General features: G+C 36.8%; 1 long non-coding RNA gene across 1 annotated transcript; it reads left to right on the forward strand.

Annotated features, from left to right (window-relative positions):
• Positions 1 to 644: 644 nt before the first annotated feature.
• Positions 645 to 33,460, forward strand: LOC143678974 (uncharacterized). The gene is made up of 4 exons (XR_013173508.1): positions 645 to 866; positions 3,893 to 3,934; positions 27,406 to 27,481; positions 33,246 to 33,460. It is a non-coding gene; the product is annotated as an uncharacterized LOC143678974 (long non-coding RNA).
• The last annotated feature ends 38,629 nt before the right edge of the window (positions 33,461 to 72,089 follow it).

Here is a 72,089-nt window from a genome sequence, read left to right on the forward strand (position 1 = left end):
ATAGTAATATTAAATATTCATATCAACAATGTTGATATATTAGTATTAGCTTTGACATCATCAGCATTAATAACATTAAGCATCAGTAACAATATTAATATCAATATTACTAAAGTGTCACCTGACAGAAGCCATAGCCTATCTTCTAGAGCACGTATGGTGGGTATAGTGTAGGAAGTAGAAACAACTGACAGCATAAGAGAAAGTCCAGACTAGAAAGCATCTCAAAGACACTTCAAGGTTTTTGTTTACCCAAAGACTAACACAAAGGAAGCCTTTCCATCCAACTCATATAAACCAATTGGAGTGGTGAAGAGAGAGAGAGCAGTGAGCACAAGGGATGTATTCATAAGAATATTCACTAGCAAAAATTCTCTGCCTCTCTGTTTCTCTTCTTACATATACTGAGTGTTTGTAAAACATCAGTGCTCTTTAAAACACTAAATACAGAAAACATCTATTTCTTTAGCCATGTATGAATACATGCATGATTCATGTATGGATACATTCAAAAGAGTAAGGGGACTGTTTAAACTATTTTTCTTGAATAAATCTGTAAATGTATGTTTAGACACTGAGAAAAATTAGAAACCAGTTCTGCCTGGTTTTGCAGAACTACACCTTGGAGTGGAGCCCGCCGCTGTGATCAGGTTTCATTAGAAGCCAGATTTAGGGTGAGTCCTGATGGTTGATCCATCATAAAACTTGCTCCCACCTTCCTCCATGCAAGGCTTCCTGGAGAAAAACTTAAATAAGAAGAAAGCAAGAAGGTGGGGGTAGGCAGAGGGTAGAGGTGGCGGGGGAGCCAATACAGCTGTGGGTCATTAACAACAATCACAGTCCACCAGCATGAAAGGAAGCAGAGGGTGAGTATTCCCTCTTTCTTCCTCACCCTGTAAGAAGACATCTGGACAAGGCAGTTTGGAATGAACGCTAGTAAGGGAATGTTGTTCTGTTTGAACTTATTTGAAGTCCCAGCATAGACCATACCTTTGCTTTGGCTTTGAAACTTGGGCTGGAAAACCCTGAACATAAGAGTACAGCTCTGGGTTTGCAGCGCCACGGTGTTAACCAAAATGAAAGTTCACAGCCGACAGCGTAGCTTATTCCTCTCACTGAAGGATGGAGGGGAGAGTGAGTGACTGCAGTGGCCCAGGGCTCAGTGCCAAGCTGCATTCTGTTTTGGGTTGACTAGCCAGCACTATCTTTGCTGTCTGGTAGAAATGTTAATGTGCTTATAATTATCTCTTTACACCTAAAAATCCAGCAGTAATATTTATTTAGAAATAAAAGAATCTGAAGAAAATATTTTCAAGGAAAAAATGAAGATACAAAATATAAGGTTTGTTTTGGAGTGTAAAATCTATTTATGACTTCACTTTTCCCTTTTACCTACAAAGTTTTATCTCATTCGCCTAAACCTCATTCTACCTACATGAAACTCTAAATTTAAAAAATTACAAGCAATTATAATTATTCGCTTAATGGATAAAGCAGGGCTCTACTAGTTTTAATTCATTTACCAACTCTGAATTTTATTATATTTTGAGAATACTCCAGAAATATATTCAGTGAAAACAATGTTTGTTCAAAAGCATTGATTTCAATTGACCAATTTCGTTTCTCCTTGCAGAGAAGTGATGTGTTCCTCTTTGACAGTCACACCAAGTAATATACTACAATGAAATCACATAGGAGATTCAGTGGCCTTTTATTAGGAATTGAATTGCCCTCTTATTGTTATGTTTTAGTGTAAAATATTTTTATTGAGAGTACGTGCCTACTTAGGCTATAATGAGGACCTAGTGATGTAGTGAAGATTATTTAAATAATATAAGGCTAAACACGAGCACCGTAAAAGTTAGTCCCTAGATTTCTCATAAGTTATATATTGGCCCACAATTGTTGGCCATGAAGCAACATCTTTGGGCCAATGAGTGAAGAATATGGTTCTATGCTATGGTATGTTAGATGCCCACAAATTGTCAAATATTGGAAGCCAAGCTAGCAAGTGTCATGTAATATTAGCCAAATGTAAGCATTCTCACCCAAAGAGCAATTTTGGTCTCCAAAGGATACTCTCTTTTATGTTGAACATAAAATCTCTCTTTTATGTTGAACATGCATATAATGTATGGTTGGGATCAGAGGAGTGAGGAAATGTCATGACAGTAAAAGAAAAAGATAATATTTTATGCATTTTCACCTAGGAAATAGAGTCTCCTTACAGCAACTTCTGCTTTTTTATTATTTATAGCATTATTTTTATAATCTAACATTTTTAAATGGTTATGTTGGTAGAAAGGCATAGCATAAAATTCAGTAGAGAAATAAAAAAGCAAAATTTCATGCTTGATTTTTTTAATATTACTTAAAAGAATTATTTTTGTTTGTGCTTGTTTGGATTTTAGCAATGAAGGACAGATGAAATTTTATTTTCTCAATTTTCATTTGATGTATTTATAAGGTGGTATATTTAGCCTTATTTAAGTTGATCAATCGGGGCATGCAACTAGAAAACTGCAAATGCTGCCTTGATGTTCAGAACCTTTTTGTGTGAAGGTTGACTCAGAGAATTATGTCAGTAACATTTTTTTCCTCAAGATCTAACTGGAGCATGGTTTACAAATCTCAAAACGAATCCAACAAAAATAAGCTGAAAAAAGACTAGCTGTCCTCATTTGTCCTGCTGTCCTCTTTTCAAGCTATTTTTTCCCCTGGTGGTAAAGTTTTTACTTTGGGGTTTCTAAAATGCCAGGCTGGCTGTATTTACATTTTGAATACCTAGTCATGTGGAAGCTTTAATTCTTTATTGACACAGCTTTGAATGACGTGTTTCTTTGAGAATGGTTCAAATAGAATGTTCTGTATTAACAAACAGCTGATGCTACCCCTTACATGTAAAATGTAAAGGAAAAGAAATAGCTATATGCAAGATAACAGAGTTGTTCCTTTACTGCTAGAATGATTGGTACAACTAAATGAATAGATTCATTTTAAAAATAATGTTATCAGATCATTTGTTTAGTTCCTATTGTATGTAGTATATGGCCTACCAGAGGAACGACCCTGATAGAGAAAAAAAAAGTCATTATCAAAAGAAGTTACTGCAACATAACAGAATAAAAGCAAACGGAAATCACATTAGAATCACCTGCGGTAGCTTTCCTTTAAAGGAAAGGCCAACTTGAGATAATCAAAGGGACTTTAATTATAAGGCTAAATACAAGACTAGAAGCTCTGTCTAAGAAACTGAAACAACACTTGGGAATCTGGAGTTTAGCAGTGAGTTTAAAGGAGTGGCCTGATCTCTCTCCAGCCAATACAACAAGCAAACTCACCACCCATGTGGGACTGATTTCCAGGGGTGTGGACCTTCCTGGCAACGTGGGACAGAAATCCTAGAATGAGCTGAGACTCAGCATCAAGGGATTGAGAAAACTTTCCTGACCGAAAAGGGGAAGAGTGTAAGGAGACAAAATAAAGGGTCAATAGCTGAGAGATTCCAAACAGAGTCGAGAGGTTACCCTAGAGGTTATTCTTACGCATTAAATAGATATCACCTTGTTAGTTAAGATGTAATGGAGAGGCTGGAGGGAACTGCCTGAAAATGTAGAGCTGTGTTCCAGTGGCCATGTTTCTTGGAGATGATTGTGTAATGATATAGCTTTCATAATGTGACTGTGTGGTTGTGAAAACCTTGTATCTTATGCTCCTTTTATCTGCTTTATCAACGGACAAGTAAAACATATGGAATAAAAATAAATAATAGGGGGAACAAATGTCAAAATAAATTTAGATTGAAATGCTGGGATCAAAGAGAGGGAGGGGTGGGGCATATGGTATGTATTAATTCTTTTTCTGTTTTCTTTTTATTTCTTTTTCTGCATAGATGCAAATGTTCCAACAAATGATCATGATGATGAATCTGCAAGTATGTGATGATATTGTGAATTACTGATTATGTATGTAGAACGGAATGATCAAAAGTTAAGAATGTTTGCATTTGTTTGGTGTTTTTTGGTATTTTTAAAAAAAATTTTTAAATATGTTTTAAAAAAAAAAGGAGTGGCCTGTCAGACTCTGTGAAGTAACTAGTCTGTATCACTGTTCCTTGGACCAAATTCCAACCTCAGCAATAGCTGTGTCTAACTTGAAATAACTGATTGCTACAGCTGAAGAAAACTTTCTACACAAGCCTATACTGACCCTGATGCTGAAAATTCACTTTCCCATGAAAACTGCTATGAAAAAGCTTCAGCTTCTATTCTGAATTTCATATCGAACATTCCAGGACACCCTCACCTGCTCCTCTCTTTACCCCTGCTGACTGAAATTCATATCCCATCCCCTGTTTCTGCAACTTCTTTAATGGAGACCTAGAAACACAACTTCCATGTTTTGGACACAATATTTATCTATTTAAAATCTACTCTTGGTTATTTAAGCAGCCCCTCAGAATACCCAAAACAAAACTTTTGAATCCCCCTCCACAAAACTTTTCCTTTATTAATCTTTTGCATCTCAATCAATGGCACTGTAGTGGGTTGAACAGTGGTCCCCCCAAAAGATATGTCAACCTGGAACTTAATTGGAAAAGGGGTCCTTGCAGATGTCATTAAGTTAAAGATCTCAAGGTGAGATCATCCTGGATGAAGGTAAGCCATAAATCCAATGATAAATGTCCTCAGAAGAGACGAGAAGGGGAGAAGTAGAGAGATATGTCTACAACACAAAGAATGCTAAGGATTGTCCGCAGCTACCAGAAGCTAGGAGAGTGGCTTGGAATGGATTCTCCCTCAGAACCTCAACAAGGAACCCATCCTGATGAACAACTGATTTCAAACTTTTGATTTCCAAAAACTAGTACACATTACCAGCCCTCTAATGTCTTTGCTGAAGGAGTCATCCTTGATTCTTATCTTTGGCTCATTTTTTACATCCTGTGCAACACAAATTCCTGTGGATCTACTCTCGAATGCATCTCAGGGTCAACCATCTCTATTGCCACCTCTCAAGTATAACCTCTCATCACATTCTCCTTGTACAAATGTAGTAGATTCCTCACTGGTCTCTCTGCTTCCTCTCTTGCCTCTTTACAACCCATTCTTCACAGAGCGTTCAGGGAGATTGTTTAAAACTATGCATCCTGTAATCACCCTCCTCTACTTAAATATCCCCCCTTGTCTTTCCGCTGTTCTTAGACTAAATTCCAGTCCCTTCACCATAGCCTACAAGACCCTACATGAAATTTCTCCTAACTTGCCTCTTTCACTTTATTCTGTGCTAGTCTACTTCTTGCTCATTTGAAACAGCCACAATGGTCTTCTGTTCTTACAGCATTCCAAATGTGTTGCTTCCTTTGAGCCTTTACATTTATGGGAAGAGAAAAGAACCAGATTACGAGACCAAAAAAAGGACTGTATGAAAATACTACACTTTTATCCTTTCTCATTTAGCTTCTGAGCACACCATTCTGCCCAGGCATTGCTCTTTCTAATGTCACCAGTGGATGCATTATCTTCAAATTTAATGTCCCCTTTCTTGATTTTTATCATTGTTTGGCCTTGTTGACGTAAATGGACATTCTTGTAAACTTCCTTCCTTCATAAATTATTTCCATGACTTTTGGGGGACCTTTGATTACTTGGATAATGGAGGATACTTACCATGTTAGGAATTATGCTGCCAGGGTTGCTGGGTTTTATTTCTAGCTCTGCTATTTATTAAATATCTGGCCATGAGAAAGGTACTTAAACTTTCTAAGACTCAAATTCTCTCTCCTATAAAATGAAGCAACTACTTGGTGGCCTAATGCATATAAGGGACTCAACACAGTCCCTGGCAACGAGTGAATATTAAATAAATGTGACCTATAATTATCATATGATTCAATAGGCAACTTAAAAGAGGAAAGTACTGTTGTGCAAAATCACAAGAAAGCCTGAAATGATTATTATTTGGTATGGGAGGAATGAGAAGAATCAAAGGGTTAGTCAGAGCCCATTTATTCAGTCCGTGTGCTTTATTGTTTCTCTGAACTTGAACTCCAGCTTGAGTACAATTTGCTCTCAAAATAATGACTTAAACTAGCTGATGCCAAAAAGTCCAATTTTCTGCAGGCTGCAGTTGTGATAAATTTTAAATGTGTTCTAAGAGAGTGATACATTGACCCAAATTCATTGAAGAGTTCTAATTATGCTGCTGTTTATTACCATGACAAGAGTTTTAACCACAGGATTGATATTAGAAACAAACAGAGGTTTCATTAATTTGCCATAAATTAAAAAGACCATTGGGCTTTGTTTTGAACAAAATGTGCAGCTCTAATAATAGTAGGATCATAAAAAAAGAACTCCAGGAAATATGTGGATAGACAAACATTTTTATTTACAAGGTATTTTAATTGGATAAAATGTGTTTTTCATAACAAAAAGAGATGGGTAAACTGATCAGAGATTGAGATAGGCAGTAGGACTACAGGCTTCCAAAAACTCTGAGAGAATGGCAAATTGCCCCTAAAAAGCAGATGACAGAATACTAGTTCATAGAAAAGACAGGAGGGATTCAGAAACAGGAAGTTAAAAGTTGCAAACACTCAAAACTACCTTATTGATGTCTCTTGGGGCATTTACCTTTCAGACTCCTATAGAGCTATCTCTCAGGGGGTTGGCCCTAACAAATATACAGTGTGTTTCAATATACTTCCTTCAGTCATTTGAAAATAAGAGAGAAAGGGGATTGCCAGCCATCTGCATCCACAAGGTATGGAGAGTGCTGGGCAGAGGCTCAGCAAGACCCAAAATACACCAATGATCAAGACACTGCAGTTCTCAAACACTGACTAGGTTCATGGTGGTTCCAGCTGTGTGTGCTCCACGTTCCTGTGGGTGTGAACCCATTGAAGTAGGGCCGTTTAATGACGTGACAACAGTTAAGAAGATGTGGCCCACCTCAATCAAGACACTTCTTAATTCTATTACTGGAGCCCTTTATACACTGAGTGAAATTCAGAGAGAGAGACAGAAAGTCACAGAAGGAACAGTCAGAAGCTGGACATCCACGGAACATGGAAGCGAAGGGAGAGAGCTGGAGATTGCTACCATGCACCTTGCAGGGTGATAGAGCAGCCGAGGATTTTTAGCAGCCAGTCCCAGAACGCTGGTCTTCAGAAAGAAAGCATCGCCTTGATGACACCCTGCTTTGGACTCAAAACCATGAGCGAATAAATTCTCATTGTTTAACCTTACCCATTTCATGGTATTTGCTTGAGCAAGCCTAGGAAGCTAAAACATGGTATATTCTAATGTTGCTCTAAGTTCATCTGGAGTTTCATCTTTAAAACTAGAATTGAGTGTTTCATTTTAATTTCATTAAATGCGCTAACAACAACAACAACAAAACTAACTTAAAATGGTAACATAAACAGAGCTTTCACAGTACTCTTTTATTTTTCCCTTTGTGAGTTCTCTCCTCCCACAAGGTCTTGTTTTCAGTGACAGATAATTCTTCTTTAGAGCTGGAGAAGTGTTTCTCAAGGTAGAATCTGATAGTTAATGACATCAGAATCACTGAGGGAGCTGCTAAGCATGAAGATTTCTGGGCCCCACCCTGAGTCTATGGATCCAGGTAAATCACACTGCAATTTAAGAGCCATTGGGTTAGAAAGAAATTCTTAAATATCTGAATCTCATGACAGTAAGGTCTGTGTCTTATTCATTTTTAACCCCTTAAAGTGTCAGGCAGATTTGCTGGTCTATAAGAAGCAACCAGTAATAGTTTGTTAAATAAAATAAATGAGCAGTCGTTGAATTTCAGTCACCAGAATTGATTAGGTGGCTCTCCACGTGGCCCATAAATACACTCCAGCACAATCTTTCTACCAAGCTGCACTGGAAGCACAGAGGTCTGCAAATGGAGGCGGCTATCTTAAAGTAATGTTCCACAGTCCCAGTTAAGTAATGACTATGAGGCTTTATTTTCTTTTGACTCCCAACATGAATGTCACAGTAACTTCCCTGGGAAGGGAAAAGAACCATTTTCAAGGGAAGCATATTCAATTTCATATTCGAACAGTTGATTAGGGAGTATGTATTTGATCTCAAAGGAATTAGCTAAACAGTTAGTTGTACCTTTCAGTCAACTGCTGCTTCCTAAGGGAGGATTTCTGTATAGCCTACTTTTTTATAATTTTCCTATAAAGAATTCTGTGTTACTTTTGGCCTATAAGAAAAGTTTCAATCTATGATCAATTTACTAATAGAAGTGTTAGCATAAAGCCACCTCTAATCTAATATTTGTTGCAGGACTTTATAGATTTTTCTAAGCATGACTCATAAATAGGTAAGACAGTTACAATTTAAGGTAGAGTCACTGAAGCACAGAGGAGTTAAGTGACTTGTCCAAGGTCACATAGCTGTTCAATATCAGAGCTGTGGCTAGAGCCCTGTTCATTGGCTCTTACTCCAGTTCATTTTCTACTTTGGAACATTGACACATAATAACAGACAGTCATCACCTTAGGATTGTTAGACTAACTGCAATTTGACTGCTGTGATTTTCCTCTTAGTTAAATGTCTATTTTAGGTATTTCTCTGGATCTAAATACTAAGTGACAAGAACCCACATGGGAGCAGTTTCAACCCAATAACTTTTTTTTTCCTTCTCCCTCCTATCCCTACCTTAATCTTGACAACCAAATATAAAGGAAGGGTTCTTGGGTTAAGTAATGTATGGTAAGATCAGCTTATCTCTTCTAGGCTCCTGTCACTGAGGGTGAGCCACATGTTATTCATTCATATCAGTATTTCTCTATGTTCTGGCTCTTAAGTTGAACTTAGAGCCAGGGTTAAAACTTAAGGGTTTCGAGACTCTTTAGCACGATATATCAAAATCACTACTATCTTTCCTTTTTTCTTACCTTATTTCCATCTTTTCATCTTTTATTTCTGTATTACATTAAAAACAAACAGACAAAAAACTAAAATGTGTTGGGTATATACAATAAGAAATGTAGGAAATACAAAGATAAATGAACCATGGTCCATAGCTTCAAAATATCAAAAACTCAGAAAAGAATAAATAAATTGAACAGATGATCCTAACAAAGGTATAATATGAAAATTAGTGCCAACACAATAATACATTCTTAGTAAGGAGAAATAACATCTAGTGTGAGGAATAAAAAAGTGGCTTAGTAAATGTGATGGGATTTTAAATGGATCAGAATGCAGAGAAAAGATTTGAAAGGAAACCAGAGTAGCTATAGAGTTGGGGGAAAAGATAGGGCCTATGAAGGACTTAAGTATATTCAATAAATAAAATGTATATTATATATGTGATTATATATAAACATATATAATTACAAATAATATACTTTAGATTTAAGAGATGAAATTTAATCAGAAAAAATTCTGACTAAAGTGTAGAATACTTTCAAAAGAAAGCAGGATCCTTTGCCTGAACATTCCCTAAACAACTCTGTTATAAATTCTTGCCACAGGCCGCTGTCCACAGAGCTCATACATTCGTTATACAGCAGCCAGAAGGATGATTTAAGTACACAAAGGAGATATCACTCCTTTTTTAAAATAAGGTAGTGGCTTCCCATTGCACTTAGAATAAAATTCCTCACCAAATTTGTCAATTCAGGTCGTCCAAGAACCAAATACTGGGAAGCAGTTAGGTGTAGAAGTACACTGAGGATCGATGTCTGTGAAAGATAAAGGAAGGAGATGCAGGAGTGTCCAAGAAAAACCTTCAGAGATGCAGATCTCAGACTTGTGAAAAAAGGGGGTGGAAATGGCAGGGAGAATCTCTTATTGTGAGGCAGCTCTGGCAAAGTCTCAGCCATCACAATGGAATCTCCAGAGCAAAGTTTACCTAATATCCCCACCATGGTTGATCTTGGATGAGGTCTGCCCAAGGAAATTGTGATCTTGGCTCAGAAGCTACAATGATTGCTAAAGGCACTGTATCTAGAAACTGTTAGCTAAGTATACACATTGCAGCTAGATAGCAAGTAAGTTCTTAAAGGAAAAACCTGATGCATCTCTATGGCTACCACAGTCCACCCCTTGCACTGTGCAAATTCACTTCTTCATACAGTTTCAGGAGTAGCTCCTCCAATCAGCCCCGTGGTCTAAGGGGAAACATAAGGAGGAAGGTTAGTGGGATGAGTGATAATTCCTGTTGGTGTAGTTAGTCTTGGAGACAAAATTGCTACCTTTTGTCTTCCTTCTTCATTAGCCATTCTAAATTCAGCCTCACCCTTAGTTGTCTCTTAGCTAGTTTTATTGGTTTACCTTGTGGTATAACCCAAATCCTCATTATTCATATTATCTGGTGGAATGTGTTCACTCCAGTAGCCAAGGAGCCCCCAGATATTATAAATCTTTTTTCATGGTGGGAAATACAAGACATAACAGCCTGTATTTACTTTGAAGGGAATATCCCAGCACGCCCTGACCCCTGGAGCCTTAAAAACATTGCTGGTGTGGTAGGCACCAGGATCTGCATAGAGTTTATTTTCTGCCTTCTGGAGCACATATCTTACAAAGGCATCCATCATGCCATCACGTCTTATTCCTTCTCTTCCTTCAGCTTTATGTCTGTGGTGATTTGGAACCTTACATATACCCCAGAAAAAAATTAAAACTTGTTTTAAACTTAATCCAATTCTGTGGATGTGAGCTCATTATAAGTAGGACCTTTTGATGAGATTACTTCAGTTAAGGTGGGGCCAATTTCAGTCATGATGGGGCTTAATCCTATTACTGGAATCCTTTATAAGCAAAGTGAAATTCAGACAGGTAGAGAAAAATCATAGGAAGAAAGAAGCTGAAGGTCAGTGGAACCCAGAAGAGAACGGAGAAGACAGGAGAAGCCCCCACATGTATTGCCATGTAACAGAGGAGCCAAGGAGCAAGGAGCACTTACAGCCAACCCCAAAAAGCCATTCTCTGGGGAGAAAGTATCATTGTGATGACACCTTGATTTGTGCTTTCTCTTAGCCTCAAAACAGTGAGCTAATAAATTCCATTGTTTAACCCAACCCAATTTTCACAGTATTTGCTTGAGCATCCATGGAAACTAAAACAATGGCATTGTTTTAATGGATCAGTGTGACATTCTTTGGGATGTCTAGATGGTCCAGATCTATTCAAACTATAATAGGACAGAGAATAAGCGAAATGCTGTGAATGTATATTGTTGCCTATTCTATCTGGGTGGGAGGAGGGGAAGGGATGCATTTCAGAGGCTTCTATTTAACTCTCCACTATATAACTCTCATTTCACAAGCCAAGAGCTAAATGTATGTGTACGCATGTGTGTGTGTGTGTGTGTGTGTGCACATGACATCAACATAGTGATGTAAGACATCCCCAGAAGAATCTCATCTCAGAAAGAACTAGTAAAAGGACAAATCACACTTGATGAAACTGTTGAGTATGATAGAGGCTGGAAAAGGACTCCAAAAATGGAGGATTGAAGAAAAAGACTCCAGAAAAGAAAGGAGATCTATGGCCTGGACCCACCAGTCAGGACCCTTCACCCTCACTCATTCCTGTGTCACACAGAAGCAGCATGGATGAGGAACTTCTGCCATCAGTGCAGGCCATAGAAACCCTCACAGCAGCAAGTTAAAAGCCCATGCACAGGGACCCAAGTTCACAGAGACCCAAGGCAGAACACAAGCACCTGACTAGGACATGCTTCCAAAAAGGGCCCCAGAAAATAGAAGAGACCACAGCAGATCTTTTGGCAAGTGGTAGACAGACTCAGCCTATTCTCATATTGCTGGACCACCTAAACAAAAAAATCATAACTTTATAGGTTGAGACAATCTGGGCCTCCAGGGTGGAAAACCCTAGTGGGGAAGTAAATGAAGGCAAAAAAAATCACAGAAAAAAAAGGGGGGAATGACTTGAACTTCTCTAAAGTAAGACAGGTTACAGAACTGAAAAGTGTACCAAAAAGTGGGAACAGAGTGAGGAGAGAAGTTAAACAAATCATTAGAGCTGGTGAGAGAATTCTGCACAAAAGCAAATAGAACACATCAAGGTTTCCTGAGAAGGAACATAGAAAATGAAACTTTTCCCTGGAAGGGAAACAACTGAACAAAAAACGGGCAATCTTAAAAGTTATTATGCATATTCAGGGAAAGAATCATGTGCAGAAATCTTGAGAAAATCTGAACAGTTAAACATGGACTACTTACTCTAAACTCCAGTATAAGTTGGGCCAAGCATCAAAGAAGAATCTTAACACATAGCCAATCTATAATAAAACCCTATTCAAAAAGGAGATATTGACCTTCAGGGCTAGCACATCAAAATAATCAGATACCTACACATCAGCAAAAAATTACAAGCCATACTTGTAACACGTAGTATATGGCTCAGTCAAGGGAAAAAATTAAAACTTCAGAAAAGATACTGACTTTGAAATAACTAAACAAAGAAGTTCAAACAAATCCCTTAAATCACTTCAAAGAGATGAAGGGAAATTGGGATATAAATAAACTAATGGTGGATAAAAGCTACAGGATATTAAGAAGACCACTTATGATCAAAAAGAAGAATTATAATGTTTCAAAATGCACATAACAAAAATTATGGGGATTAGAGGCATAATGGTAGAGATTAAAATACACTAGAGGCATGCACTAGCAGATGTGAATAGGAAGAAGAAAAAAATCAGTGAACTAGGGTAAAAAAAGCAATCAAAAGCATACAATCTGAAGAAGAGATGGAGAAAAGAACAGAAAATACTGAGGGGTACCTAAGGGAGCTGAGGGAAAGCAGGAAGCATACCAACATGCACCTCGTGGGAATCCCAGAGAAGGGAAAAGGAGCAGAAAGAATATTTGAGGAAATAATGGCTGAAAAAACTCCAACTTTTATAAAAGACTTACATATATACATCCAAGTAGCACAACGTACTCTAAACAGAAATTACCAAGAGACCTAATCCAAGATACATGCTATTTAGAATGTCAAATGCCAAAGGTAAAGAGATAATTCTGAAAGCAGCAAGAGAAAAGGGATTTGTCACTTGCAAAAGATCCTCAATAAGACTAAGTCCTCTTTTCTCATCAGAAACCACAGAGGTGAGAAGTCAGTGGCAGGATATATTTAAGTTACTAACTGCCAGCCCAAAATTCTTTATCTGGAAAAACTGTTCTTCAAAAATGAAGGAGAGGGGGCAGGCAACCGTGGGTCAGTGGCAGAGTTTTCACTTGCCATGCCGGATACCTGGGTTCAATTCCTAGTGCCTGCCCACGCAAAAAAAGGAGAGTTTAAAATATTCACAAATAAACAGAAACTTAGAGAGATCATCACCAAAAGGACTTCCGTACAAGAATTGCTAAAGGGAATCCTTAAAGTTGAAAGGAAAATACAGGCTTGGTGCAGTGTGAAGAAGGGAAGATTGTCAATAAATGTAACCACATGGGTAAACGCATAAGACAGTTACTACTATGTCCTCAATAAATGGCTCCACTATTTATTTTATAAGAATGAGCCATATTTCCTGATAATGGACACAAAGTCTGAAAAGCTAATGTGGGGCAATTACAAAATAAAGGGGGAAATAGAGGTATATGATAGCAGAAAACATATATGATACCAAAATTAAATTGTTATTTTTTCAAAATAGTAGGTTATGGACTTAGATTCTGTAATACAAATCCCAGTACTTAAAGAATATACAGAAACAGAAATTAGAAAGCCATCAATAATATATATCACAAAGATCAACATACAACAAGAAGCTGCAATCAAGGAAAAGAGAGATAAAAAAGACATGACATGCAAAAATGTATGGACAGAATAACTGAAGTAAGTACTGCATTTGCAATAACACTGAATGTTCATGTGTTAAACTTCCCAATCAAAAGATACTGATTGGCAGGATGGATAAAAAAGCATGATCCAACTGTATGTTATTTACAAGAGACCACCTTAAACTCAGAGACACAAACAGGTTGTGAGGAAAGAATAGAAAAAATGTTCCATGCAAATAGTAACCAAAAGAGAGCTGGGATAGCTATATGAATATTAAGTGAAAAGCTGTTATATGAGACAAAAAAAGAACACTGGAATAATGAAAGAGTCAGTCCACCAAGAAGAAATAGTGATCATGCATATAGATCACCTGAGCACAGTGCCCCAAAAAACATAAGACAAACACTGGAAAAACCGAAGGGAGAAATAGATAGCTCTATATCAATAGTTGGAGACTTCAATACACAGTTTCATCAATAGATAGAAGATCTAGAGAGAAAATCAATAAGGAAATGGAGAATTGAATATGTTGAATGAACTAGATCCAACAGATGTATACAGAACGTTGCACCCCAAAGCAGCAGGATACACATTTTTCTTAAATGCGTAAGGACTATTCTTAAGGGTACACCAGATGTTTGGTCACCAACAAGTCTAAATAAATTTAAATATATTGAAAAGCATCATCTCTGACCACAATAGAATGAAGCTGGAAGTCAATAAAATGCAAAGAGCTGGAAAAAAACACACAAATATATGGAAGTTAAATAACACATGCATAAGCAATCAGTGAGTCAAAGAAGAAATCACGAGGGAAATCAGTAAATATCTTGAGATGAATGAAAAGGAGAACACAATCTATCAAAACTTTTGGGATGCAGCAAAGTCAATGCTCAGGGGAAAATGTATAGCCCTAAATCTCACATTAAAAAAAGAAGAAAGAGCAAAATCCAAGACCTAATTGAACACCTGGAGGAGCCAGAAAAGGAACAGCAAACTAAATCCAAGGCAAGCAGAAGGAGGGAAATAACAAAGATTAGAGCATAAATAAATAAAAGAGAATAAAAAAGAGAGAGAGATCATAGTGAAACCAAAAGTTGCTTCTTTGAATAAATCAATAAAATTTACAAACCCTTATCTAGACTGACAAAGAAAAAAGAATAGAGAAGATGCAAATAAATAAAATCAGGAATGAGAGGGGAAACTTTACCACTGACCCCATAGAAATGAAACCGTCACAAGAGAATAGTTAGCTACTGTATGCCAACAAGTTAGATAACTAGATGAAATGGGCAAATTCCTAGTAAACACAAACAACCTACACTGACTCTAGAAGAAATAGACCTCAGCAGACAAATTACAAGTAAAGACTGAAACTGAGTCAGTCATCAAAGACCTCACAGCGAAGAAAAGTCCAGGACCAGATAGCTTCAGAAGTGAATTCTACCAAACATTCCAAGAAAAATTAGTACCAACTCTGCTCACACTTTTCCAAAAATTGAACAGAAGGGAACACTCCCTAACTCATTCTATGAAGCCATCATCACCCTAATGCCAAAGCCAGATAAAGATATTAAAGATACAAGAAAACAAAGTTAACAGACCAATTTCTTTTTTGAATATAGATACAAATATCCTTAACAAAATACTTGAAAATTGAATCCAGCAGCACATTAAAAGAATTATTCATTATGATCAGGTGGGTTTTATTCCAGGTTTGCAGTGTGGTTCAAGAAAATAAATCAATGTAATACACTTTATATTGATATAAAGCTTATAGCCTATATGCCAATTCTTTTCATATACCCCAGTAACGCTCCTTTGTGCTTTTTTTCCTTCCTTACTAGATCTCATCCAGGATCATATATTGCATATAGTTCTCACTGTCTCTTTAGTTGCTCTTTCTTTCTTTTTTATTTTTAATCATTGGAACATATATATAGCATAAAGTTTCCCATCACAACCACTCCCAAGCATACCACTAAATGTGATTAACCATATTCGCAATGTTGCAGTATCCTCACCACCCTCCATTACTAAGACTTCCCTATCTCCTCAAAGAGAAACCCTACATCATTATGCATTAACTCCTGATTCTCCCTACTCCCCACCCCTGGCATTCTGTACTGTCACTTTGACCTTCAAATTCTCTTTGTATTTTGATATTTTCTTTTTACTCACCATGAGGCTTAAATTTAACATCCTAAATCTATAATCATCTCAGTTTCTTAGATACCAAGCCCATCTCCATAGTATATAAAAACTATATTTCTATGCCCTTCTGTCCTCCCACCTTTATATAATTCTTGTCACAAATTGCAAGCTTGTACATTATGAGTCCAAAACCACTGATTTATAATTACATTTATGCATTTGCCATTTCGATACTGTAGGAAGAAAAAGTAGTTATAAATCAAAAATAAAACTACTGATATTCATACTCATTTATATCATTACTTTTACTGATGATCTTTATTTTTTTATGTGGTTTTGATCTGTTTTCCAGAGTGCCTTCCTTTCAACCTGCAGAACTCTCTTTAGCATCTCATGTAGGCCCAGTGATTTAGTTTATCAGCTGCTAAAAACAACATTATACAATGGGTTAGCTTAACATCAGGAAGTTATTGACTCACAGTTTCAGAAGCTAGAAGGCTTTCTTCCTCCCAGGAGGGTATCTGGCAATCTTTGTGATTCCTTTGTGTTTCTGTCACATGGCAATGTACACAGTGGCATCTTCTCCTTTCTTATTTTATCCAACTTTCTTTGCTTTAAGGATGCCCACCATATTGGATTAACCGTCATCCAATTTGGGCTCACCTTCAAAAATCCTATTTACAAATTGGTTCACACCCATAGGGCCAAGGGTGTGACATGAGCATGCTTTCTGTGAACATATTTCAATCCTCAACAATTTGACTAGTGGTGATGAACTCCATCAACTTTTGTCTATCAAGGAAAGTCTTGATCTTTCCTTCATTTGTGAAACACAGTTTTGCCAGATATAGAATTCTTGGTTGGCAAGTTATTGCTTTCAGTACTTTAAATATGTCATCCTACTGCCTTCTTGCCTCCATGGTTTACAATAAGAAGTTGGAATTTAATCTTGTTGAGGTCTCCTTGTACATGACATGTTACTTCTGTCATACAGCTTGCTGAATTCTCTGATGATCTTTGGCATTTGGCAATTTAATGATAATGTATTACAGTGTGGTTTTATATGGGTTTATCCTGTTTGAGTTTATTGGATGAGTATATTCATGACTTTCATTAAGTTTGGGAAGCTTTCAGACATTATTTCTTGAATATTCTCTCTGCTCCTTTCCCTTTTTCTTCTCCATCTGGGATTCCCACAATGTGTATATCAGTATACTTGATGGTGTCCCTTAGGAGGCTCAGACTCTGCTTTTCTATATTCTTCATTCTTTCTGCTGCACAGACTGGATGAGTTCAGTTGTTTTATCTTCAACTTCACTGATTCTTTCTTCTGCCAGCAACCATCTGCTATTGAACCCATCAAAGGGTATTTAATTTCTGTTACTGTGGCCTTTGGTTCTGTTTGTTTCCTTTCTATAATTTCCATCTCTATATTGATAATCTCTTTGAGTTCATTTATCATTTTTCTATTTTTTTGAGCCCTATTGTAGTGAATAAGCTCACCACTACAGTGCTGCTGATGCTAATGTGAAAGCAATCAGAAATTTTACCTATTGGTACTATGTTTTCTGTGGGATTTTCTGATATCTTTCATCAAATTTAGGAGTTCATTTCAATTCATAATTTGCTAAAAAATATTGTATCATAAAGTGGTATTGGATTCTGTAAAATGCTTTTTCTGCATCTATTGGAATTATCATATGGTGTTTTCTTCTTTATTCCATTAATATTCCATCAATATTGATATGGTTGGATTTAGTTATACCTTTTTACTATTTGGTTTTTGTTTTTCCTCTTTGATTTTTTTGTTCCTCTGATGCTCCTTTCCTGCCTAATTTTGAATTAATTAATCTTGTAAGAATTCAGTTTTAATTTATCAATTGGCTTTTTAACTATTCCTCACATTATTTATTTAGTGGCTATTTCAAGAATTACAGTACACATCTATAAATTTTCACACTAAAGTAAAGTTAATATTGTACCCCTTATTGTAAATTGTAAAAACCTTTCAAGCATGAAGGTCCCTCTTACCCCCTGAATTTCATCCAAACTTTATGGTTTATAGTAATATTCTACATATGTTTTAAAGACCAGAATCAAGTGCTAATTTTTAATTTAAATTCCTTATGTATTTTAAAGAATTTATGGGAAAAAATATTCTTATATTTGTCCACACACTATTACTGATGGGTTTCATTCTTTCCAGAAGATATGTTTCCATCTGGTTTTATTTCCCTTCATTCCAGTTTGTTTCCTAGGCTACTTAAAGCAAATACATGAAATGGTTCAACTTGAACAATGGGAATTTATTAGCTTTCAGTTTTGAGGCTTATAAAATATTCAAATCAAAGCAGCATTAAGGTGATACTTTCTTCCTGAAGACCAGCTATTGGTGATCCTTGGCTTCTCTGCCACTGGATAAGGCATATGGTGACATCTGCTATTGTCTCTCTGCTCTCCTAGGTGTCATTGATTTCAGCTTCTTGCTTCCAGGGCTATTTCTCTCTCTATGTATTCCTTCTGTTTATAAAGGACTCCAGTAATAGGATTAAGACCCATCCTGAATGAAGTGGATCACAACTAAATTGAAGTACTCTTATTAAAAGGCTCCACCCACTAAAGGTCTCTCATCCACAGGAATGGTTTAAGAGAACATGGTCCTTTCTAGGGTACATATATAATGGGGTACGTAACAGCACATTCCACCTCTCCCCGCCCAAAGCATGTATTCCTATATGCAAAATGCGTTTATTCCATCACAATATACCAAAGGCCTTAAGCCATTTTAGTAACAATATTAGGTACCGTTTCATCAAAATTTGTCCTAGGTGTGATCTGTCCTGATGCACAATTCCCCTCCATTTGTGGACCTGTGAAATCTAGAGAACAAGATATCTGCTTCCAATGTACAGAGGAGAGACAAGCATAGGGCCAACATTACCATTCCACAGGGTAAAATTAGAGGAAAAACTGGGATCACAGTTCCAAAACAATTCCAAAACCCTGTAGGACATACTTCATTAGATTTCAAGGTCTTAGAGTCACCTGCATAACTTTGTCTTCTGGGCCTAATGGAGCAATAGCTCCAACTCTTCCAAGTTCTTACATGGTAGCCATGCTCTCCTGGAACACTGTAGTAAAGGCTCTCAATTCTTCAAGCATCAAGATGGCAGCCAGACTTTCCACAATCCTTGAGGCATCTGAGAAACCGGGAGTAGTGTCACTCTTTATGAACAATAGGACAGAAAGCCCACCACCCTCTCCAAGTGGCAGGGCATACTCATCTTTTCATACATTTGGAAGGGTCTACTTTCTTGGTCTGACCTCTTGGGTCCAGACCTCATCTTCCATGGTCCTGCTCTTGAAGTTACTTTCCTTCATTCTACCCATTTTCTGTCCCTTTTAGTCCAGGCTGGTAGTGGTTGCTTTCATAAAGATCTCACAAAACATTTGTTGATTTTGCATGTAGTACACATAGATCCAGTACATGATACAGTAGGACTTTCCACAGATCCTCCCTAGGTAACTACAGCTCCTTCCTGACTTGAAGTAAAAATGCCTGATTGGATCCATGGTCGGTTACACCCTCACGTGGAGGTATTCTCTGTTGACTCACTTTCCAGAAGCTCATAACTTCTGTTTCTGTGTGCCCTGGTGTTCAATTCTCAGCTTTCCTCTTGCATTATATTATAAACTGCAAGGAGAAATCAGGCTTCCTTTTCCACACTTACCATAGAAATCTCCTCAGCTAAATATCCAAGCTCATCACTCTCAAATCCTGTCTTCCATCTGATATCAGATATCAATTTTACCAAGTTCTCTGCAACTTTAAAATGAGGGTCACCTTTCTTCCAGTTTCCAATAACACCTTCATCATTTCTGTCTAAGGCCTCAGTGGAAGAAATGTGGATCACCCACATTTCTACCAACAATCTCTTCAAAGCAATCTAGGCATTTTCTACCAAGCACCCCACAATTTTTTCAGCCTGTTTTCATTACCCAATTCCAAAGCCACATGGTGGTATTTGCAGTAGAAGAGCCCCACTCTTCTGGCACCAAAATGTGGTCTAGTTTCCTAGGCTTCTTAAACAAAATACAATGAAATGGTTCAGCTTAAACAATAAGAATTTATTAGTTTACAGTTTGAAGACTAAGAAAATGTCCGAAATAAGGCATCATCAAGGCAATGCTTCCTTCCTGAAGAATGGTTCCCAGTGATCCTTGGCTCCTGTGTTGCAAGGCATGGCACATGGTGGTATCTGCTTGTGTATTAGTTAGTGTGCTCTAAAGAAACAGAATCAACAGAGAACACTTGCAAATATAAAATTTATAAAAGTGTTTCACATGACTACAGGAACACAAAGTCCAAAATCTGCAGGGCAGGCTGTGAAGCTGACAATTCTGATGGAGGGTCTGGATGAACTCCACAGGAGAGGCTCACCTGCTGAAGCAGGAGGAGAGCCTATCTCTTCTGAATCCTCCTTAACAGGCTTCCAGTAGTTAGATTGAGCACCACTCATTGCAGAAGACAATCCCCTTGGCTGATTACAAATGGAATCAGCTGTGGATGCAGCTGACGTGATCATGATTTAATTCTATGAAATGTCCTCATTGCAACAGACAGGCCAGCATTTGCCCAACCAGACAAACAGGTACCACCACTTGGCCAAGTTGACACATGAAGCTGACCATGACAGCTTGTCTTTCCCTTCTTTCCTGAGTTTCACTGACTTCAGCTTCTTGCTTCCATGGCATATTCTCTCTTTCTCTCTCCCTCCTTCTTCATTCATCCTGTTTATAAAGAACTGCAGTAATAGGATTAACACCCAACCTAATTAAATTGAGTGACACACTAACTTCTGTAGCCTCAACAAAAGGTCTTCTTACAATGGATTTACACCCATAGAAATGGATTAGATTTAAGAAAATGCCTTCTGGGGTAAATATAACTTCAAACCACCACAACTCTTATCTCAGTTTCTGAGGGCTACTGTAACAAAGTACCACAAACTCAATGAATTTAAACAACAGAAATTTATTTTCTCACAGTTCTGGAAGCTAGAAGTCTGAAATCAATATGTCAATAGGAACATGCTTCCTCTGAAATCTGTAAAAAAGAATCTGTTCAGTGCTTCTCTCATGGCTTCTGGAAATGGTTTGCAAATGATCCATGGCATGTTTTACTTCATTTGTCATATGATGTTCCCCCTCCTGTCTCTCTGTTTATCCTTTCCTTTCTTATAAGGAGGCCAGTCGTACTGCTTTAAGGGCCCATCCTATTCCAGTATGTCTTGATTTTATCTTACCTTTTTCCACTTTTTAATGACCCTATTTCTAAATAAGGTCACGTTCTGAGGTAATGGGGATTAGCACATCAACATATTTTCTTTTGCGGGAGACACAATTCAATCCATAACAATCTCAAAAAAATTTCTTAAATATTTCTTGATGAGCAGATCTGTTTGAAAATACTTCTTAGTTTTCTTTTAATCTAGATATTTTTTAATTTCACCTTCATTCTTGCCAGGATATGTTCACTAGATGTAAAATTCAGGTTGACAGATTTGGGGTTTTTCTGTGTATTCCTTGCTTAAGCATGTTAACGTTTTTCCACCATGTTCTGGCTTTGGTTTATTTTGTATAAGATATTGGCTACTGTTCTATCCTTTACCCAAGTGATTTTCTGAAAAGACCAATATGATATATTAATTCCCTTGTCATAAATTTGTATTGCATTCATGATGCAATTAAAACTTCTTAACTTTGTCTATCTGTTGATCTTTATATTTCTGATTCAAAATTGAACTTGACATCTACATATTGAATTTCTTTTTTTAACGATATTTTTACCGAACTTACCTCACTTACTCATTGCTATGGTCATACCCCTGACCTTGTCTTTATCAATAAGTTCAGCCTTTCCATAATCTCACTTTCAGGCACCCACCTCTGACCACACTTCCTCTTAGCATCTGATTCCTACGGTATTCTAGGCCACTGAAGCTTCTAATTAATTGTTATTATCCCATGCCACTCTCTTTCACCCTTTTATGTACCTGTTCTCTTATCCACCCAGCTTAAATTCCATTGTCAGTCATTATAAGCAAGCCCTTGCATATACCTTCAATATTTTGTTTCCTCTGATTTTGTCATACTACCTTTGCAAAACCCCAATCCTAATTAAATCCAGCTAAAGAAAACACACTGATTGATCTTAACCTAAATCAAATCCCAAAAGTCTCAAGTGAGCCCCATATTGATGACGGGCATTAATATCGTATTTTCTTAGTTCATTCAACCTCCCACACTCCTAGATGATCTTCTCTTCTTTCTCTATACAAAACCCTAACACCTATTCTTTCTCTCAGTTGATAACCTAGATTCCTCTTCACTGAGAAAATGTAAACATCTAGAAGGAGAATTCCATAGACTACCAACAATATATCTACCCACTAACTAGACTAGAATATGAAATCATATGTATTGCTTTCTTGACAATTACCAAAGGGAGTAGTAGTCTTTGGTGATCCTTTCCTCCTTCTACTAGACCCCTCTGCTCTCTTTAAAGACATTATTCCAGCAACTCCTTTTTGCCTCCTAAGTCAAAATGTCTTTCTCTTCATTATTACTGGCATTAATACAGATAAAATAGATACATGATCTTTTTTTTGATTACAGTGAAATCTTTTGATCCAGCGTTCTTTGACATCTACTGAATCAATTCTTTTTCCCATTTTGCAACAAAAACTCACAGATTAACCAAACTCTATTTCTTTTCCAGAGTGTCTTTTAAACCAAATTCCAAACAGACTTTCACTATCATCAATTTACCAAAACTTCTCATTTCAAGGTGACCAATCACCAATCACTAGATAGAATAATCAGATGTCATTCTCCATCTTAATTAGCCTTATAGAAGGATCATTCCTCTTCCTAGTAAATTTTATTCACCTCATTGATTTGGTTTTCCTCCTACCCACTGATTGACCCTTTTTGGTATCCTTTGCAAGTTCTTTCTCTTCTCTCTGGTCTTTTCTTTCTCTTATCCTTGGTCCTTGGGTTTACTCTTTCCTCTACGTAACTTTTATTCCGTTGTTCATAACATCGAGTCTCAAGGTTTATGCTGTCAATGTTCTGACAATCCTACAATTTATACCTTCAGTGCAGACCTCTCCCTTAAATTATAGATTTGCATATTTACTTTCCTGCTCAGTGTGTCCACAAGTATATCTAATAGTCATCTAAAAATTAATTAAGCCCAATACTAATTTCTAATCATTTTGCCTGCCAGCCTTCCACATTGCAATAAATAAGTATTCCCTCTTTGGGGCCAAAATTCTTGGCATCCTCTTGATTCTTCTTTTACTTATATCCCACATCCTTTTCTGCAGGAAACTCTGAAAGCTTTGCCTTTAAAATATATAAAAAATTCAACCACCTTTTCTGCCATATCTATGATTTGATTTACCATCATGTCTCGCCTGTATTCCTGAAAGTTCCCTAATTGGCTTCATTGCTTCCACCCTTATCTCCTTTAATCTGTCCTCAGTACGTCAGTCAGATTAATCATAACACTCCTTTGTTCAAAACTTTGTGAGGCTCTTAGTTACCTTAAAATAAAGTCAAAATACCTTGGGAGCCCATAAGATCCTAGATGTTGTGACCCCTTTCATTATTTCTCTGACTCTCTACCTGCCTCATTCATTTCTCTCCAGATCTCATTGTAGTTCTTAGAATACTTCAGGCAAGATCCTATGTTAGAACCTTTGCCCTGGCAGTTGATCCTGTCTAAAATTTCCTTCTTTCACCTCCTTCAAGTATTGCTTAGATGTTCTTCCTCAATTAGATCTATCTGGGCTACCCTACTTACATTTAAATCCACTGCTTTTATCCCATGACTTCTACAAACTGTTGTCCACTACCCTGTTTTACTTTTTATGCTCCCTTAGCATTTGTCACTCTTAGCGTACTATGTGGTTTATTTACATATTATATATATAGTTTTATCTGGTTGGAATATAAACTCCATTTTGTCAGTGATGCCCCTGTTCTTATATCTGACCTAGAGTTGTTCAAAAAAAGTGTGATCGTGAAAGAATGAACTTTATTGAATTTAACAGGACCAGAACTAAATAAATAGGTAAACTATGAGAATGATATCATAATGATATCAATTTCCCCCCAATTAACCAAAAACTTAATCCAAAATAATTCATTGTAAATTATTTATAAAAGAGTAAATCAGGAACTTCCAAAAATAGTTATAAATATGAATAATAAAGATAGGAGTGGTGTTGATGTAGGGCTAGACAAACAGACCCATGAATAAAATAAAGAACTCACAAATGTGCAATATAAGAACTTGGAATAGCATAGTGATGACCTTTTTGGTCACTGGTAAAAGAAATGACTAAGTGTTATGGACAAATTTAAATCATATGGAAGAATAAAACTATATCTCCACGCACACACAAAAAAATAAGTCTACACTGAGTTAAGATCAAATATGGAAATAAAACCTTAAAAAGTCAAAAAAATAGGTGATGTTTTATGATACAAGTGTAGCAAAGCACTTCTTATCCAAGATGCAAAGATTCAATTCATAAAAAACAGACTGATAAATGTGACTTCACTATGACAAAGGATGCATAAACAATGTGTTGCCTAGATTTAGAGATGATATTGGCAAAATATATAGCAGATAAGAGATTAGTATTTATAATATATATTTTAAAAGCTTATAAATTGATAAGATAAAGAGAAACCTCACAAAAAAAATGCTGTTCACAGAAGAAATCACTCAAGAACATGTAGGAAGATGAAAACTACAATGAAAGAATTTTTACAACCATCTGAGTGATAAATATTTAGAAGTCAGACAATATTACGAGATAGCAGGTATGTAAACTGGTACTAATTTTGAGAACAACACGAAATACCTAATGCTTATAACATAACAATTCCATTAGGCATTTCCCCTGAGAACAAACCATCAAGGACATATACAAACTTATTTCCTATAGAATTGTTACAAATAGCAGTTGGTGAAAGAACTGGAATTTGCAGTCAGAAAATATAAATTCATAATTTGTGATCTTTAAGCTGAATCATTCTGAGAGATGATGAAAAATATGATAGATGAGTGGGGCAAATTTTAATAAAATAAGAGGAATCAAGGAATTGTAAATCAGGATGTCAGAAGCACCCTTGGTGAGACTAAAGGCTAGAAGATGGAGCAGACATAAAACTCAGTTACTGAAATAACTGATAAATGTGGAGAGTTTCCCAGAAAATACTAGACTCCGATAAAGTATATACTTATAAAAAGGATCATATAAGTGGGAAGCTTGTACTATGAAAGAGAAGTCTGACTTTGTTTTGCAAAACAATAACATGGAAATTGATTTGTAAGTCAAGGGAAGAGAGAAGACAGTCAGTTAGAGGGAGCTCTCCAAGACTAGTAAAATGAAAGGTGTGCAGCCAATGTAAATTAATGGGGAGACAAGGAAGGTCAATTCGCACGTCACCTGTCACATGTAACTCTTTATTCCATGTTTCTTTATTTTCAGTGGTAAAGATGAACATTTTATAATGTTACAAAACACCTAGAATAATTATTTCTCATCTTTCTGATTATTGGATAGAAATATTGATGTCATCAAGAGTAAGTCTCAGAGCAAATATCAGCCCAGCTATCAGGCAGGGGTGTAGCCTTTTAATCACTAGAACATGGTCTGAATAGGAAGGTGCAATTTGATTGGTCCTTTTAGGTTGACTTTGCCATTATTGTGAAATAAACTAAAGCCAATGTAGAGAAGAAATAAACAAAATTCATTTTTTTCCTCTTCAGTGTTTAATTTGCTATCCTTGTTGGATCTCAGATATGAAAAATTGTAACATCAATTCAGTCTGGAATTCTAGGAAGAAAAATATGAAAGGAAGAAATGGGATAAGAAGGATGTATTTGATTAGTCTGTTAGATTGAATTATAATTAGTATCACTATTATCATTTGAAAGGACTCCAACCTTGAAGTGAAACCACAGTGGCTTTACTTACCAAAGGGTCACATTAAAAGCAGGAAAAAATATTACATTGAGTAGAAAAGTAAGCAGATCTTGTTTCTAAGAACCTCCACCTGCATCCCATTCTCTCTCTCTCCAGGCCTCTATACGTTAAACAGCCATATACCAGGAAAATTACCTCTCCTATTTCTTCTCTCATCCACCATACCTAATCTTAAATCTTATTTAATGGACAAATATTAAAATGATTAAATATATTGACAAGTACATTGACTATAAAATATTGAATTAAAACTTCCTGGGTTATTTTTAACAGTTTGGTTGACATTTTTTGAGTTGAAAGAAACTGTTGTTGAATTGATGTGCTCTAGTAGGCAACTATAGGACTGTAGGTCCATTCCTTCTCTATCTAAGATCTGCCTTGCTCTTTCATATACACATGTGGAACTCCGAGCAGCATGTCCAGGTGACGGTTCCCTACTCTGACCACAGTGGAATGGGACCAGGATGGTCATCTCATCCATACTGAACCAGGGTCTCCTTGGTTATAAATGGGATTTAGAAAACAATTCAGTTCCTCTTCTGGGAGGAAATATAACGTCCTCTGTGAGAACAGAGAAAGTCAGGTGCAGAGAAAAAGTAGATGTGTAGGGAAGAATAAGGAGGATCCCAAAGGAATGGAGAATAGATGAGAAAAGAATCCTGACTTAGTACTTCTGATTTCAAGAACCTGGCTGAAGCTTTGAATTCCATGAAATATTTCATCTTATAATAAATTATTCTTTCCCCTTAAGCTGGCTTTCACAAGTTTTCTGTTAATTGCTACTATATGCATTTTCTTTTAATTACCGACCTGATTAATCCCTGTTCTTAGTTGGGTATTTCATATTATAAACCCCTTCAGTGTAGAATCTAAGTTTAATCACATTATTGTCCCTGCTTCACTAACCTTTCCTCTGTGCCTATCCTAGAGCATTACATTGTACAATTTGCAGTTATACCTCCAAGAAGTGTTTTTGAATAAATGAATAAATGGATTCATTGAGTGATAGAAGCCTCAGTGCTTATTGGTGTGCAACTATGCTATATCCTCTTTTTCCAATATTTCTTTTACTGCCACCCTCATACTCACCTACACACACACATTATCTCCCCATGTTTCTAAGTACTTATGGGATGGGAGAAAGAATGTGGACTGCTATAGAACATGTTTGAAACTCCCAGTGGTGGTGTCACTTACCTAGTGGTTCCCCTGAAGCTCTCCTGAAATATTTTTGCCCATCCAGGAATAGAAGTTTTAGCTGGTTAAGATAGATCTACTTCCTCAAAGCCAGCAGAGTGCATTCATCTTTTAACAGTCTGCATAGAAATTGTCATTGGGGTTTGAGCTTCTGTAGCTGTGATGGTTACTCTTCATCTCCATATTCAATGTTTTCCTAGCTCTGCTGTTTTCTGTGACACAGGAAGCTGACCACTGTGGGTATATCAGCAGGTTCTCTTATTAACTGTCTTCCAGGTGAGTTCAAATAATAGAAGGTATTGGCAAGAAATCAGGGTGGGAACATAGCAAAGTCAGGATATTTCTTCTCTGAGCTCTCTCTGCTTTTGCACATTGTCTCAAAGGGAAGTTACTTTGCTCCATGCCTAGAGCTCCTATAGCACAGCCTCCTAAATAGTTCAGGTCTACACTGGGTTCCTGTAAAATTACTTTCTTATCTTGCTCTTTCAGCCCTAAGCATGAGTAACAGCTTCCCAGTGTTTCTAGTCTATAACTGTCTTAATAGCTCTTCTTTTCTCTTATTCCTTACTATATCTCTGTAAGTAACTTAATTAAAATTTCCTCTTTTTGAACCATTTGAGGTGAATTTTTAAATGCCAGGATTCTGACAAATAGAGTTTCTAGCCCTTTCAGTAATAAAAAGTGCGCTATGGAACAAATGACAAGTTGCCACCTCGGGTAATCTCACTCTGTGTCTACTGAACCAGTTTTCCACAAGTGAAATACATTTAGTTGTGTACTCTAGCTCTAAATCAACTTGATTGCTTGAAAAACAAAATAGTATAGCCCTCTAAGGCAGAGTGCCATGGGTTATGTTCTGGCTAGGCCTCTGAAAGTTTTTGTGGTATTGACCACATTGATTAACACATTGGATTTGGGATTATTCACGTGTAAAATATGGAACTTGAGTGGTTAGATGATCTCCAAGGTGACTTCCAAATTTTAACATTCTTCTATATTCTTCAGGAAAAGGTAGACTTTAGACCAAGCAACTGTCACTGAAAATATTTTGTGAATTCCTATAGGTGCCAAAACTACAGAAAGACACAAATTGCTTTTAATGGCTATTAAATAGGACAAATATGTATACAAACAGTAGTTTTCTCTCCACAGAAGAATTGCTTTTCTTGGCTTTTAAAATACGCCTCACCCAGAACATAACAGAAAAGATCATTGTGAGAAAAATTATTTTGTATGTCAAATCATACTTTTCTCACAATTATCATAATTAATTCTAAAATAAATTTTATTAATATTTTAAATATCTCTGAGAAACAAATTGAGTCCTAACCTTTCTCCAGCTTTCCATGCCACAGTACAGGGAGAGAGAATTCAGGTAGAACCTAGTAATCTCCCTGAGATCAGGAGACACCGCTTGAAAGTACAGAAGATTAAGTCATCTGGAATTTGCAGGGCCGGCAAAGAAGTGTAAGGGAGAGAGCTGCATAATATAAACATGCTCTGGATGTTTCCAAAACAACCCTGTCCCCTTGAGTCTTCAGTTGATTACTGATCAGAGCATACATGGGAGGAAACTGTCTGAGGCTAGGTGAAGAACCACCTGAGAAGAGCAGGCAAACCAATCCCAGAGCTCATATAGGACCTAGAATAGTAGTGTCACTGCCAGGCAGAATGGGAAAAACTTTTTAATACATGAGGAATCAGGCAGACTACTCAAAAGGGTATTGCTGTAGTTATAGGACAAAATTTACTCTAGACTAAAGGCTACTCTAATCTTGCCTAAGAAAGCTTAAGAGAATGCCCTGCACAAATTAACTTTATCTAAGTAACCTAATTATGTTTCAGAAAAAACATCAAGAATATCTATATTTAAATAGAGGTATACCTAGTACCTGACAAGGTCAGGTTCACAAACAATATTTGACATCTGATCAAATATTACCACACATTCAAAGAATCAAGAAGATATAGTCCATTATAAAGAGACAAAGCAACTAATTAAAACTAACCAAGATATGGCACAGACGATAGAACTAGTAAAAAAGAACTTTAAAAAGTATATTCTTGGGTGGGCAATGATTGCTCAGTGGCAGAGTTCTCACCTGCCATGCCAGAGACCAGCATTCAATTCCCAGTGCCTGCCCATGTTAAAAAGGGAGAAAAGTATATTCTTATGTTCAAGAAAGTAGAGGAAAGTATAACCATGATAGAAAAAGGTGTAGGTGGTTTAAAAAAAAGCAAAACAATCTTTTAGAGATGAAAAATAAAAGGTTTCAAATGAAAAATAAATGGGATAAGATTAATACAAATCATACAATGTAGAATAAAAGATCAGTCATCTTGAAGAAATAGCAATAGAAACTATACAATATCAACTACAGAAATAGAAAGACTGAACACAAAATAAAATAAATAGAACAACAGTAAAATGTGAAACAACATCAAGCATTCTAATATAAACATAATAAGAAGACAAAAAGAAAAGAGAGAGAAGGGGATATAAAAAATATTTGTGGGAATAAATATTTTTCCAAATTTGATGAAAATTCTAAACCTGCAAATTCTAGAAGTTCAAAGAAGAATTAGTTAAAGAATCAGGGGGGACCTCCATGGAAGTTGGCAGAGTAGGAGATTCTAGGACTCAGTTTTCCCACCAAAACAACTATTAAACAAACAGGAACTGTCTAAAACAAATACTCTGAAACTCCAGAGGCTAGAAGAATACTGTACAGTGTCCTAGGAAGAATGGGGGTAGAGGGCAGATAAATTACTATAAAGCCCTGCAAATTGTTTTTTCCAGGGGTTACTACTTGTGACCATACCCCACTCAAATGGCAGACCACCCCAGGGTCCAGATCCTAGACCCTAGCTCACTGGTGACAGAAAAGAATATAAAAACCCTCTTCCCCAAGAACAAGGGTGAGCATGACCAATCACTGATCGGCTTTAAAATAGTGAATTTAGATCTCTGGGTGCTGGCTCTGAGGGCAGCTACTATTTCAGACCTGTCTCAAAAAAGGTAGCTGCAGCAGTTGTTTCAACCCTCCCTGGACAGGGGCAGAGGCAGTGGAGATTTAAGGATACAGTGTCTCTTAGGGGGCTGTAGGGAGCAGTTAGCTGAAGGGTTACATTTGCTGGGCAGCTCAGAAGAGCTCCGGTTTGGGGAGCCATTGGAGAAAGTTTGATGCCCTTCTTGATCCCCACCCCAAGGTACTTGGGAGGGGTCTGTGCCCCCTTCGGTCTGTGGCCTTATTTGTCTGGGAAAGACTGACTTGGGAAAGTCTTCTCTGGGGTAACCCTCATCCAAGAATTTGCCCTCCAGGCAATAGCAGAGTGAGAGAATGGAAGGAGTGTAAGAAATTATCAAAGTGGACAGTCTCAGATAAAGGCCTACCAGTGTCAAATACCCAAGAGAGGGAGATCTGCATCCTGGGAAAGAGGAGACAACCAAACTCTTGTAAACAAGTAAAAAGCAAAACCTATCACAAGGTACTTGCCCAGAAAGGCAGGGAAAACTCAGCACACTGCGATCGCTTTGGGCTGGCATTCCTGATAGGAGGGCCGAAGCTCAAGAGAATCTCTGTCTTATCACCAACTATTGCAAAATCAAGAAACAGACATGCAAGGAGTAATTTCCAGAGTGAACATTTGAAAATATTAAAATACGTAGTGTGCAACAAAAGAGTACAAGATGAACAAAGAAATAAAAAATGATGACCCATCCAAAGGAAAAGTATAAAAATCTAGAAAATACCAATAAAGAAGAGAATGTGGACATACCAAACAAACTCTTTTAAAATAATGTTTTTAAAAATACTCAAGGAGTTGAAGGAAAGTCCAGAGAAAGAACTAAAGGATGTGAGGAAAATAATGAATGAGCAATATAAGAGTCTAAGTAAAGAGATAAAAAAAGAATTTTTTTTAAACAGCCAAATAGGATTACTAGAGTTGAATACCACAATAACTGAAATGAAAAATTCCCAGAAGGGTTTCAGGAGCAGATTGCAACTGGCAGAAGAAACAACTAGTGAACTTGGAGACTAGACACTTGAACTGAATTAGTCTGAGGACCAGAAATTAAAAAGAAAATTGAAAGTGAAGATAGCCTATGAAGGCTATGGGATACCATGAAGTACGTCAGTATATATATTATGGGAGTCCCAGAAGGAGAAGAAAGAGGGAAAGGGGAAGAAGGAATATAAAAGAAATAATGACATAAAATTTCATAAATTTAGCAAAAGCCTTGAATATGCATACCTAAGAAGCTCAGAGAACACCGAACAGGGTAAAAATGAGGAAAAACACACCCCATCATATATTGGTTTTACTGTCAAATGCAAAGGACAAGAAGAGAGTTCTGAAAGCTACAAGAGAAAAGCAATGTGTAATGTACAAGGGAGTCTCCAATAGATTGAGTGCTGATTTCTCATCAGAGTAAGAGTTAACATCTTCTGGAAAGAAATATTTATATATATGTAAATTAACTCTTTTAAAAGGAAGAACTATCTCTTTCTTATCTTTGAATTTTCAATGCTTATTACAATACTAGGGACATTGTTCACCACAGCCAAAGAAAGAGTTTATGGGAAGAAGGAAGGAAAAAAGAGAAAAGGAAGGAGGAGAAATCTTCTTATACCCAATTTAAAGGACAACCCTACCTGCAAGTTAATTCTTGAATAAACATATATAATGCACACTCTAATAAAAATTACCCTATGTATATAGCAGGTAAGCTTAGCCTACCTATAGGTATGCCTGAGAGTTACTGGAGGACCTCTTTTGTTGCTCAGATGTGGCCTCATTCTATCTAAGCCCAACTCTGAAACCATTGCCCTCCCCCACTATGTGGGACATGACATCCAAGGGTGAAAGCCTCCCTGGCACCGTAGAAGATGACTCCCAAGGATGAGTCCAGCCCTGGTACCATAGGATCAACAATTCCAACCTGACCAAAAAGGGAAAAAGAAGTATAACAAATAAAGTATCAGTGGCAGAGAGAGTTCAAGTAGAGTCGAGAGGCTACTCTGAATATCACTCTTACACAAGCTTCAGTTAGACATTGCTACCTATCATACTTATCAAACCCCAACCAAAACTATCCCAGTCAATCCTAAAGAACAATATGTAAGACAATATGTAAGATTCTACAAAGGTTCCATGTGCTATGGTAACTTTCCAGAAACTTACAACCTTCAGGTGGGTCCCTGGACCAGATAAGTCCTGAAACCTAGAGGGCTCAGCTCTCCAGAACATCAGCTAGTTCCATCTCTCTACTCCATATTATTGACAGTCCCTTCCAATATGAAAAAGTTAGAATGGCCATAGCCCAAATTCTCCTCAAGAGTTGGATAGAAAGATCAAAAGTGATGGTAGAGTTGCACAGAGAAGGTAGGGTTTGACAAACAAATCTGATTGCTGAATCATTAAATTAATGTGTGTGTTTTTTCCCAGTTCCCATTATCTTAGAGCAGCTAGAAGTAGGAGCCTAAAGTTGTGGAATTGTAAACCATGCCAAACTCTGAAATCTGTTCTACAACTAATTGTGCTGTGCTTTGAAATTTATTGCTTTTTTGTGTATATGTTATTTTTCACAAAAAAGAAAAAAAACAAGGTCAAGTGTGATGATAAAAAATCTTTATTCTTTCTAGCCTCCAATGTTCTGGAGCAGCTAGAAGGAAAAATCTGAAAGGATCGTAGGGTAGCCCATGACAAACTCTGGGATCTGTCCTGTGGCTACTTGTTGAAGAGTGCTTTGAAAACTATTGCTTTTTTCTTCCTTTGTGTTATATATGCGTTATATCACACAATAAAAAAAATTTAACATATTACCCTAAACTTTCCATCTGTAAACTTGACTGTAATAGCATGTATTTTAGTTCTACCTCACTTTGAGATTATTGAGTATAGTTGTAGAAATAATATGAAGTTTAAAAGTATTTTTATTGGTACTTAAATTGAATGCTTCTTGAAGAATAGAGTTCAGTAATAACTGAAATTATTGAAGTGTTTTGTTTCATCTCTTCCTTACATGCTTTTGAAGGAGACACTGATATTATCCCGGTTTTAGAGATGGAGCACTAGCTTCAGTGTGGTTACAGCAAGGCACGAGGTTCTGAGACGGCACCCGAGAGACCACGACTAAAGCCAAGTGGGTCTGATCCCAAAGCCTTGCTCTTAATTACTGTGATATGGGAATATTGGCAGGTTTTTGTTTAATTTTGATAAACAAGTGCTTGGTTTTCAAAATAAACCAAAATTCCCAGGGTCAACCTTCTTATTCATTGCAATTTGCATTGCTTTGTCTTGCCTTTAAAGCCAGTGAATTTAATGGGGGGGGGAGTACATATCAGAAAGTTGTTCCTGTAATATAATTCATTCTGCTAATTGCCGTATTCAGTAGAATTAATGTGTTATTTTCATAATAATAATAGAGATCTTTTTCTTTCTAAATAGTATTTTCTTAATCCATTTTTTTCATGAGGGCCAGGATTGTAAGTACAATTATTTTCCGATGTGTGATACTCTAAATGCATAATGTGTTTTCCTCTTTACACACGAAACAAACTTGTTGATTCAAGTTCCTGTTCACTTTATATTGGAATCTGGTTGGTTGTCATAAAAAACTGGGCCTGACAGTCCAAAAAATAGAACTAAAATGTAACTTGCCTTTGCTGCTGTCGTGAATCTTCACCAATAGTGAGTTTCCTTCTCAAATACATGCCAGGCACTGTTGAACTACACAAAAACAAACCCAAAAAGGAAAACAATTTTATTTTGGCTTTATATAGTTAATTCTCGGAGATAACAAATGCAGAAAATTCAATATAACAAATTAAAGTAGGGGAGGTCCAGCTAGCAATCAAATAACTGAAAATTGTTATTCTTAACTTACCTTTCCTTGGCCAATGTAAGTCCAAATTCCTAAACACAGCAGTATAGTGGGAAGGAGAGGTCCCTGACCTTGATTCCTTTTGCATATATGTCCAGGAATGAATTCCTGAATTTGCCTTTCTCATTCAAAATTTTTTTTTATTAATTTAAAATTGTTTTTAAAAATATGACAACAAAGAAACAGAAACATTCTTAACATATGATCATTCTGTTCCACATATATAATCAGTAATTCACAATATCATCACATAGTTGCATATTCATCATCATGAAATTTCTTAGAACATTTACATCAATTCAGAAAAAGAAATAAAAAGACAACAGAAAAAAATTCATACATACCATTCTCCTTATCCTTCCTTTTCTTTTTTTAATTTATTTATTTTTTATTTATGATACATAACCACATACAAACACAAACATTCTTATCATATGATCATTCCGTTCTTGTTATATAATCAATAATTCACACCATCATTACATAGTTGTATATTCATCATCATGGTCATTTCCTAGAACATCTGCATCAATTCAGAAAAAGCAATAAAAAGAAGACTGAAAAAAATTCATGCATACCATACCCCTTACCCCTGCCCTTCACCGATCACCAGCATTTCAATCTACTAAACTTATTTTAACATTTGTTACCCCTATTATTTACTTATTTTTAATCCATATGTTTTAATTGTCCATCGATAAGGTAGACAAAAGGAGCATCAGACACAAAGATCTCACAACCTCACAGTCACACTGCGACAGCCGTATCATCATGCAATTGTCTTCAAGAAACATGGCCACCGGAGCACAGCTCCACATTCTCAGGCAGTTCCCTCCAGCCTCTCCATTACAACTTAACTAACAAGGCTATATCTATTTAATGCGTAAGAATAACCTCCAGGATAATTCTCTCCACTCTGTTTGGAATCTCTCAGCCACTGACACTTTACTTTGTTTCATTTCAACCTTCCCCCTTTTGGTTGAGAAGGTTTTCTCAATCCCTTGATGCTGATTTCCAGCTCATTCTAGGACTTCTGTCCCACATTGCCAGGAATGTCTGCCTCTCTCATTTTAAGCATAAAATTGTTCACAAGTGTCCAATGGGGAAAAGATATTTGAAAACAGAATCAACAAATGCCAGTTATAAGGAGAAGTAATAAGAATTAACACACAACATTTAGAATCAGGTGCATTAATAATTCAAAGACAGGCCTCTGGTTACTTGTTGTCTTTACTTACCCACATCTTTCAGTTACAATATTCCCATTGTACTAATCAACTCAATAGATCTGTTGGCCACTGTGCTGGTTTGAAAGGATGTGTGTCCCCTAGAAAAGCCATGTTTTAATCTAAATCCCATTTCATAAAGGCAGAATAATCCCTATTCAATACTGTATGTTAGAAACTGTAATCAGATCATCTCCCTGGAGATGTGATTTAATCAAGACTGGTTGTTAAACTGGATTAGGTGACAACATGTCTCCACCCATTTGGGAGGGTCCTGATAAATTACTGGAGTCCTATAAAAGAGGATACATTTTGAAGAATGGGAGATTCGGAGAGAGCAGAGAATGCTGCAGCACCATGAAGCAGAGAGTCCACGAACCAGCGACCTTTGGAGATTAAGAAGGAAAATGCCTCCCAGGGAACTTCATGAAACAGGAAGCCAGGAGAGAAGAAGCTAACAGATGACATCATGTTCGTCATGTGTCCTTCCAGATGAGAGAGTAACTCTGACCGTGTTCATCATGTGCCTTTCCAGATGAGAGAGAAACTCTGAGTGTGCTTGCCATGTGCCCTTCCACTTGAGAAAGAAACTCTGAACTTCATCAGCCTTCTTGAACCAAGGTATCTTTCCCTGGATGCCTTTGATGAGACATTTCTATAGACTTGTTTTAATTGGGACATTTTCTCAGCCTTAGAACTGTAAACTAGCAACTTATTAAATTACCCTTTTTAAAAGCCGTTCTGTTTCTCGTATATTGCATTCCAGCAGCTAGCAAACTAGGACAGTCACTAAGATATTTTGGCAAATTAATGAAAATAAAGCCTTGCCTTTACAAAAGTAGACTTCAATAGTTAGGGAGAAAATAAAGATCCATTATTTTTGCTGTTACAGAAGACATTTAACAGCTGTGTTTAAAAGGACCGAAATTTTGGATTTAGGTGGCAGGACCAGAGAATTGCAGATGCACAATATTGTTCAGATATTGGGTTTTTCCAGTGCATTTCCAAGGGAACATGGCATTTATTATTGCTCTATCTCATCTTGTCCTCCTAAATCCACTTATCTTGAAGCCCATTTAATGACTCTTGAAATCCACTTCAAAAATAAAATTGTGTTCAGATAATAAACTTAGTTCTTTTCCTTAAAAAATACAAATTAGAATAACAGCTCTTTAGTAATTCATTTAAAAAAACCGAAATCTGTAACAGAAGAGCAATTAAGTTGCTTTGGACCCAAAATACTTTTGTCTAATAATATGGTATTTTGAAGCGAGCATTTCTGTAAAAAAAAAAAAAAAAAAGAGTCAACCAGAAACAACTCACTTGGGGGTTCTATCATTTACATCTTTCATAGAATGTATTTCTTTTTTTTCCCATGTGAACAGTTGCCATCTAAATATGCAGTAAAACTTACCATTCCTTTGGAGGATGTATGAGGGGACATTTATTCCAGGAAGCAAAGATCATGTTGGGCTTGTCAGGCCTCTCTTCTGACCCTGTATAAGGTAACTAAACACAGGGTGGTTTTTGGCCATTGACAGGCTAGCCATTTTGGAGTAAGACCAGTGAGTAAATCTGATTTTAAAACTGACCACAATAACTTTTCATTGACTTTTATAGGCAGAGACAAATGTTAACTTTGCAATAAATTTGAGAACATAATTCCATTCTCAGAGCCATGAACCAAATTTGAACTTTCTGTTTCTGCTGTCTCCTATCAACCATAGCTTTTACGTATTTAGGGTAATTTTATCTGGTAAGCTACTACAAATTGCTACTACAATTTTTTCCAATTCAGATTAGTTGAAATATCACCATACCATCTTTTTAACCACTTAATTGAGAAATAATTCAAACACCATATAATTTGCCCATTAAAAGTGGACAATTCAATGTTATTTAGTATATTCAGAGTTATGCAACCATAACCACAATTTAATTTTAGAACATTTTTATCATCCCCAAAGAAACTTTATATATAATATCAATCACTCCTCATCCCCCCATCTTTCAACCCTAGGGAGCTACTAATCTGCTTTCTGTCTCTAGAGATTTTCCCATTTGGGGCATTTCAGATAAATGGAGTCATAAAATATGTGATCTTTAGTTGGCAGACTTCTTTCACGTAGTATAATTTTTTCGAGATTCATCCATGTCGTGGTCAAATGGGTAAGTGATTCATTCTTTTTTATTTCCAAATAATATTCTATTATATGAATATGCCATATTCTATTTATCCATTCATAAGTTGATGATGGCATTTTAGTTGTTTCCACGTTTTGGTAATTTTGGATCATACTGCTATGAACATATGTGAACAAGATTTTGTGTAGATGAAGATTTGCATTGGGTATATATTACAAATGAAATTGCTAATTCAAACAGTAACTCTATGGTTAATATTTTGAGGACCTGTCAAACTGTTTTCCAAAGCAACCACACCATTTTACATTTCTACTAGCAATGTACAAGGGTTCCAGTTTATTGACAACCTCTCCAACACTTGTTATTGTCTACATTTTGTATTACAGCCATGTGAAGAGGCATCTCATTGAGGTTTTAATTTGTATTTTCATAATGACTAATGATATGAGCACCCTTTCATGTGTTTATTGTTCATCAAAATAGACCAAAATATCTATCAAATACCTTGCCCATTTTTAAATTGTGTAGGTTTATCTTTTATTGTTATTTTATTGTTGATTTGAGTTTTTTTTACAAACTCTGGATACAAGTCCATTATAAGATGTATGATTTGAAAATAGTTTCACTCATTTTCTTAAGTTTTCTTTTCATTTTCTTGATGGTATTCTCTATAGAACAATTTTTTTTAAATGTTTGATAAAGTCAAATTTACCTATTCTTTATTGTTTCACTTGTACTTTTAAGGAACCATTGACAGGTTCAAGTTCATGAAGATCTACCCCTACGATTTTTATAACTTTAGCTATTGTATTTAGGGCTCATATTCATTTCCTTCTTAGTTCTTTTGCATATGTATGTCCAGTAGTCACCAACATGATTAGTTGAAAAGATTGTCTCCCCTCCTATGAATTGTCTGACCTTCTTGTTGTAAATTAACTGACCACAATGATAGGGATTTCTTTCTGGACTTTCAATTCTGTTCCATTAAACTATAGGCCTATACCAGGCTAGTATCACATCGCTTGATATTTGTGGCTTTGTAGTAAGTTTCAAAATAACAAAGGTGAGTCCTCCAACTTTGTTCTTTTTCAAGATGACATTGGCTACTCTAGGGTCACTGAACTTCCATATGAATGCTAGCATCAGTTTGTCAATTTCTACGAAATAGAATATGGGTTATAGAAACAGATTGTATTGAATCTGTAGATTAATTTGGGCAGTATTCTTACCATATTTAATTTTCTGATCTGTGAACATAGTATGTCTTTTCATTCCTTTAGGTCTTTACTTTTCTTCAACAGTGCTTTGTAGTTTTCTCAGAATAGCACTTCCTTAGATAAATTTATTTCTAAGTATTTTACTATTTTTGATGCTATTTGTAAATGGCATTGTTTTGTTAATTTCATTGTCAGAGTGTTCATTGCTATTGTGTAGAAATAAGTTGATTTTTATATATTGATCCTGGATCCCGAACTTATTTATTAGTTCTAATATAGTTTAAGTGGAATCTTTGGGACTTTTTATATACAAGAGCCTGTCATCTGCAAATAAAGACAATTTCTTTCTAATCTGGATCTTTTACTAAGCTAACTACCCTTGTTAGAACTTCCTGTTAGAAATACTGAACAGAAGTGGTGAGAACAGATATCTTTGTTTTGCTCTGATCTCAGGAGGAAAGCACTCAGTCTTTTCCATTAAATGTAATGATAACTGTGGGTTTTTCATAAATGCCTTTTGTCACTGGAGTAAGTTCCCTTCTACTCCTAGTTTGTTGAGCATATTTATCATGAAAGTTAGCTGTGCTTTATCAACTGTCTTTTCTGTGACTATTGAAATGACTGGGTGATTTTTTTTCCTTTATTATTACAGGATATTATAATAACAAATTTTCAGATGTTAAACCTAATCTTTCACTTCCAGAATAAATCTCACCTAATCATGATATACAATCATTTTTTTTTAATGTTGCTGGTTTTGACTTGCTAGCATTTTGTTGAGGACTTTTACATCTATATTCGTAAGAGATATTGTTATATAGTTCTCTTCTCTTGTGATAGCTTTGTCTGGTTTTAGTGTCAGGGTAATACTGCTTCACAGATTCAGTTGGAAAATGTTCCCCCCTCTAATGTTTTATAGAAGACTTTGTGAATGATTTTATTTAATTCTTTAAATATCTGCCAGAAATCACCAGCAAAGCCATCAGGGTCTAAACTTTGTAGAAGTTTTAAAATTATTAACTCATATCCTTTATCTAACTTTGCTTGGATTTTCTATTTCTTCTTGAGTTGGTTTCAATAGTTCTGGTGTTTCTTGGAATCTATCCATTTCGTATATGTTTTCAAGTTTATCAGCATAAAATTTTTCCTATTTCCTTATCTGTCATTTCTGTCAGGTCTGTGGTACTGCCCCCACTTTCATTCAGTTTTTCCTGGTTAGTCTAGCTAAACGTTTGTCAATTTTGTTGATATTTTCAAAGAAACATTTTTGGTCTTGTTAATTTTCCCTATTGAATTGTATTCTCTATTTCATCTATTTCCAACATAATCTTTATTATTTTCTTCCTTCTGCTTGTTTTGAGTTTAGTTTGCTGTTCTTTTTTTAGTTTATTAAAATGAAAAAAATAGGTTACTAATATGAGACCTTTCTTCATTCTTAATATAGGTATTTATATATATATAATTTCTTCTAAGCACTGAATCCTAAAAGTTTTGGTATATTGTGTTTCCTAGTTTCTTTTATCTCAGAGTCTTTTCTAATTTCCTTTGTGATCTCTCTTCTGACTTTGGGCTGTATAGTAGTCTCTTGTTTAATTTTCACATATTTGTGACTTTCTCAAATCTCTGTCTGTTGTTGACTTCTGAAATAGCTTCATTGTATTCAGAGAATGTACTTTGTATGATTTCAATACTTTCAAATTTATTCGGACTTGTTTTATGTCCTAGTATGTGATCTAGTCTCAAAAATATTCCATGTGTGCCCTGAGAGAAATGTGTGTTATTCTGTGGTGGGGTTTTCTTTCCTATATATGTCTGTTAGGTTTAACTTGTTTATAACATTTTTTAAAGTTATTTTATGTCCTCTTTGTTCTCCTGCAGAGCTGATCTACCCATTACTGAATAGAAGAAATAATAAATATGTTATTTGTGTTTTATAATTATGTATACAATTATGTTTCCTAGTGAACTTTTTAATGTCAATTCAAACTACTCTGATTTCACTTACTTTCAGTAAGAAAAACTTCCATTAATATTTCTAATAAGACAAGTCTTCTATCCACAGCTCTCCCAGTTTCTGTTTAACTAGAAATATCTTTATCTTACCTTCATTTTTAAAAGACAGATTTGCTGGATGTAAGATTCTTGGTTGACAGGTTATTTTTTTTTGTATGTTTATTTGTTTTCTTTCAGCACTTTGTACAGCACTTTGCCTTTTGGCCTCTATTGTTTCTGATGAGATGGTAACTGTTAATCTTATAGTAGTCTCTTGTGCATGGCAAGTCACTTTTCTTTTGTTCCTTTCAAGATTCTCTCTTGGTTTTTTGCTTTCACCAATGATGTGTCAGGGTGTGGATCTCCTTGTGCATATCCGTGTTCATTGAACATCTAAAATGCTTAGACTAATCAAGTTTGGAAAGGGATCAGCCATTTATATGCGTATTTTTTCTGTTCCTCTCCTCTCCTTCAGGAAATCCTATCATACAGATGTTGGTACACTGACACTGTCCCATGGTTCTGTGATGCACTGTTATAGTGCCTCTTTTCTTTCTGTTCTTCAGCTTGCATCTCTGTCTTCATGTTTGCCAATTCTTACATCTGCTAGCTCAAATCTGCTGTTCCTATGGTGACTTTTCAAAATTTGATTATTGTACTTTTCAACTCCAGAATTCCATTTGGTTCTTTTTTATAATTCCTATCTATTGATAATCTCTATTTGATGAAGTTTCATCATCCTATCTTTTTTTTATTCCCTTATGTATGGTTTTTCATTAGTTCTTTGAATACATACATACATGTATATATATAGAGAGAGAGAGAGATAATAGCTGCCTTGAAGTTTTTGTCTGCTAAGTCTACCATCTGCTTTTTACCTGTACACAGTTCAAATTCTCATCATATATTTCATAATTCTTAGTTGAAAACACACCTTTTAGATAATATATTGTAGCAATTCAGGATTTTAATCCCTCTAAGGGTTTGTTGTTGTTATTTGTTTCCTTGTTTATTTGCTTGGTGACTTAACTGAACTTTGGTTCAGGAAAGCTTATTTCCCTTACTTTGTGCCGCTTCTGATGTTGTTTCTTAGAGATTACAGCCTTAAGCAAATACACAACCTTCTGATTTTTCACTCTTCCATGAATGTCTGGGTTTTTAACAGGGGTCTCATAAACTGTCTCTTCCCATGATCTCCCTATTAATCTGACTGCTCTGCTTCTATTGATATCACACCCAGATATTAGTCTCCACTACTTGCTAGGTGATTGTGCTAATATTTGTTCTACAACACCCTGAAGGCATACTCTGCAGTCTGATTCAATTAAAATTGGGCCCCTTTGGAGAGATAGCTTTTGGTCTCAAAGCTGTCTCTTTGTTCTGAGCTATCTTTTTTCTTTGTAAAACATGGAGTTATTCTTCCATTTTGTTTGTTACTATCATGGAGTTACCAGTCTCTTTTTTATTTCATAGCACCAATATCTCCATTGCTTCAGACAGCATTCCAAGGCTTAAAATTTCCCATGCTCTGAATCAAATAAGTTTATTCCCCTCAGGGAGACCTACAGAGCTCTCTGTTCTTTCAGCCTACCACTCCCCCTAAACGTGACTTCTACATCGTGTCCTGGAGCTGAGGTCAGAAACAATGGCCCGATTTTCTTAGTGACAGCACTGTTCCATGATTGCAGTGTTAAAATCATCCTGCCCTGGAATAAGAACTTCACTCTATGAGCCAGCTAGGATAGAGGTGATTGGTGCCCACTTATTATCAGACTGCCATGCCTTGGGTAGTGCTTCCACCCTATGAGTGGTGTCTGGGTGCATAAACCCTCATTCCTTAGGTCTGGGCACACATGATGATTTCCTCCCCATGACTGCAGTATGAAAAAGGGAGCAATGAAGAAACCTGACAAACACTACTTTAGCTGAATGATCAAGGTCAATATCAACAGTGACAAATCACTGATATGGTATCATGAAAGTAACCACCTCTGTGCCTTCCTTCCTAAAACTCATAACCACAATCTAATCATGAGATAAACATCAGACAAATCCCAATGGAGGAACATTCTACAAAATCCCTGACCAGGACCCCTCAAAGTTATCGAAGTTAGTAAAAACAAGAAAAAGTTTGAGTAACTGTCAAAGCTAGGAGGAGCCTAAGGAGAGATGGCAAGGAAATGTAATGTGGTATCCTGAATGGGACCTTGGAATGGAGAAAGGTGTTAAGGAAACAAGGAAATCTGAATAGACCATGGATGCTAGTTAGTAACAATGTATCTATATTGATTCATTAATTGTAACAAATGTTTCACACTCATATAAGATGTTAACAATAGAAGCTGGGTAGTGGTATATGGGACGCAGAGTTTTATCAGTCTTTCTGCAAACTGAAAACTGTTATAGAAAATAAAGTCTATTAAAAATGTATTTCTTTTGTGAAATTTCACAACTTTTCACTTAGCCTCTTTTAACAACAGCATATTTTTATTTCAATTATTCATTAGATTTTTGCTGCTGTTGTTTTTCCAGAAGACCCAAAGAAGAGGGAAAAATATGTATCTCTAAAATTGTGCATATGTTTTTCCTTACCAACATACTACGTCACTATAAGGAAAGGGTTTACCTGTTGCAGAGTTAAATTCTCAATGGAAAGTGTAGCAATTACAAAGTCAAAGCCATAAAATTATTTTAGGTCACATAGTGCAACCTTTCTTGTTTCACAAACAGCAGAGAAGTTCAGGTAGATTCTGTTACCTGCTTATTCGTGGTCATAGAGCTAGTTAATGGCAAAACTGAGGAGGCAAAGTATTCTTAGTAGTTTCAAAGGGGGACACTCCTGAAACCTCTAACAGAGGACCAAGTTTAAAATATATATATATATATAGAGAGAGAAGTCTTATAAAATGAAAATAAAATAATTCCCATTTATCAAAGCAGATGATAATAGCTGCAGATATTTACTATATATTGAGACATAGTCAAAAACATTTGTGGATTAGCAGAAATCACTGGAGCAAGTTCTTCTGTAGAGAGTGGTTGATCAGACTATTTTTATTTGATCAAAGCCAAAGGTTATTTATAATCTTGGAGCCATTCCTAGAAATTTCTGACTAATTGATGAAAAACACCAGATACTGTTTTTCTAAAACAGAATAGAAACCACTCATTCATGGTTTTGAAGATTTTCTTTACAAAGTTTCTCATGATCATAAACTGAGAACCTAGATCAAACTTCTCTAACATTCCTGTAAGGTTTACATTTCTTGGGGTCTGTTTATGCTAAGACCTCAACCTCAGTCTACCTCAAATTGCACACTATTTCATCTTTTGTTTCATGGCATCTCTGTTGGATATGAATTCAAGATGACTGCAGGTACAAAACAAACACACAAACAAAACATCTTCCAGCTCTAAAATTTTATGTTCTGTAACCTCAGGTAAATCACCTATGATTTATGTTTTCTTCCAAGGTCTATTTAGCTTAAAGCATTTACTGAGTATATGCTGTGGAATCAAATTATTTTCCAAAAGATGCAGTCACTTATAGATCTCATAGTTAATTTGAAATGAATTAAAGTTATTTTTGAAATAAATTATATAAATTTCTAAAATGATTTTTAATGTTTGAAATATTCTATAACAGTAGAAAAACATAGTCTACTGAGAATGATGTTATACACAAATGGGTGACATAAGTAATACTAAACTTTCCTATACAAATATGACAGTAAAATAGACCATATTTTGGTTTAAAAGGACTATTCACTCTCACATTTTTTGTAAGCAAAGTTTAAAAGATTTCTTGTTCAGAACTCTTATAGGAAATGATAGTATTACTTTATTTCCTCTTTTTTTTTAATCAGTTGTTATTTGCTTGAAAAAAAGTTTCCCATTATTAATTTTTAAGCTTAGGTTAACTTTCTTAGTTTACACAGGAAATAGAACCTTAATAGGATCTTAATTTTGATATCATGAGTTACAAGACTTTCCCCCCTTATTGTTAAAGGTTCAGCTATTGCTTTGCATTATACGCTTTCCAAAAATGAAAACAATTGTTTACACTGAAAATATGAAGGTCAGCATTTGACCATATTGCTAGGTAAGTGTCAGAAGATAGAGCAGATACACTTTTCCCCATATGTCTTGTAGAGCTGAAAATTTTCGACATTATATGTGAAAAAAACATAAAAATCTAAAAGTGGAAAGAAGGCAGACTGACTAGACACAGTGGGACCTAAAGAATGATACAGCAGTGAGTTCTTGGAGTTTCCTTTTCTGGATCGTGTATCCTAGACAAAGTGCTAGAGAGTCCAGCAACCCAGAAATGTCATCAGGTGCAGCCAAAAATACCCCCGAGAAAAGCCTACTCTCTCTAGCCAAAAAACCAGGAAAGGGGAAGCCTAGCAAGACAAAACTTTTAGACAATAACCACTAACTCCAATCAAACACCACAAACAAACAAGCATGCAGCAGCCCACCTCTGTCAGCAAAAGCCAAGAAGGGAGTTCAGATTTCTATCCTCACCAGATTGGAACAAGATGTCCCAATTCCTAGACCAGGATGGTATCAGGAAGGCTGAGTCACAAGGAGCTGAAACTTTTATCTTCACCCAAGTCAACAGTTTCCCCTTCCCTAAAAGGTGTCAGTGGAAACCCTGTAGAGAGTCTTGACTTACACCCAACCTGACAGGAACAAAACAATCAAGACCCTCCTTGTGAAGTTAGTGTCAGAGGAGACTGACTAGTAATTCAGGACTTTTACTGCCTCCTGGCAGTAAGAGGACTTCTCCACCCCAAAGCAGTCAAAGCCAGGTGGGGAGCCTAAACCACAGCCCCTGCTGAGCAATACCAAGGCACTACTCCCCATGAAGTAATGAGGGAGCATCACACCTCCTCTCTTGATGTGGTGTCAGAGGAGACCTACTAAGAGAAGGTTTGACTATGACTTAGAGCTTCCTAGCAAAATAACCAAAATATCCAGTCTACATCAATAAATTACCTGCCATATTAAGAACCAGGAAAATCTCAATATGAAAGAGAAAAGATATTCAATTGACAAAGATATCAAGGTGACACAGATACTGAAGTTTTTACCCAGGATTTCAATGCAGTCATCATAAAAATGCAAAGCAATTGTGAACATTCTTGAAACATGAAAAAGATAAAAAGTCTCAGCAAAGAAATAGAAAATATAGAGTAAAATTTCAGAACTAGAAAATAGAAAAACTAAGATAAAAACTAGATAAGTGGGCTCAACCACAGAATAGAGAGAATGTAGAAAAGAATCAGCGAACTTGAAGATAGAACATAGAAAATGCCCAATCTGAATGACACAGAGAAAATAGACTGAAAAGAATAGATTATCGCAAATGGTCTAACATTTATGTCATTGGAGTCCCAGCAGGAGAAGAGAAGCAGAGTGGGGTTGGGAAAAGTGCTCAAAGAAATAATTACCAAAATTTTCCAAAATTTGGCAAAAGATATAAATGGTAGAATCAAGTAACTTAGTGACCCTAACAGGATAAACCCAAGATATCTAGGCCAAGACACATCATAATCAAACTTACTGAAACTAAAGACAAAAAAATATTCTTGAAAGCAGCAAGAGGAGCTACACCTTAGCTGTTAGGGGAAAAGGATTTGAATCACAATGATATGTCATCAGAAATCATGGAGTCCAGAAGAAAGAAGTTGATACAGTTTTCAAGTGCTGAGAGAAAAAACTGTCAACCCTGAATTCTATAACCAGCAAAAATATCCTGAAAAAATGAAAAAAATCAGCACATTCTTAGATGAAGGAAACTAAGAGAATTTGTTGCCAGCAAACAGAATGAGTAAAAGTATGAGAAATACAATAGGCTTTCTTTCTCTTCTTGAGTTTTCTGTTTCATAGTTGGAGCAGAAATTTTAACACTGAAGTGGCTTTCAGTATATGTAGAGGAAATATTTTAAGACAATTATTTCATAATCGTGGGAAGTTAAAGTCACTTAAAGGAAGATAAGGCTTCCACACTTCACTAGATGTGTTAAAATGTCTGTATTAGTTGATCATGATAAGTTATGTATTTATAAGGTAATATACCTGAATCAACCATTAACAAATCTATACAGGGCAGGGCATGGTGGCTCAGCAGGCAGAGTTTTTGCCTGCCATGCCAGTGCCTGCCCATGCAAAAAGGAAAAAAAATTATACAAAGAGAGATTCTCAAACACGATGGATAAATCAATATGAGATTTTAAGTAAAGTTGTTCATGTAATCCACAGAAAGGTAGAAAAAAAAGAAAACAGAGAAACAAAAAGAATATGTATATCAAACTTAAGCCTGAACATAGTTACATCAAATATAAATGATTTAAATTTACCGATTAAAAGATGGAGATTAGTAAAGTGAATAACTATTGACACATGCAACAATTTGGATGTATCTCAAGAACATTAAGCTGAGTGAAAAAGGCCAAATCCTTGTGCTTCCATTATACAAAAATTCTCAAAATATAAAATTATAGAGATTGAGGAAAGATAAGTGTTTGCCAGGTGTTAGAGATGATGAGGAAATGGAGGGTGTAAATATAAAGAGATAGTATTAGGGAACTCTTCCTGGTGAAAGAATAGTTCTATATTTTCACTGCAGTGATAGTTTCAGAAATCTACACATTTTATAAAACGACATAGAACTATATACACATCTTGTCCCAAAGTAAATTCCATGGTTTCAAAAGTTTCTGGATGAATGGAACACAAGACCTCTCTGTAGTATTTTTACTTTTGCAATGTCCTGTGAATCTATAATTATTTCAAAATAAAAACTAAAAAACAACTGTATATTTGACCCCAATAAAGCAGTGTTAAAAGTCTCCATCACACACACACAAAAAAAATGCAGACTGCTCAAAAATTTTTCTCTACAACAAAAAGCATTTGTCTCTAAGAAGGCTTAATTCTCTACTTTCAGAAATAAGTTGTAAAAATGACAATTTCTCCTTAAAATAAATAAATAAAATACAAACAACAAAATGAATACAACCTTTTTTGTGCATTTGGCCACCTCCTCTCCTCACCACCAGATGTGCTCTGAGTAGTGCTCCTCCAACTCTATAGGGACATCTGTCAGCCTAAACCCTGGTGCCATCAGGACCCTCAGATCAGCCTCAGCCAGGGTTCTCCAATTGTAAAGGCACTGCACACAGAGTCACTCATCCATGATTTCCAAGGTGATGGATTAAAAAAGCTCTGGGCCTGCATCTTTCAGACAGAAAATAAAATTGTGAAATCTTGTTTAGGGAAATAAAAGATGTCCAATTTAAGCCAAGGGACTCAGTTGCTCTTCAAAAGCAATCATACTTAAGAAGACAATTCAGCAGATCAGAGACCATCCTCGGGGTAGCCTTAGAGTTGAAGATAGCATTGCCAAAGGTAGCATCACCATATGGTGAAAGGCACCTGTTCACTGTGATACCACTGGAAAAGAGTCACCTCATTCGGGAATGCTTGAATTGAACTGGGACAAACTGGCTTCACTGGAAAATCCATGAAATGTCAAGACATTACCAGTTCTCTAAGTTGAATTTCCTGAATTCCTCACCACTTAAACCCAAGGCAGTGGGTTAATAATTTTGTTGAGGCCTCTCTGACCTCTGCCCCTGCCTATCTGGTCTGACAAAAAAAAAAAAAAAAAAAGAGGGAGGGCATAGAGGGGAGGGAAATTGCTAAACCTTTGTAGGCAGAAACAGTTTTCAAGGCTGCAGAATGAATCTTTAAATCAAGAGAAGGAGCCTTACCAAGGGACAGAGGCCTACAAATCCTCTACGGCAGCTTGCCCTATGATTATGCCCTAGCACATCTGCTGATAGAGAAGAGGTTATGGCGTGGAACTGCTTTGATCCCTTATATTTCCTGTATGGCCAGGTGGAGCCTACAGTGAACAGAGCTCATAGGTTGGTCTCATTTGGCTACATGTGCTGTTTCCATTATCCCCAAAACATATACAAATAATATCACTTTCTATTTGTACAATGAATGCAGTTTTATAAAACCTGGCCTCCCTTAGCCCTAGTGATGGTCTGTGAGGTTACCATGTACTTGTTTGGGTCAGAAATAGAACACTCCCCAGGGCTTCATGTGGGCAGTTGTGGCCTGCAGGATAATGGCAAACAGGCAGAACTCTGGGGCCCTTGGAAGCCATGAAGACTGTTGATGGCCACAGAAAAAAAAAAAAAGTTTTCCAGCCAGTCCTAGAGTTATTGTGTCATCTTTACCAGTGTTGTCTGAATAGTTAAAGCAAGGCCCAAGTTTCCTCGGGCTTCTCTTAAAGATTCCAGTATGTACTTCTGTGACTGCTTTTGCAATAAAAAGCCAGCATATTTTAAGAAGGAAAAAAAAAGCTAGCCAAAAGATTTTCTGTCAAGTTGAAGAATATCATAAAGTCAGTGAAAAGATTAGACTGTTTACACAACCTATGAAGTTCTTGAGTCACCTCCAGTTGAGACCAGCCTTCTGAGTCAGCAGCCTTAATAAATAATCTGAATATGTATACCACTTTGCTTGAGGATATTACGGACCTTCTCAAAAAAGTATTCTTTTTTTTGAGAGTGATGATGGCTTGTCTTCAAGGACAGTTGGGGTCACTCAAAGATGCATCAGAATCCCTCTGATCCCAAATGCCTGATGACAAAAACATTTTGATAACCTATCAGAAGAATGTAGAAGAACTTCAGAGAGAAGTATTGATGGTTTGGATGAAAATGTCCATCTTTGGGAAAGTCTAAAACTTCCTAAGTTTTCTAAGAACCCGTGGAATGTAAAGAAAGAGTATGGGAAGTTAAGAAAGAGAAAAATTTAACACAATAACACGGGTTGTAAATGAGAGTGCCAGTTGAAAATCTCTCATTGATACCATGCGGAAGATATTAAGTTTGCCTATTCTCATTAGAAACAATTCAAAGTAAGATGACAATGTGGAATTAGACCAAAAAAAGAAAAAAAAAAAAAAAAAAAGCAGGGGGGAAGTCCAAAAATGTAGACCAAGTCTGTCAAGTGGAAGTCAACTTGAAGAAATGCACTGCTTCTGCTAGCTTGCATCTCTTTAGATGGGCTCAAAAGAGGAAAGCAAGGAATATTTTAAAAAGTCATGTAAAGAAAATCAAGTGACTGCAACACTTACTATTCAAATGAAAAGCCTGCAAACTGAGCAAGCATCTTCGCAGCCTGCAAATGCACAGCTTTAAAGTGAAATTTGAGCTGCATCTGAAACTTCAAATATTGCCAGAACTATTCAAGAATATGTAATGCAACTTTACAAAAAATTGAGGAGGGAATTTACCACCTAGAAAACACACAAGAAACACCCAACGTATATGAAAAACATGAGACATACACATCAGAAGTTCAGCTCCTACAGAAGATGGTCAAAGACTGGAGGAAAACTTGGAAAGAAACACTTAACTTCTATGGAGGCTGGACTATATCCCATGAGGAAAAAAAGTTCAAAAAAGTTGGTTAGCAGCTCCAGCTTCTGAGAGAAAGCTCAAAGAACTAAGAAAAGAATATGGTCCCAATAGATGCAGAAATAGAGTTTAAATTCCAGCTTTCCCAAGCTTTTCCCTTTTTGCCCTGCTCTTCAGCATGCAGTCTAGGCTCATGTACAAGGGGATCGGGTGCCCAGAAAAGCAGAGCAGTGAGCACTCAGGCATCCAGGTCACACTAAGGCTTGACTCAGCTTTTATAGATGACTTGTGCACGTCCACAGCCATAACAGGACATATGGCTGGTTTCTCTCTTAAAAATAATTTTGATTTCTCTCTTTTGAGCTTATATACTGTCACTTAATTGATGCTGAATTTACTCCTATTGAAGTTTGATCAAGTTGTAATCCCTGAACAGTATTTTGCAATGAAGACAGTTTCATTGATTCTTAGAAATGCACTATTTCCATTTCATTGAACTCTCTAGAATTAGATAATCTTAGTATTATATTCTGATTTAATTATATGATCCATTATTACCTAAATAATAATTGAAATTGATATGACCAGGAAGAAATATTTGAAACCACCAAAGAAATCTCTATATATGCTGTGAGTTGTTTTTAAAAAAATCTGTAAAAGTAACTTAATATTTACTGTAATAAATTTTTAGTGGTTATAAAAACAATACAAAAATGTTTTAAAAACAAAACTGTAGTTGCTATCCCATCTAAATTATTAATATTTTTAGTAATTTAGCACTTAATTTAGAAGAATTAGCATTGTGCAATCATTTGTTTCTTGTTCAATTTTTTTTTTAATTTGGTTATTTTGTTTGAGATATCTCTTGCTGTGTAAATATTTCTAAATTTAATACAGTCAAAATAAAATTGTCTCTTTTAAAAAAGTGTCAATGCATCAATTTTAACAATAAGTAGATAAATTAAATCTATGAAGATTTGAAAGAGAAAATTTGGGGGAATGGGATTCAGGCATGTGTGGTGATGGGAGGTGCAGTGGGCTTGCCAGGGTCCGCTTGTGTGATTTGGTGCATGTGGAAATGAACCTCCAAGGAGGAGGTTTTACATAGGCATTCGGAGGGGACAAAAGAATGACAAAATAAGCATTCTACTCCTGATAGGCTCACAAGAGCACTGTGGAGGAACAGGTAGAAATGTAGGAAATGAAATGTTTTTTGTCTCCCAGCATCAATTGAGGGGGTCCCCAGGGCAAAGTTGTTCCACAGAGTTAGTACAAGGAAACATTCTCCCCATGTGTACTCAGAACACAGGGTGGACACTCCTCAGCAGAATGCCTGTGTATACAGCTGTCAGGATGCCCCCGCCATCTGTCTCAGGGGATTATCCCTTGATAATAGCATCATGGGTCTCACAGAAGGTATCAAGAACAGCAGCAAGGGTGAGGTGCAGCATTCAAGTGGCCTCCTAAGTGGTAGACACCATCAAAGAGACAGGGGAAACTGAGTGTGCATACCTGAGATCCTAGTGGGTTTCCTTATAGTGACTGGAATAGAGTCGACATTCAACTCAGTTAACAAGGCATAGAGAATACTATGATGAGCTCATATAGTACATTTCAGCAGTGCTATTGTTTCACCTCCCTTCACCATTTTTTTTTATCAGAAGGGAAAAGAAAGAAAAAAATACTGTCCAGATAAATGTCCCAAATGAGATTGCAAAATAAAAAAAGAAATAATGTCAAAAAATAAGGCACAATTTCAGAAGAAGCTAGCTTATACACCAATGCTATCTATAAACCAATGCATCTAATTATGAGTAATAAATGACTAATTAATGAGCAAGTTTTATTTAGTTTAACACAATAATAACCTTCAGGGAATTTACTGTGACTTAATTTGTGATTGGACTCCTGAATGACATGAAATAATAGGAGTGGAACCTAATTCAAACAACCCTAATGATAGGTGAAGCATAATCATAGTCCATGTTAAAGAAGTTATGAGCCTATAGTTCATGGCTTTTAAAATCTGCCTTCCAGCCAAAGCCACTAGTCAGTTTTGCCAGATTATCTGCCATTTTAAAACAAGGCTTGCCTTCCTTCCAGTCTATAATTCCATGTGCCTCATTTCTAAGGCTTTATCAGAAGTGTCTTTAGAGTCCACATTTCTACCAATATTCCTGCCGTTACAAAATGGGATTAGGATTAAAACATGGCTTTAGTAGGGTACAGACATCCTTTCAAACTGGCACAGTGGATCTTAATCCTTTCCTGGAGCCCCTTATGAAAGAGAGCCAGAAATGTTTGGAAAGAGAAAAGAAATGCCTAGAGACATTTTGGAGAGAACTGACACAGAGAACAGAGAGATGAAACCAAATGAAGGATGCAGAGAGAAGGTAAATGCCCCAGCAGAACCCATAAGGACCCACAGGAGCTGAGTGAGCCATTTTGACACCAAGCTGGGAGAGAAGAGCAAGCAGGCGATACCAGGTACATTTACATGTGACAAAGAAATCTCAGATACCATAGGCCTTTCCTCCAGAGTCAAGGTATCTTTCTCTGGAAGCCTCAGTTTGGACATTTTCAAAGCCTGAGACCTTGTGCTGACTTGAAAGGATTCTACACCCTAGAAAAGTCGTGTTTTAATCCTGATCCATCTTGTGCAGGCAGCCTTTTCTTTTAATCCCCATATGGTACTGTAGGTTGGAAACTTGTTAGATTATCTCCACAGAGATGTGGCTCACCCAATTGTTGGTATTAAGCTTTGATTAGAGGGAGATGTGACTCTACCCATTCCAGGTGGGTCTTGAATGGTTTGCTGGAATCCTTTAAAAGAGCAAACATTTTTTGGAAAGAACAGCAAACCCATGAGAACCATGAGAGCCCATGCAGCCAGATACCTTTGGATATAAAGAAGGAATGTGGCCCCGGAGGAGCTTCATGAAACAAGAAGCCTGGAGAGAAAGCTAGAAGATTTCGCCATGTTTGCCATTTGCCCTTCCAGTTCAGAGAGAAACCCTGAACTTCATCGGTCTTCTTGAACCAAGGTATCTCTCCCTGGATGCCTTAGACTGGACATTTCTATATTCTTGCTTTAATTGGGACATTTTCACAGCTTTGGAACTATAAGCTTGCAAGTTAATAAATTCCCCCTTTTGAAAGCTGTTCTGTTTCTGGTATATTGCATTCTGGCAGCAAGCAAACTAGAACAGACCTGTAAATGCCTAACCTAATAAATCCACGTTAAAAAGCCGAGCCATTTCTGGTATATTGCATTCCGGTAGCTTTAGCAAACTGAGACGGTTAATAAGTAATTTCTCAAGAAAATATGGTAGAATATGTGGAGGCAATCCATCCCTTCCAAAAAAGTTATTCATGTAATAAATAGCTTGCTGTTTATCATTGATATGGGCTGAAGCAAAGAAAAATAGAGTTTCTTAAATCTTTTACTCCTAACTTCTCTTTCAAATACGATGATTTCCAGACCAAAAGGAAAGAACAAACTTTGACAGAATGGATTTAGGTCCAAGATTGATAAGGTAATAATAAAACTTCATTTTGATTCCCTTCATTAAATCTCCAAAATTGAATACATTACATCCCAGATAAAAGTGTTGTCTTCTAGGTAAACTGGTGACGGGCCAAAACTAACATGATGTAATCTGAAAGCAATAAGTATTAAAACTCTCACTTGCGGCCAAAAGAAACAACTCTACAAGTACTGTAGAAGGAAGGCATGCTTTTATAAATAACCTATCTCATCAACAGACAAGGTCATTTTAAAATTTGAGTGGTGAAAGGCTAAGAACAAAGATGAAAATAGCAACTGGTTTTGTATCATGGGAGATTGATTAAGGTGGACTTTGGTAAGAGGCCAAAACCGTGGCAATGGTGAAGCAGAGTTTCATTTGGTCACATATTGTGCTTACTTAACAAAAATATATATCAAATTGAAGCATGGACACATAAGAAATAGAAGCCTTAGAAAAATCAATGATCATATTACAGGAAGAAAAAACACAGATCTCTAAAGAGGCATGTAAACAATCCAGACAAATACTAATGGATTGCATTCTGTTGTACAAATACCATTTTTTTGGAGACTAACTTTTTCTCTTTACCTAAAATTTGATATGACTTTCAGGTAGCTGAGCATCACCACATAAAAATATTAGATTTTTTAATATAGAAAGCTCAGTCTGTTAATAATAAGAGGGAGATAATAATAATAATGATCTGTTGGCACGTATTAAGAAAAATATGGTATGGAGAATTAGAGTGTGGTGTTAGTGTCTCACAACTGCGCTCTGTTCAAAGATCCATGAACCCTAACTTGAGAAGTATAAAAGCAGGTAGGTTTTCAAAGGGTCATAAACTTTTGAGTGGAAAATGAAATCAAACATTTGTTCTAGAATAGAAAAGCCTAAAGGAAAACAAGATAGGAGTACTCAAACCTGAAAATTGTCATAAAAAAGAAGGCATCCATTTGTTCTATGTAATCTCAAAGAGTAGATCCAGGACTAATCATTGTTTTAAAAATGACCCATAATTTTAAATATAAAAAAGAACTCTAAGAATTTACTTTTAAAAATTGGAGGAGTTCACAGTACAGTAAATTAAAGGCATAGGTAGTAATAAAACACTATCAGGTAAGAATTCAAATATTGAATAAGGTGATTCAAGTAGCCGAATAGGACCTCTTTGACCCTAAGATTTCATAATTTTACTTTTTGAGTGTTAAAGTGACTGTGCTGGTTTGAAGCTATTATGTACCCCAGAAAAGTCCATGTCCTTTAATCCTCATTCGATATTGCCAGGTGGGATCTTTTTTATTGTTTTCATGAAGATGTGTCTCCATCCATTCAAGGTGGGGTTGCTTACTGGAGTCCTTTAAGAGGGAACGATTTTGGAAAAAGCTTTAGAGCCAACAGAGCCAAGACAGCCCACATAGCCAAAAATCTTTGGCTATGTAGAAAGAGAACACCCCCCAGGGGAATCTCCTTATGAAAGGAGAAGTCAGGAGGAAAAGCTAGCAGATGTCACCATGTACCTTTCCAGTTGACTGAGGTGTTCTGGACCCATCAGCCTTTCTTGAATCAAGGTGTCTTTCCCTGGATGCCTGAGTGTGCACATTTTCATGGCCTTAGAACTATAAAGTTGCAATTTAATAAAGTCTCCCTTTTAAAAGTCATTCCGGTGGACGCACGGGTAGTTCAATGGTAAAATGATCACCTTTCATGCAGGAGACCTGGTTCAATTCCTGGACCGTGCACCCCCCCCAAAAAAAAGTCATTCCAGGGGGTGCAATGGTGGCTTGGCATGCCGGAGACCCGGTTTCAATTCCTGTTGTCTGCCCGTGCCAAAAAGAGAAAAAAAAAATAATAAGTCATTCCATTTCTGGTATGTTGCATTCCAGCAGCGTAACAAACTAAAACTGACTGGGTTGAATTTTTAATTTCATGCCCTTAACTCTGCATTTGAAGACGTATAGAGCGTGTAGGAAAAAGATACCAAAAAAAAAGGAAGGATATGATAGGAAAAATTAATTCCAAGAAAAATCAACTTTGTTCTCAATGTGTCTTTCTCCTCTATCTTGCCCATATTTTCATTACTATAATCATCTGATGCTCCTTAAGTCTTCATTGGTCATAGATTACTCATTCAGTATAATTTAGCCTTAGTAGTGTGCAAATGTTCTTAGTAATTAATTAATCTAGAACAACTCTCCTCCCCACTTTTAGTTCAAGTCAAATCTATTCTCATCCTTCAAACCATTCTTCCTGTGGGTGCCAGGGTAGTTCAGGGGTAGAACGCGTGCCTTCATGCAGGAGACCTGGGTTTGATTCTTCCTGTGGGCGCCAGGGTGGTTCAGGGGTAGAGCGCGTGCCTTCATGCAGGAGACCTGGGTTTGATTCTTCCTGTGGGCGCCAGGGTGGTTCAGGGGTAGAACGCGTGCCTTCATGCAGGAGACCTGGGTTTGATTCTTCCTGTGGGCGCCAGGGTGGTTCAGGGGTAGAACGCGTGCCTTCATGCAGGAGACCTGGGTTTGATTCTTCCTGTGGGCGCCAGGGTGGTTCAGGGGTAGAACGCGTGCCTTCATGCAGGAGACCTGGGTTTGATTCTTCCTGTGGGCGCCAGGGTGGTTCAGGGGTAGAGCGCGTGCCTTCATGCAGGAGACCTGGGTTTGATTCTTCCTGTGGGCGCCAGGGTGGTTCAGGGGTAGAACGCGTGCCTTCATGCAGGAGACCTGGGTTTGATTCTTCCTGTGGGCGCCAGGGTGGTTCAGGGGTAGAACGCGTGCCTTCATGCAGGAGACCTGGGTTTGATTCTTCCTGTGGGCGCCAGGGCGGTTCAGGGGTAGAGCGCGTGCCTTCATGCAGGAGACCTGGGTTTGATTCTTCCTGTGGGCGCCAGGGTGCTTCAGGGGTAGAGCGCGTGCCTTCATGCAGGAGACCTGGGTTTGATTCTTCCTGTGGGCGCCAGGGTGCTTCAGGGGTAGAACGCGTGCCTTCATGCAGGAGACCTGGGTTTGATTCCTGGGCCATGCAGCCAAAAAAACAAAACATTCTTCCCTACCAAAGTGCCCTCTTTTTTATTTATTTGTAACTGCTGAAGTATGTAGCAGAATGCTAGTCAGAAAGTAAATTCTTAGCAAATTGTTAGTCAATTGTTGACTACGTACTATAACTCAAACAGCATTTTGGAAGTGGGACTCCCTATAAGATGATTTTTTTCTCCAGTTGTAAGAAAATCTATTTATTTACTGAAACTCTGATGAAGATATAATGTACTTTTTGATTAGCTGGTACCTAGATATAGCCAGTTTCAATCACAGAAACTAATTATTGACTACTTAAATATGAATGCACAATCTAAGGCAAGAAAAAGTGTGAAGTGCTACAACACAGCAACTCAGTGTGCTGCAGGAGCACCCCTCCGGGGACTCAGGATGCTCTTGTGATAATCAGTGAACAGCTTACAGGGAGGAAAGTATACGTAAGCTGGTCTGAAGGCTCAGGCTTAGCTTGGCAATGAAGTGTGGTAAGAGAGCCGCAAAGCAAAGGGAACCATAACTACAAAATAGTAGAAGTCAGAGAGAGAGGCATATTGGTGATCTGGAAATTTTTCAGTATAAGGGGAAAGAATGAGAGATGAAGCTGAAAACATAAAATAGGGATCAGGAGGGATCTTCAATGTCTTTGCTTAAAAATGTTAGTTTTTCTTTCTTGTCTATGAATATTACTCAGAAGACAGTATTAATGTAAGAATAAATGTTTAAGTCAAGGGAGTAGGATGCTCAACTGTTGATACATGATTTAAAGTGTCCCCACAATCTTTCCTGAGAAAAATAACTTCCCTGAAATTGTCTCAACATCTCATTATTAGATCACGTCTTCAGGTCTTCAATACTTGAATTCCCCTGCTTATATCACTGGTCCACTAGCACAAAGCCATTATTGTTAATACTTCAAGCAGTATTCCTTGTCCAAGGCAGCTACAAACAAGGCCCTAAGGGAGCACACTTCAGAAAATGCCCCTGGGAGGAAGAGTCAATCCATCCAGTAAGAAGCTGAAGTTGAATAAAAGAAGACTCTTTATATTCACCCCAGATAGAAAGTCATCAATAAAATCCAGTTTCTGAAACAAACGGGGCTGTGTTTTTAAAGTTCTTTTTTAGGTCATTAGCAGTAACTCATGAAGCATTTTCCCATGGAGTCACTTTTTTCCAAAAAATGGCTAGATCCTTTACCTCTTCCCACTTTCCAACAAATAGAAGGTAGGAACATGTCTCTCCTGCCCTATGGCAGGAACTTCATCAATAAAGGTAGTGAATGAGACAGGTAGAGAGTACAGAGATAATAGGGCATGGAATAGAAGGTGGGAAGACAAAAGCACGTGCTCCAGGGAGGGATATCTGTGAGTTTCCAGAAGGTCCTTCTTGTGTGTTTTCCTGGGAGCCTGTCTCTTCTCCCTGCTCCCTACCTCTTTTTCTTGACCATCCATACTTTCCTACCCAAGCTGTCTCCAATAGCCAAAGCAATCAGCCAGGGATCTTGTCATTCTGCCACGAGAGAATGAGCTAGGGCTAATTCAGTAGACCAAGCCACAAAACATCAACCCTGTTGTGTTTCAAGGATTTTTAACCTAAGGAGCAAGTGATAGAAGATAGGGTTGGGGACACAGCTAACATGGGTCCTGAGATGGTTGATTACATGCATCAATTTGGTCAGGTTATGGTATCCAGTTGTTTGGCCAAGCAAGGACTGACCAGATTTTTATTGTAAGAATATTTCAGTATTTTAAATCATCAGTACACTGATTGCATCTAGGGAAGACTATATCTACAATCAACTGAGAACAATGCCTTCAGCAATGAAACACTTCATCCAATCAGTTGAAGGCTTTAAAAGGAGAAGTGCTGATTTCAGCAGTCAGAAGAGAAAATTTCCATCTTTATGTCAGCCAATCAGCTTTTCCTGGGGAATTCACTGAAAACCTTCATCTGAATTCCCAACTTGCAACCTTACCTACAGAATTTGGACTTGTCCATGCCTACTCTGCAGGAAACAATTCTTATAAAAATGTCATAATATTTACATATATCTCCTGTCATTCTTCCCTAGTGAACCCTAATACAGAACCTGAGGAGGTAAGTAGGAAAATGGTGAGTGTGAGAGAATACTAAAGCTCTTCTTTTCTTTTTCTGCTCTTTCTTTGTATCATAACTAGTCTTACTGCCCAAACCCCTGTTTTCACTGTTACTGTACGGTGAGATGAGAAATTGAAACTACATTCCTCGTGAAGGACAGAATGAGAAATTGGGATTATATTCCTAGGGAAGAGAGAGTAAGATAATTGTGTAATTAAACACAGAAAACAAAAGAATTAAAAGCAGGCTTAAATATTGAATTCTTTTAGTTTAAGGAATTATTTAAATACATTTAATTTAAAAATCTTTGTTTTTCAGACAAAACACAATATCAATACAAAAATCAAGATAAAAATTAATTCATAGTTTATAACAATGTTCAAATTATTTTCCTTTCAGAATTACACCTTGTATTTTCATAGTTTTGGACAACATCTACTAACTGGAATATAAGCTGCTATTTTTGACAGCCGTTTCTTCTGTAAAAATGCTTTTTTTTTAGTAAGGAGAAAGCATCTTCTTGCCTGGCAAATGCACAATGCATAAAATATTAAAGATCTTAAATTAACAAAGTGGTATAATCCCAGAGAGAGGACTTCTTTATGTACATGGTACTTCCCTGATCAAAAAAGATATGTTCTGTCATCTATGAAATTCAAGCTGGGATTTAGTCTCCTTGACCTTACCCAACCTGTGCAATAAACCAACAATTGTTTAATTGTCTCCAATAACTACAACATTTAACAGGCAAGAAATCAAATCCAGCCTCCAACTAGTAAAATGCAACTTTAATATTGAACTATTGAACAAATTTTCCAAAACCACCTGAATGCAAAGAAAAAGAAATTCTTATAACCAAAACATCATTAGAGTGAACTAATTCTAACCAAAAGAACATAAGCTCTTTAAAGCACCTGTTTTCATGTGATAATAAGACATGAATTTTAAAAGGTATATGCTATTAATCACAAATATTGCCTGTTAAAGTGTTGTTGTGGAAAACTAAATGTTTGAAACAATAAACTCCACCATTTAGAATCTGACACAGTTAAATTGAATGTCTATGAAACCAATGAATATCCCTGAAAATTTGGGATAGAAATGAATAAGATGTCAATATTTCTATTGCTAGTATCTTCCATACAATAATGAGGTTTTGACCTTTTTCTAATAATGTGTATTTATAATTATTTTCCTGAAAATGATGAAGGCATTAAAAGCAAGCATGTATTAATTATTCAATCTTATGGTGCTCTCCAAAGATGGGTAGGTAGGCAAGAACCATTTTTCCCGCTTCTCTATTTTGCTCAGCTGTGTACTGTGTATCATCCGTTGATAAGTTGCTACAGGTCTTTTAAGATTTTATCATTTGGTTTGGTTTTCCACATCACACTTCTTGATTTAAAGGCCTCATCATGTATATCACAAGCCCAATTGTCCATTCCACAGTGTTTTGGCTCAAATTATTATTCAGTTGCCATAATAGATAGTTCCATTTCCATTCTCTGAGGGTTGAGTATGGTATTCTCCTTGAGTTAATGGTATTGAGTATGTTTGTCCCCAGTTGATTGAATACCTCAGGGTTCCTGGGACGTCAACTGCCATATTTTCTTGTGATGTGGGCATATCAATAGCTGATTGTTCTGTGCAATGAATGAGCTCACCCTTGGCAGTAGTAATCAAAGCTCCTGTGCAGGAAAAAAAAGACATGTTAAATGCATAGCCTAGAAAGTTTTTATATGCAATGGAGGTTAGTATTCTGCCAGTATTCATATTCACTCATCATATTCAATGCTTTGAATTCACAAGTAAAGAAGAGTGTAGTCATCTTAACCATAAGCAGCTTGCAATCTGATTTTGTAAATATTATTCATGAAACAGAGAATAATTTGTGCTTGCCTTAAATTCAGCACTTAGGATGAGACTGAAAACAATAGCACTCTTCTATAATGCTCCACTTGGCAAAAAGACATCAGGTTAGCATTTATTTAATTCTAACTGTGTGCCATGTACTTTCACATATGGTATTTCACTTAAACTTATCTACCAAAGAATTGTACTTTAAAGATCTAATGCCCACAAAATGTATATAATTACCCCAAAATCACACTGCTAATAAGTGACAGAGCCAGGATGTGAATAAGCTCTAACTCTAAATTCCATTGTCTTTCTGCTCTAACAAAAGAAGGACTCCATTACCCCATGCTGGCTTTGCAATATTGAGGGAAATACACAGTGCATCACATGAAATAAAACCCTGGATCCACAAAATGGACTGTAGTATTACCAAGCTCTTTGTAACAGGCATTTCAGTTTTTTCAAGAGTAAGAATCTCTCAATTTGAGCCTGGATGCATAGAGTATTCCTCTTCTCTCACTGGGAAAGTAATGAAGTCCATATAGATTTCTTTCCTCATGCCTACATGACCTCATTTTAGAGATCTGCTCTAGCCAGTCTACCAGCCATTTCAGTTAAATCAGGACTGGAAAATATAAAATTGCAAGCAACCATCTTTCCTTAAATATACTTCTTTGACAGGATTAGACTCAAAATCAGAGGTACCTGCTTTTATTTTGAAATAGTCAGAAATGCCTTTTAGAAATGAAAAGCGACCACTGAAGTCTTCACATTTAGTGTTATTTAAAATTTTCCCCTGACAGTCCTATGTTCTTGTGTACAACACAGCGTATTCAAAACAGTTGTGGGAGAACAGCTGTACAGATCAGACTCATATTTTAAAAGTGGATGAAATAGCAGTATTGTGTCATCAAATCTTCCAGCCTCAGGAGCAAATGATAAGACGTGCTTTTTTTTTTTTCATTTGCAGGTGCAATCATTTACAACTAAATGGCAGGAATGTCTCTCATACAAGCAGTTAATATGTACTAGCATTTTCCCAGTAACCAGATGGCATGCATATCATACCAAGCTTGTTGAAATAAGAACTAAAATCATCTGCCAGTAAGTTGCATGGAAGTTTTCCACAGTCTCCTTAAGTGACCCCATTTAAGATTTTTGAGGTCAGAAAGCTTATAAATATTCAGTTCTCAGTGACTCACTTTCAGGGCTGGAGTGGAGTAATTATAGAATAATTCTAGTTAGCCATCAATGAAAATATTCTGACTAAAGCTCATGTTATGTTGTGCTTTTCCTTTCTTATTAACTTCCTCTTGCTTTCCAATACAAACCTTACTCAGAGTACTACCTAAAGATAATTATATGAATCTGAAAAGCCCTATTCAATGTTATTTTATTACCATTGCAAATTCAACACTTCACGGAAGATATGAAAGTATAGGAATTATACTTAAAAGGTTTTGAATTTAGTAAACCTTGCTTTGGCCTGAGCAGCATCCACCACCCGCTCAGCTGCTACTGGCACCTCTCATTTCTCTTGGAATCCTTGGAATGTTATCGCCTACCCTAGACATACCCCTAACTTTATGGGAGCATGTAATTAGACCTACCTAGTCAGAACTGCATTAAATACCGGGACGGAACTGTGGGATTTTTGTTGCAATTGCTAGGGAGAAGCATCTTTCTTTTCCACCAGACTTATAGGATGTAAACATGGAGATGCTCGTGGTGATCTTGTTTATGGTGTGAGGAAACTTGTTTGAGAATAAAGCCAAACAATAAAGCAGGCCTTGAGAGAGAAAGAAGGAGAGAGGAGGAGGAAGGGAAAGAGGCATGCGGGGGGAGGGGGGGAGGAGAAAAAGGATGTTTGAGTACAGATGTATCGTATCTGGAGCCTAATTCTAACTCCAGGATTTTTTTTGTTATAAGAAACAAATCATTCCCCATTTGCTTAAGTCAGTGTCAGCCGGGTTTTCTGCTACCTGCGACTAAAGGCGTCTTGAGTATTACATATGGCAAATCACATTTGTGCTCTCCCCTACTCTGGAAAAACAGTGATGTGTTCCAGACACTGACCAAACTATTCGATGGATATTTTCTTCTCAGTTTTTGGAATAGAATGCATTTTCCTGGTAATATGAGTCAAAATTCTTGCTCTATGTAAATAAATAAAGAGACGGATTGCTTACTTGTCCAGGTTCACATTTGGAGACAACCTATGAAGACGAGTGAAGCCCTTGATGAGGGAAATTCTCTTTTCCATGAATTGCTCATTTTTGCTTCAACATTTATACACCTGGTCAGCAATAGCATAAGCTTTAGAGTACTTTTTTCCAAAAATAAAGTCATAGTTTTAAAACGATTTTCTTTTTTTTTTTTCCTGAAGAAAGAAAGGGAGTAAAACACTATTTCAGAAGCCATCTAAACTTGTGATTTCCTTGTGCTTTTGGGTCGAGCTTTCAGCTTCATTTGTCAATATGGTCCTGACTGGATTTATGAGGCATAACTAGGCCTCTCTAGTCCATTTCTCACAGTGACTGCTTCAGACTTCCCATCTCTCTTCACTCCAAACTTTCTCTTTATATATACATAAAAACGTGTGTGTGTGTGTGTGTGTGTGTGTGTATTGATATCAACATCACCATGGTCTCAGAGAACTCGTTCATGCCCAAGCTGCACAGTTTCCCTATGTTCTTTATCACGTTCTTTTCCACCTCTCTAAAAGCTTCATTCTATCAAATACACATTTTTTAATTTATAATCTTTCCAATTTCAACCAGCCGGCTCTTTTCCTTCTTCCTTCAAATAGAAAATAATCAAACTTGCCTTGGAAAAAAAAATCCTAGAAAGGATCACCCCCTTCAAATACCATGCCATGAGAGTTATTTGTGCCCCCTGTCTCAGTCTGATTTTTGTCTCCTGATGCAATCTTTTTGATGAGATGGGCTCATGTGATTAGATCTGGCCAATGAGTTATGAGTGGAAGGGAAAATGCATCTGAACCAAGATACTTAATTGCCAATGCAAAACCTTCCAGAACTCCTTTTCTATCTTCTGCTCTCTGTCAACACTCAAGATGGTGATTGCTTCATCAACTTGGGTCCCAAAGTGCAGAGACCTGGAGCAGAACACAGAAAGACGTAGGAGTCCCAACTTTTGTTGTGTTGAGCCATTAGGACTTGAAGGTTGTTTGCTACTGCAGCTTCGTTGGCTTACTCTATTTGATATACTTACTATTTCTTTTTATTGCTAGATTTTTTTTAATTGTCAATTTCTTTAAGTGATGATTCTTTAGGTACCACCCCTATTTTCTGACTATTCCTTCACTTCTAACAGGCCACTCTGGCTCCTTGCAGTTCTCATCTATTGTTCTCCTGCCTTTTTCTGTGCCATCTTGACTTTCTGCTGCCTCTCACACCACTGACCATGATGTCTACTGAAATCACCACAACTCTCATGGCCCTCAACTTCTCTGATTTCCCGCTTACTCTCAGACAACTCTCCTGTTTCCTCTATTGATTTGTCTTCTGTTGCCTGAATTTCAGTCTTGTGGCAGACTAGTGTGATGAGAAGAGTCCAAACTATGAGATGGCCTAGGTTTAAATTCCAGTTCACTCACACATTAGCTATGTGACCTTGGGCAAGTTGTTTAACCTCTTGAAGTTTCAATTTCCTTTTCAGCAAAATAAGAATAATAATAGTTAATTAGTGGCATTTCTAATAATGGCTAATTCCTACTTGTTACAGGAATATAATGAATAACTGTTTAGTTCATAACGGAGGTTAAATAAATGACAGTGGTGATTTTTATGCAATCCAAGGCCTCTGATCAGTTTTCAGGGTGTAATATTTTTCTTTAAGCAGCATCGCTGCATTACACAATTCTGGGGACACAACTCGCATTTCATTTAAATATTGTACCTCCCTCTGAAGTCCAATATGAATGTGCCTTTAGAGTTGGACATTAAGAGCACACTACTTTAAAAGTCCAAATAATATTTCTTCCAAAATTGCCTCAGCCTCTGCTTATTAATGGCAGGAAACCCAGTCCTCTGCTACTTTTCCTTTCTCATATAATTTCTGGACATTCAGAGAAATTCTTAACACGTTACACAAATGGCTGTTGCTTTGATGGTCTAAACAATTACTGCCACGGACCTCTGCAGCTCTTCACCATCCATAAACAACTGCTGCAGGCTCATGTTGGCCTATAGCAATGCACCTCAAGTATTTCTCTTTTATACCTCTCAGTATAGCTAAGACTTGACTGAGGTGTTTAAGCAACTCCTCCAGAAGCTTTGGTGATAACTGAAGTATATCAGAAAGAGCAGCTGATAGCTGCCAGTGGAACTGACTCTCAGTCAAGAGCTCAATGGTCCAAACCCAACATTTTGGAGGCCGTAAAATAATACAGCATCTAGTAATGAAAAGCCCCAGCTTGGATTCTGGACTCAAATCTCTTAAGACAACCCCCCCCTCCAAAAAAAAATAGGTCATTCCCTGCTCCAATCCAAGGCCTCTTTCCTGCATAAGAATGATTAACAAAGACAGAAATGGGTGGATTCCAGCATTGGATGGCATGGGTTTGAATCCTAGATCCATCATTCGTTAACTGTGTGATGCACATACTCACACACTCTCACAAATACTCCCACACATCTCACACTCTCTTGGGCACACACACACATGCACATATTCTCATATACACGCACACTCACCCCTCATCCAAAACTGCAACTTCCAAAAGTAGGAAAATTAAGTCCATTTTAAGAAAAGTGCCCCTGCTAAGAAATCCAATTTGTATGACATGCCAAAGGACATAGTAAATCGGGCCTTCCAAGACCACTGTGTACTTAACATACAGCTTTTTGACTGAAACTGCTCTCCAAAATAACCCCTTCCAAAACAGGAAAATCAACTTTTACCCTAACGTACAAAAACTTCTTGCAACCCCTAAAATGGTAATGTTTTAAATATTTTTAGACTCAGTTTTCACTGGACTATTTCTTCTACTTATTTAAAAATACAGTCCACACTTTAACATCAAGTACCACCACCATATTGCTGACTCCTAAATGAGAAACCTTTGACTAAGCCCTTCAGCCAAGCTACAGTTCCATATTCTACTTCCAGTGTATCTCCATTCGGATGCCCAACCATTAACTAAATTCATAAGTATAAGGGAGAACCGATTAGTGCACTAATTCAAAGTGTTTCTTTGGGACCATCCAACCTACTTCAAGTCCAAGTGTTGCCATTTACAGCTATGTTAACTTGAGCAGCTTATATAACCAAGAGGGTTCAGTTTCCTCATCTCTAAAACGGGACGATTAATAGAGCCTATATCACTAGACTGTGAGAAAGAAATAATACATGTAAGAACAATGCTGGGTATACTATATGTCTGACAAATATTTTTCTACCATTTTTATATTACAACTATTCTTATGCATAAATTAAATTTCTCTCTTATTATTTACATGTAAATGGTACTTTTCCTAAGTATCAAAACCTCAAAGCTTTCTTGAATTCATCTTTTGTAGCCCATATGTCACTTAAATTTCTTGTAGATAAGATATGGCATAATAATTGCAAAAGAACAAATAAATGGATATAATCATCAAGTACTATCTTCTTTCAAAATTTTCTCTCATTCTCTTTATTCCTCATGTTAAGTTTCTGGGTTAAACTTCCATCTCATAGTGTATAATCATCTCCATGAAACCCAAACTGAACACTCAGTCTCTAAGCCTGCATGCTCAGCAGAGGCATTGCCTCCTGCTTGCAAGAGAGAATATCACCATTAGACAGACACAACCTCAAATTCTCACTCCCAAACCTCTTGGCCTGCAGTGGAAGAGTATGCATCAATTAAGTACAGGATTTCCCCTTCTCCTACCTTTGGAGATGCCTCCACCACCATTTAACTCTTGTACTCTCTCTCTCTGATAAATTTAACCATTCACCCTACTAATCCTCCCTATCAATAGGAACGATCACTTACATCTGTACCCTGAGTCCTAGTTCAGTGGCAGGTACAGACTAGTCATGGTTTGGTGAACATTTGTAGAATTAAAAAATAAATCTATATTCCTGTTTACTGAAGACTTACCCACTCCATGAAGTCAGTTCAGCTTCAGATGAACTTCCTTGACTGAGTTTCTTCTACATTCCTGTGGCCACACATCCTAAATCATTTTGTGGTAATCCTCTCTTCACACCAAAGGCCTCCCACTTCACTGAGAAGAAAAGTCAACATCTTGAAGGATGGCCCATGAAGTTCAGGATGGCCCCTGCAGCTCCCCAAAGCTGTGCCTGCCTCAGGGCATTTGTACTTGATCTACCTAGAATGCTCGCACCCAAAGATCCACTAAGCCTACTCCTACAGCCCCCTCATCTCCTTCCAATTTTTCACTGGCTTCTTCTTTCACAGTGAGGCACACCATCAACACTGTGAATCTCCTTATCCATTTTCCCTGATTTATTTTTCATAACACTTACCACTAATTTAACATACCATCTCTTTTATTCATTTATTTCAATTATGTATTGTCTGTCTCTCCCCTCCCAAACACATATACACACTAGAACATAAGCTTTACAAATGTTATTTTTACTCATTTTATTCACTGCTTAATCCCCAGGACCTAGAATAGTGCCTGATACATAGTTGATGCTCAAAGTACATCTGTTGAATAACCTGCAATTGATCTTTTTTGGCTCAACTCATTTCAAAAATATATTTATTGAGAACTTGCTGTGCATGAAACACAGTAAAATGAACTGGGGTGAATAAAGAACATGAGGGACGATGGCCTTGCACTTATGAAAATTACATTATTTTTCGTATATAGTCTTCTCCAAGTATCAATTTCTTCTCTCAGTATCAATTGTTAGACCTGTAAAGAAAGGAGCCATGGCTTCTACTTTTCGTTTGTTGTCCGAATAAGACACTCAGAATTTTCATAATAACTATACGATTTATACAAAATAAATTTCATATCAATTTATATATCTGGATAAAGTCACAAACTTCATGAGTATGCAAAGGTCTCTTGGTAATAAAATTCTCAATTGGAGGAAATATGAAAATATGAGAATAGAATTTAGGAGGCAAGAACAGAAGCATGGAGACTAGCTAAGATGCCACTACATTTATCCGGGTAGAAAAATGATTGCTTGAGCTATGAGGAGGCAGTTAATAGCAGACTCCAATGCAGCACAACATACAAGGATTTTTATAAAGGGACATACCTGTACAAGAGAAAATAAGAGAGAGTCTTATAAGATTTGGAGAGGAATCAGGATGACTGTGGGAAGGTGGCAGAATATGGAGCTTCAGGGCTCAGTCCTTCCACCAGAACCACCGTGAAACATGAAGGAACGATCTGAAACTCCTGAGGCCAAAAGCATATGTTGTTTCAATATATAGGATCCAGCATCCAGCATCCAGGGAAGAGGTGGATAAATCATGGTAAAGACCAGTAAATGGCCTGTTCCTCATGGTGGCTGCTAATGCCCATCTCCAACTCTTACAGCAGGCCACCATGGTATCCAGTGTCTGCCTAGCTTATTAATGACCAAAAAAGTACATGAAAGTCTTCTTCTCTAAGAACAAGGGCCTCTGATCACTGATTATGGCTTTTGATTAGTGATTTCAGATTGCTGGGGCCCAGCACTGAGGGTGGCCATTGTTTCAGGCCGCCCAGGACAAAGGCTGTGGTGGGGGACACTTAAAGACGCTATACTTCCCAGATGGCTTAAAAGAAAAATTCTACCAAACATTCCAAGGAAATTTAAACTCCAATTCTGCTCAAACTTTTCCAAAGAAGTGAGGAAAAGGGAACACTCTCTAACTAATACTATGAGATGAATGTCACCCTATTGTCAAAGCTGGATAAAAATAGAACAAGGAAAAAAACTACAGACCAATATCTCTTATGAGTATAGATGCAAATATCATCATCAAAATACTAGCAAACTGAATCCAACAACATATTCAAAGAATTATACCTCATGATCAAATGGGACTTATCCCTGGACTCAAGATTGGTTCAACATAAGAAAATTAATGTAATATACCACAGTAACACAATAAAGGGATGAAAACACGCAATCACCACATTGATATAGAAAAGAATTTGACAAATTCCAGATCCCTTCTTAATTCAAACACTTGGAACACTAGGAATACAAGCAAACTTCCTCAACATGGTAAAGGGCATATGTGAAAAGCCCACAGCTAACATCCTACTTAACGGTGAAATACTGAAAGCTTTCCCTCCAAGATCAGGAACATTACAAGGACACCCACACTCAGCATTGTTACCCAAAATTCTACTGGAAGTTCTTGCCATAACACTATGCAAGAAAAAGAAATAAAAGGCATCCAAATTAGAAAATAAGAAGGAAATATTTCTCTATTTGCAAATGACATGATCCTATAAACAGAAAATCCTGAAAAATCCACAGTAAAGCCCCTAAAGCTAATAAGCGAATTCAACAGAGTGGCAGGATACAAGGCCAACTCCCCCAAGTCAGTAGTGTTTCTATACAAGCAATGAACGATCTGACGAATAAATCAAGAAAAAAAATTCCAATCACAATAGCAATTAAAAAAATCAAACGTCAAATGTATAGCGCTAAATTTAACAGAAAAGTAAAGGACTTGTTCAGAGGAAACTACAAAATGGCTAAACAAAAAAATAATGAAAAAGGATAGGTGTTCTCACCTGCCATGCCAGAGACACGGGTTTGGTTCCCAGTGCCTGCCCATGTAAAAAAAGAGAGAGAGAGAATAATGAAGAAGACCTAAACAAATGGAAAGGCATTCATGTTCATGGATTGGAAGACTAAATATAATTAAGATGTTAATCATACCTCAATCAATTTATATATTCAACACAATCCTAGTCAAAATTCCAACAGCCTTCTTTGCAGAAATGGAAAAGCCAATCATCACATGTATATGGAAGGATAAGGGGCCCCAAATAGCTAAAGCCATCTAAAATAGAAAAATTAAATTGAGGGAGTTATAATTCCCAATCCTAAAACTTATCACAAGCCACAGTAATCAAAACAGCGTGGAACTAGCCCAAAGACATACATACAAACAAATGTAGCAAAATCAAGAACTCAGAAACTAACCTTCACATTTATGGCCAACTGATTTTTGACAATTGGGGCAAAAAACATAATTGGGAAAGAATAGTATCTTCAACAAATGATGCTGAGAAAACTGTATGTCCATTTGCAAAAAAGGAAGAGGACACCTACCTCACACCTTGTAAAAAGTTCCACTCAAAATGGATCAAAAAACCCAGAATTATCAGACCCACAGAAAAAAATGTAGAAAACTATTTTCAGGTGCTTGTGATAGGCAATATTCTTTTTAGACTTTACATCAAGGCACAAGTAACTAAAGAAAATAATGAACAAATGGAACCTCATAAAAATTGACTTTTGTACCTCAAAGGGCATTGTTATGAAAATAAAATGACAACCTACACAATGGAAAAAAATATTTGGAAACCATATATCTGATAAGGGTTTAATATTTTGAATGTAAAAAGAAATACTTTGACTTAATAACATTATTTAAAAATGGGCAAAAAACTTGAATAAACATTTTCCCAAAGAAGGTATACAAATAGAAAGAAAGCACATGAAAAGATGTTCAACATCATTAGCCACCAAGGAAATGCAAACTACACCCATTTTAGCTGCTATTCAAAAAAACATACAGAAAAATACAAGTGTTAGGGAGGATTCAAAGAAATGGGAACATGCATTCATTGCAGGTGGCAAGGTAAAATGTTGCAACCACTGCCAAAGGCAGTTTACTTGTTCCTCAGAAAGCTGAATATAGTACTACTGTATGAGCTGACAATCCCAGTACTAGGTATATACCCAAAAGTATTTAAAGTAGGGACTCGAATATTTGCACACAATGTTCATAGTGGCATTATTTACAATTGCCCAAGTGTCCATTAACTAATATATTTAATGTGGTACAAACATACAGTGGAATATTATGCACCCATAAAAGGGAATGATGTCCTGATCTATGCAACCACATGGATGAATCTTGAAGACATTGTGTTGAATGAAATGTCAGACACAAAATGACAAATATTATGTCATCTCACTGATTTAAAATAATTAGAATAAGCAAACTCATAGAATCAGAATCTAGAATATAGGTTTCCAGGGGATGAGGTGGGCATAGAGAATGGGAAATTACGACTCAAAATATACAAGTTTCCTAATTGGAATAATCAAAATGCTTTCAGAGTGAATAGTGGTGATGGCAGCAAAACATTGTGGACATAATCAACAACACTGCAATACATATCCAAACATGACTAAAAGGGAAAATGTTAGATTGCATTTATGTTAAAAGAATAATAATTATTTAAATCCATTGATCTACACCGTACACAGTGAACCCTAAGTTAATCATGGACTACAGTTAATAGTAAAATTATAAAAATGTACCCTCATCACTTGTAAAAAGTGTTCCATACCATTGCAGGATTTTTATGATAGGGTTGTGTGTGTAAATCCTGAAATTATGCATTATTTTTCTGTAAACCCACAACTTCTCTAAGAAAGGAAAAAAAAATTAGGGATCCATTAGTCGCATTGTACATCTGACCCAAGGTAAATAAGAGAGGGAAAGGAAGTTTGACGGATATACCCTAAACCATTATGCAGTCTAAGCAAAGTTCAGCAAGGCCACTAGGGAGACTTTAAGCCAAAGTAAGTTGTTAGAGAAGTTTCATGTCTTTCAAGATTGGAACTGCCTTCTTGTATGTGCTTATCATTTGGGGGGCAACCGAGCTTGGAAAGCATGGCCTCAGCAAAAACTCCTGGCAAAACTATGCTATCCTTTGGAGATAATTACACTACTTTCTAGATTCAGTTTTTTGCTTGCTTCTGGATCTTTACAAAGAACACTTGACCATAGGCCATCATTGTCCTACAATATGATCTTCCCATCATAACCTGGATACTATCTGTCCCATCAGTCTATAAATTTGGGAATGCATCACTGCACTGAATCATCACATAGAGGTGTTATATATGAGACCAGGCTTGAGCAGTTCCTGAAGGCACAAGTAAATTACAAGAGAGAGTGATCCAGATTTTCATGGCGCCTCCTGTTGCCAGATTGCCTCTTCTCTCTCAGCCTCCACCTATGACCTCGGGGCAGAATTCCAAGCAATGATGCTAGTCGTTCATTTGCCTGGTTCATGGACAGTGGCTAATAGTTTGTGATCAAGTTGGAAAAGAGAATGATTGGAAAATTGGTGGCAGTGATGGGTGGTATAACCATACAAAGGACAATTCCTCGGAAGTAAAAAGAACAAACTTCTGATCCATAAAACAGCATAGAGGAGTCTCAAAATCATTATGCTAAGAGAAATCAAGCAGAAACAAAAGGCTACATATTGTATGACTTG

The sequence above is a fragment of the Tamandua tetradactyla genome, chromosome 4 (assembly GCF_023851605.1).
Source record: "Tamandua tetradactyla isolate mTamTet1 chromosome 4, mTamTet1.pri, whole genome shotgun sequence".
NCBI classification, from domain to species: domain Eukaryota; kingdom Metazoa; phylum Chordata; class Mammalia; order Pilosa; family Myrmecophagidae; genus Tamandua; species Tamandua tetradactyla.